The sequence below is a fragment of the Papio anubis genome, chromosome 16 (assembly GCF_008728515.1).
Source record: "Papio anubis isolate 15944 chromosome 16, Panubis1.0, whole genome shotgun sequence".
Lineage (NCBI taxonomy): Eukaryota > Metazoa > Chordata > Mammalia > Primates > Cercopithecidae > Papio > Papio anubis.
Genome location: NC_044991.1, coordinates 3,354,668 through 3,426,579, shown reverse-complemented (window position 1 = coordinate 3,426,579; position 71,912 = coordinate 3,354,668). Strand labels below are relative to the sequence as shown.

The window sequence follows — 71,912 nt, the reverse complement described above, 5'->3', positions numbered from 1 at the left end:
AGGTCATAGGGGTGGAGCCCTCATGAATGAGATTAGTGTCCTTGTAAAAGAGACTACAGAGAGATTGTTCACCCCTTTGCTATATGACAATATACCTAGAAGAGGGCTGTTTACAAACCAGGAAGCAGGCCTTCACCAGACACGGAATCTGCTGGCTCCTTGGATCTTGGGTCAGCAGGCTTGCATTCGTTTCTGGAGGCTCTAGCAGAGAACCCATTTCCTTGCCTGTTTCAGCTTTTAAAGACCATCATGTTTCCTGGCTAATGGTCTCCTCCTCCCCCTTCTACGTGGTCTCTGTACCATCTTCCCTCGTCTCTGAGCCCTGCTCCTTTGCAAATGCATTGAGCCCTCTGGGATGATCCAAGATCATCTCTCCAGTTCAAGGCCTGAAACCTTAACCACATCTGCAAAGTCCCTTTTGCTACATAATATCACATTCACAGGTTTTGGGGATTAGGGTGCGGACATTGTTGGAGACCATTATTCAGTCTACCATAGTCACGGGCAAAAAAAAAATAGAAGCCACTGGGCTAGACTACAACCCACATGAACAAATTATCAGGCCTCTGGCATCTGCGTCTGCGATCCCATTTCCCGCCCTGTCATTCAAATTCAATTAGCATCGCTGAAACCTGCTGGGTTCAACAATCGATTAGCCCTAAAACCCAGGAGTCTCAGAGCTTCAAGGGCAGTTTCCTTGTTTACATCTGAAGAAAATCATGCCAGAGGTTGGGGAGCCTTGTCTCACGTTGATTCAAGGAGCGGGGGCAGGGTGGGACCAGAGTCCAGTGACCTTGACCCCCCAGGCCAGTGTGAAGACAGGTGGAATGATGGAAGTGCTGGAAGCTGGTGTGTGTGTCCAGGCACTTGTCAGCTAGATGACACCGACCAGGTTGCTTCCGAGAACTTCAGTTTCCGCGTCTCTAAATGGGGATAACGATGCAGATTTTGAAGAATGATAATGAGATTCCTCGAGGGAATGCATGCAAAGTGACTGTCCTAAAGCAGGCACTGGAAAAGTATGACTTCCTCTGGAAGCTCGAACAATCAGCCTTATTTCTTTGTCCTTCCCTTCAACTACACCCTTATCCTTCAACTTACACCCTTCATTACTGGTGCCCTCCTCCCATCTTGACTTGGGACTTGGTCAGGTGACCTGCCTTGGCCAGTGACTTGCAGGTGCAGGGGACAGGATGCTGGTTCCAAGCCTAGGCCTGAAGAGGCTCTATGTGCTTCTGCTGGTCCTCTTGGGTCTCTGCCATTACCCAATAAGAGCATGCCCCAGTCAGCCTCCCAGTCTCTGGAGGAGCATGAGAGGGAGAGGAGGAGCAGAGCTGCCTGGCCACCCCGACTCCTGCCTCTCGAAGAATAACCACCAAGCCTAGCTCAGTCTAGGCCGGATGATCCCAGCTGACCTGCACACACAAGAGCAAACCCAGCTAAGATCAGTGGACACCCAGCCCACCTGCAGATACCTGATAAATCAATACTTATATTGTTCACACCCTACTGAGTTTTGGATTATTATACACTGGTAGCTAACCGCGACAGCCCCCTTTCCTGTTTAGTTTTAACTGAGAAGATATCATACTATTGTGACATTTTAGAATCCATTGTGTCAAAGCCCCTTCCAGTCCCTGGTGAGAATGCCATGTGCTTTCATCCTGAGTGGCCACTTGGTTAGTCAGAGGACTTGGCTGGGCTGGTGTCTCCCTCATCTCCGTGCCTGCAGCACGTAGTGGGGTTCACTCGATATCTCCTCAGTCAGCCTTGGGCCTGAGCAACTCATTTTCACCTCTAATTTAATTACTGATTGATTCTGTCTTGATGGCAGAGAGGTCTCTGTGAAATGCAATTACTTCCTTGTACCCAAGCATTTTGATTGTCTAATGATTGTCTCCAACAGGAGCCAAGCATCCATCCTGCTTTTAATTAATCTGTTAGAGAGGGAGCCAGCCTGCCTCCCAGCCCAGCCAACTTCAGCCACACCTCGGGGAGAGAGCTCTTCTACTCCCTGGATGCAGGCTTTGGGATCTGAGACCCTGCATGGTATTTATGAACCATGATATCATTCTGGAGTGGAGATCCCAATGAGATGGGTCAGCTTAACTGCCCTGTCCCTAACAAGCCATTTGCTGCCTTTACAAATGTGCCGCTCTCCCCAAGCTCTTGCTCCTGGAACTCAGAAGTCAGAGGACCCATCGTGTGGCATTAAGAGCAGGAGCAGAGAGTAGGATCAAGCCTGGGTTGAGAGCGCTGGCACTGGGGTCAGAGTTTAGTTTCTTGCCTTGTCTTTTAACAGCCCTGCATCACAAGAAAGTTGTCAACTTCTCAGCCACAGTTTCTTCATCTGTAACGTGGGGATACTGATAAAAGCCTGCAATTTCTTAGCCATACCCTCAGGGCAGCTAGTGTTCACATTTCAGCCTTTTTCTTTTGGGTTTTGCAGATAATACAGTGTGTATTACAATTATTAACCTTGCCAGCAGGGTCTGGGGTAAATACCCCCAAATCGAATTGGATATTTTAGTATCAAAACTTGACTATTCAAACGAACGCAGTAAACAAAGATTATAAATGGTCTCACGAGACTTCATGATGGATATTGGTGCCCAATGACTTGTGGAAACTCTTTTGGATTTTAGAACTCTTTGGAATCTGGAATTATAGAGTGAGCTAATGGATGCATACCTCGTTCAGCAGGTTTTCGTGAGGGTTAAATGAGACCCTGTGGGCATATTGTTAAGCACAGTGCCAGGCACACCATCAGTGTTCAATAAATGGCCATTTGCACTCATCCATTCACTCTAAATCCCAATGGATGAGGTGGGATCTACACTAGTGAGGAGCTGCAGAGATACAGAGACTCCCTTCTCCAGAGTGCATGGCTTTGGGACAGAAGTAAAAGGCCACAGACACCAGTAACTACCCCAGCAAGAGGAAGCACAGACGCCAGCTTTTCACAGAAGACAGAACCAAATGGCTGATGGACGTTTGGACAGATGCACATCCTCGCTGGTAATTAAAAGAAACCAAAAGAAAACACAACGAGATTTTTGTAGCTATCAGTTTTGCAAAAGCTTTACCTATTGCTAATGTCCAGGACTAGTAACAGTATTAGCAAGTAGCTGCTCTTATAACTTTGGTGAGAATGGAAACCAATCGCATAGTGTATGAGTCCGTTTTCACATTGCTGATAAAGACATACCTGAGACTGGGCAATTTACAAAAGAGGTTTAATTGGACTTACAGTTCCATGTGGCTGGGGGAGCCTCACAATCATGGCAGAAGGCAAGGAGGAGCAAGTCACATCTTATGTGGATGGTGGAAGGCAAGGAGGAGCAAGTCACATCTTATGTGGATGGCGGAAGGCAAGGAGGAGCAAGTCACATCTTATGTGGATGGTGGAAGGCAAGGAGAGGAGCTTGTGCAGAAAACGTCCCCTTATAATAACCAGCAGATCTCCTGAGACTATCACGAGAACAGCACGGGAAAGACCTGCCCCCATGATTCAATTACTTTCCACCAGGTCTCTCTCACAACACGTGAGAATTCAAGATTTGGGTGGGGACACAACCAAACCATATCACATAGATACAGCTATTTTTTTTGATAGGTAACATTTTTACTTTATATAAAAACTCAACATGTATGTACATTTTTTTTTTCTTTTGAGACAAGGATTTGCTCTGTTGCTCAGGCTGGAGTGCGGTGGCACGATCTTGGCTCACTGCAGCCTCTGCTTCCCGAGCTCCAGTGATCCTCCTACTTCAGCCTCCCTAGTAACTGGGACTACAGATGTGAGCTACCATACCAGGCTAATGTTTAAAATTTTTTTGTAGAGACGGAGTTTTGCCATGTTGCCCAGGCTGGTCTCCAACTCCTGGGCTCAAGTGATCTGCCCACTTTGGCTTCCCAAAGTTCTGGAATTACAGGCATGAGCCATTTCTCCTGGCAGTACATATTTTTGACTCTACAACCCTAGTTTTGGGACTCTACCCTGCAGAAACAGTAGCCCGAAGATGGTAAGAATGTGTGTTCCAGGTCAGCAATTGCAACATTGTATGTAATTCTGAAATATTGAAAGTGACTGAAATATTTCTTGATAAGGGGATGGGTACAGATACTTAGCTGCATTCATATTGTGGACATTATACAGATTTTGGAAAGAATAAGGTAGATTTACACTAGAATGAAGTAACATGAACCCAGTCTTCTCATCTGTAAAATTAGGGCTGTCTTACCTCATAGGGTCACATGAACAGTGGATAAAAGACTGCAAAGCATTTGACACAGTGTCTGACACAAAGAAAATAATCAATAGCTGTTAGCTGTTAGTCACTGCTTTTTAAAAATCATGAACTCATAGATGCTGGCTTCAGTGAAAGCTCACTGCCTGTTGGGTCCTCTCTGTTTGCTACTGTTAGCTGTTACAAAGTTGCCTGGCAAGGCAACAGGACCAGGTAGATATTTGGAAGGCATGGATTCCATACTGGGCTCTGCAATCACTTCTTGATTTCCAAGCCACTCAACCTCCCTGAATCCTGGCTTCCTTATCTATCAGTCAGCTCAGGTTAAGTTCTGCTGCAGTAACAAACATCCCTTAAGGTCTTGCCCCCATGACACATTCATGAGGAGTGGCTTTGGCTGTGCCCCCTGACACCCAGGCTGGGGAGCAGCCCAATTTGGGACATTGCTGGTGTCGAGGCACAGGGAAAAAGAACAGAACCATGCAATGCCTCGTAATGCTTCTTTGGGAAGCAGTACATGTCAATGCTGCTCAGATCTTCATGGCCAAAATGAGTCACCTGGCCAAGCCCAGTGTCAGTGGAAAAGAGAGGGCATCCTGTGTAGAGATGGCCTATGTGGGAAGCACAGTAAAAGCCTGGCAATAACACCACCTACCACACCAAGTCAGTCAAAGTGAGTACAGTCGCCCCTTGGTATGCACAGGGGGTTTGCTTCTAGGATATGCTCCTCTGATCCTTGCTGCTTCAGATGCCAAAATCCAACAATGCTCAGGTGCCTTATATAAAATGGTGTAGTATCTGCACTGAACCAATGCATATTCTCCCATTTATTTATTTTGAGATGGAGTCTTGCCCTGTTGCCCAGGCTGGAGTGCAGTAGTGCAATCTTGGTCCTCTTCCTTCCTCCTGGCGTTGCGTCCCCTCCTTGGCAGACCCTTCCTCATTTGTCATCCTGCACTGATGCCGGCTGTCCTATGTGCATCTGTCTTCATGGACTGTCAGCTCCTTGGTGACACTGCTCCGCCATCTCGGGTTACCCTCATCACTCCTGCATATTGTCGAGCTCCACGAATGTCTGTTGAGTTAAGGAATGGATGAGTGAATGAGCACATTCCTGAATGCCCCTTCCCACTTTATTTATCTGTGAATCCCATTTGTTCTTCAAACCCAGGCATCACTGTCTCTAGGGTGCCTTCCGTGATTGCTCCCAGGGCTGCGTGAGGTGCTCCTGTAGTCCTCAAGCTCCCCCTCGGCATTGTGCACTTGCTTGAGGGTCTTCTCTGCTTCCCTGCCTTGAGGGCAGCATCAGCTTTGCTCCCTGTCATTGTGTCTGCCCTGCTGAGGCCAGGGCCAGCACATAGCAGGTGCTTCCGGTGTGTTCACGGTGTAATTCATTATTCATTAGACTCATACTTAGGGGAGTGCCTGGGATACAGCTGTGACCAAAGAGGCCTGCCTTTGAGGTCCTTTTTCTCTAATGGGTGAACGAATTGCTGCCGCCCACATTGCACCAGCTGGGCCTCTCCGAGAGTGTGACATCAGCAGACACTGTCCGAACACGGATAGGACTTCTGTTTTGTCACTGTCTGGTTGTAAAAGCTGCATTTTGATATATTTCCATGGGCTAAAGATTTAAGATAAAATTAATCTGCCAGCTCTGCATCTAAGTGACTGTCAAGGTTTAAATAATACTATTTAATAGACAGTGGCAGTTGGAGCCACAGTGTTTGCCAGGAGCCAGTGATTTTCCCTGCAAGTCCCCATGCTGCTATCTGAAAACCTCCCTCGGGTCTACCCTGGCAGCCCCTGAGAGACCAGCGAAGCTCTGGCCTCCTTTCCTGAGTGTTACCAAGGAAATGGACTGAACTTTGCTCCTTCTTGCCTTAGTCCAGTCCTTCCCTCCACTCACATAGGGAAGCAAGCTCAGGAGTGGCCATTATAACCTAGAAACAGCCCTGGATCTCCTTGCCCTATTCATCTCTTCTCTTCCAAGCATTTCTTTCTGCCTTTGAAGTCAGCACGGTTTTGAACTAGACTTTGAGAGGCTTCCAAGGAACGGGCAAATCGGGCAAATTTCAATATCCCCTTTCTACAGTTTTTCAAAACCAAATCCTTAAAGGAGTGCTAACTTTAGTTCTCCTCATGAGGCGACAAAACTACTGTCAACAGAAGGGGTTCAACCTCAGCAAGGACATCAGACCAGGCAGTTGTGCCCAAACTTTGGCTGAAATGAAGCAAATAGGACCTGGAGACAGGCTTTGGCAAAACAGCAGGACTTGCTGTTCTGAATGGAGCCCTGGCTGTGCCAGCAGCCCAAGGCCTGTTTCCCCACTGTCAAGGTTGGTAGATGAGATTATCTTGAAGGCCTCTCCTACCCTGATAGTCTATGATGTAAAAGAAGTGATTGAACTGAGTTGGGTTTGATTATATTACAACCAGGGACTCCAGGAATAGGCAGGGAAGATCCTGCCCTCCCTCCCGGTAAGGAACCCAAAGGAACTGGCAGTGCCAAGAGAAGTAGGCTTTCTTGCTAATGGGAGCTCTAGGCCAGCAGAAGTTAGCCATAAAAGGCCTAAGCAGAGTCTCAAGCCAACCTTGGCTGGAGGGTTTCCTTCACCTATTTGCCCCTTTTTGACCTTAGTCTCAGGACTCAGCACCCCCAGGGGTGGCGAGGGTTCTATGGCTCCTATGCCCAGGTGGGCCTGGTGGAGGGTGGGAGGGGAGGGCCTGGGCAAGGGGTACCTGGAGATCCATCTTCACTCAGCAGAAGGCATCATTTGAAACAGGTGCATCTACCTGTGCAGAATCAGTGGGGTCCAATCCCCACCAAACATCAGGATAGTCGAGCTTTAAAAAAAAAATCAAGCCTTCAGCTGTACAAGTTCAGAGTGTCTGGATTAAAATCCCTGCATTTGGGCATGGAGATCTGAGCCTTTTGAAATCCTTCTGTGAGGGGTGTGGTGCTGGGTGTGGTTCCTCCATCTTGTCCACCACTGGGCAGTCAGCACAGTGAGTTAACTGAGAATTCATCCCCCATCATGCCCTGTCTTGGGCGCCAGGGACATGGAGATGGAAGCCCTACCTTGGGTATCTTACAGAGGTGTGTGGGTGACAGGCACACGAGGGGCATGATAGAGGAACCCCAAGGAGGTGGACATCTGGGGTCTCACAAAGACTCTCTTCTGGACCAACACAGGCTTCTCCCAGGCCTCTCTCAAGGAGGCCTCAGCCTTGGCCTCTAGAAACTACAGACTCTCATCGCAACTGATTTCGTCCACCTCCCAACACTGAGACTGGAACAGACCCTGGCATTTTTTCTCACAGTTCAAGGCTGCATCCCTTGCTTAAGTTCATCCCTGGGGAAGTTCAGGGCTGCCAGAATAATTTACTGTCTGTTCCAGCCAACACCTTAAGAGAGGGCCCCCGTGTCCCAGTTGTGGTGGGAGGGCAGGTGCCTGGCTTTGATAAGTCCTAGGTAGCAATCCTGATGGCCTAAGCCCACTGACTACACCTCCTGCTTTTTGTAATCTCCCCTTCCCTGACTCTGCTGGAGCCCCACGCATTCCCTCTCCTGCTCCCTCATTCTCCCTTTACAACGCTCGGTCACCTCTGCATGAGCTCAGTTTGCAGTGGACTCTGTTCCCTGCTGCAGTGGACTGAGACCTGACCTCATTGTCTTTAGCTAGTGGCCGGCATTGTTTCATCTCTGACAGGGCTCAGGGAGACCTCTCAGAGTGGGGGGCTTTTGGACTGGGCCTGGGGTTGGAGGTGGGTGGCAGGTTCGAGTCCTTTCAATGCAGGCTGTGTCATTTCCTAATGGAGCACTGGTTTTCCCAGGCAGTGAAGCCCTTGTCTCCCCAGGATGGAAACTCACGACTTTTCTAGATCTGCCTGTAAGTTCACATTTTTACAAGGCTAGAAAGATTTTCAAGTTCACTAGGGTCAACCATCCTCCAGGCCCAGCCATCTTGGTCTTTGTTTTGTTGTGTCTTTCTTCCCTTATAAACACAGGCAAGGGTGATTCTCCCATGTCCACGCGGTGTCAGGGTCATTGTCTGGGACCCAGTCCTTTCCCAAGCAAGCAGCAGGGAGGCACTGTTACGGAAGCCTTGGACATCTGTTGCTTTTGCTTGTCCACTGGCTTTCCCCTTTACGGTAACAGGATTCCTTTTTTCGGGACTCACAATTCCCACTCCCCATAGTTCAGGTAGGGATGACCCTATGCCCCATTCCAGCTTCAGAATGAGCAGGAGACCCAGGACTGGCCAATCAGAGGCCAGGGCAATTGCCTCAGGGGCGGGCACATGACTCCATGACTGGCCAATCAGAGGCCAAAGAAATTAGCTGAGAGAAGGGCATGTGACTCCAGAACTGGCCAATTAGAGTTCACAGTAATTGGCTGAGAGAAGGGCACATGGCTCCAGAACTGGCCAATCAGACTTCATAGAAATTGGTTAGGGACGGCCCATGACTCTAGAACTGACCAATCAGACTTCACAGCAATTGGTTAAGGGAAGGGCACATAACTCCAGAACTGGCCAATCAGACTTCATAGTAATCGGTTAGGGAAGGGCACTTGACTCCAGAACTGACCAATCAGACTTCATAGCAATTGGTTAAGGGAAGGGCGCATGACTCCAGAACTGGCCAATCAACCTCTACAGTAATTGGCTGCCGGCAAGGGGCGTGACTCCAGCCAGCCTGATCAGAGTCTTCCCTGGGACTTTTTGCTGGAATAATTAGGAAAGAAGCATTTTAAAAAGCGTTCATGTGAGTCATCATTTCTTGAACACTGGCTATGTGCCAGACATTGGGCTAGGCACGCGCCTGCCTTGTTTTTAATCCTTACCAGTACTGTACCTGGCAGTCATGGTTCTGGCTTTGTCGTGGCCAAGGAGCGTTAGGCTTAGGGAGGCTCGAACTCTCCTCAGATCTCCAGACAATGCTGTGCAAAGCCAGGGTGCGACCCGTCTGTCTGGCTCCATGTGGCTTTTGGACTTAGTAAGTAATGCTGCATTCCATGGTGACAGCACATCAGTGCCCGGATGGGAAAGGCCAGCGGCGCGTACCTGTAACCTAAATGCCTTCAATAGCTACATGTGGAATCTGAAAAGCTCTCTCAAGTCCATTTTGAGATATGGATCCTAAGAAACGAATTGAAGTCCACACAAAGACTCAGGAAGAGCCCTGTTTATTCCTCACAGGGTAATTTGTGATAGTGAGTAATTAGAATCTGTCTAAATGCCCTATAATGAGGAAATGATTAAGTAAATTATGCTCCAAAGATGCTTACAATGAGTTTGTAATAACATGGGGAAAAATCTGGCATATTAAGTGAGAAAAACAACAAGGCAAAAAATCATATTTGGAGGCTGATCTCAACCATCTCAACCATGTAAAATTATAGTTTGAAAGATAGACACTTTTTTGTTTTGGAGATACGATTGCATTCTGTCACTAGGCTAGGGTGCAGTGGTATGATCGTAGCTTACTTCAGTCTTCATTCCCAGGTTCAAGTGATCTTCTCACCTCAGCCTCCCTGGAACTATGGGTGCACACCACCATGCCTGGCCATTTAAACAAATTTGGTAGAGATGGGGTCTCTGTCGCCCAGGCTGGTCTTGAACTCTTGGCCTCAAATAATTCATCTACCTCAGCCTCCTAAGTGCTAGGATTACCAGGAGTGAGCCACATTGCCTGGCCTGGACGCATTTTTTTTTTTTTTTTTTTTTCTGTTTTTGAGATAGAGTCTTGCTCTGTTGTCTAGGCTGGAGTGCAGTGGTATGATCTCAGCTCACTGCAACTTCCGCCTCCTTGGCCCAAGCAATCCTCCCACCTCAGCCTCCTGAGTAGCTGGGACTCCAGACATGCCCACCACACACAGCTAATTTTTGTATTTTTTGTAGAAATGGGGTTTTACTATGTTGCCCAGTCTGGCTCGATCTCCTGGGCTCAAGCGATCCTTGCACCTCGGCCTCCTAGAGTATTAGGATTATAGGTGTGAGCCACCATGCCTGGCTAGACACTTTTTAAAAAAAAATACTGAAATACTGTATGCCACTGTTTCTGTAGTTGTTTTGTCTGCGTAGTGACATATATGCTTGCTTTTTATTCTTAGTTTCCACATTTTCCAAAATATGCAAGTAATGTATTTAGAATCAGTGTAAAAGGAAAACACATTATTAGAAATTCCGGTAAGGAAAATGTCAACAAGATTTTCATTCTCAACGGAGCTGACAATGTTCGCCCCCACTTTCCCTGCCTGGCGTCAGATGAACATTAAGGACGGTCTGCGCCAGAGCGGGGTTTTCTCTTTATAATGCGCTTTCCTGTATATGATCTCATCTGGGATTCACGACCTCTCTGAATGGTAAACAAGGTAAATTCTTTTTCTTACCCTGATTTTTATTTCGTTTTGTTTGTTATTGTCATATATATCATGCATTCAAAAATCCATAAAATAAAATACAGTTTATAGGAAAGTAACAAGATGAATGCCCATGCCTCCACTCCCTAGTATGAGAAATAGAATATTCTAGAAACTTAGAGGCCTCTGTGTTCTCCTTCCTAATTCTATCTCCCTCCCTCCATGCTCCTATCTGGGCCCAGCCCTAACATTGGTGGGACTTGAGACAAGATTACAAACATAAGTCCACATATCATATGTCTAAATATTTATAAATTATAAATCAAGTTAAATTATTGAATAAAAAGTATTCTAGCCTCTTGCTTTGACAAATATACCTTCATAATAACAAAATAGAGAGAGATGTATGAAATCATGGTTTTTTGATAACTGAAAGCTGGCAGAATATCATAGCAAACTGAATTTAATCATTATTGCATATACCTGGGTATTCTGTTGCTGGGCCAATAATGCTTGGATGAATAAAAATACAAAAACATGCATAACTTATAAATTATTGTGTTTATTCTAAAAATTTTATTTTCTTGCCTTTATTTCATCAGTATCGCTAATCATGCTATTATAATTAAGATTTTCACATAATTCGACAATAATGACAAATTAGGCATCCTTTCTTGAGGCCTTGTAGCTCTTAGCTAGTTTTCAAAACTTTGGAGAAACTTTGATCTGCAGAGGGAGTAGCAGCTGGGATTGTCAATAACATTCTTAGAGGAATATTTTGATTTGGAAATAAACCAAATTTCTTTGAAATTTTACTTACAGTGTTTAATCATTGTAATGGGGTTGCATCTTGTATGTGATCATTAGCAAAGAAAAAAATCATAAAATATTTTAATTTCATCATACAAAATCACTATCACTTATGTCAGAGCTTTCATTGTGTTTTACTGTCCATCTCAAGACTCCTACAATCGTGCAAAGAACCAATATCATGTTTCATTCATGTTACATCTAGTTCTATATAAACATAAGTGTAAAAGTAATAAGCGTTGTCTAACATAAAAAGGTGTCTCTCAGCTTCTGGATGCATCTGTTCTATGTATCACCCAACTTATGAGGACCTTCAGAACCATGGAATGGTACCCAAGGAGCAGCGAGAGCACAGACTCCCAGCATGACTTGGAAAGAAGTCTTCTTAACAGCAAAATGGAAAAGATGCGTAAATGATGGGCTGGGTGGGAGCTGCTGCACCCTGATACTGGCAGGAGGAACCTGGCAATGGCTCAGCTTTTCTCCCACCCAAGGGTTTTCTCCTCTCAAACCCTCTATCTCCAAAGCAGCATCTCCCTGAGACAGATGCTGGCACAGCCCACTCGCCTTGGCATTCTGGGTTCAAGGTCACAGAGAAGGTCAGGCGGGGATGTACTTTCCTGGGTGTTTAGAACTTGTCAGGGGCCAGGCCTGGATTGGAGTGAGAGGGGCACCCAGGGGTTCTTTAATAACTGACTTTTGGGGTGTGTTTATAGTATCCAATGCCCTAAAGTGCCCAGAGTAGGGGCCCTCCTCCTCCAGAGGCAGGAGCCTGAGCCTGACTTGTCCCATCCTTCCTCTGCTTTTCTTGGAGCCTGCAGGGATGCTCTATTGTGCAGTAGTGAAGGCTCAAGGAACAAGCACAGACGTGACGTGTAAGGAAGGGCGGTGTCATCCTTCAGATGAAGAGTTCTGGAGAAGACACAGCCAATAGCCTCTGAGTCATTGTTTGGCTTCAACTTCCTGAGAGTTCACAAGAGTCCCTCTTAGGGAAACCTGTGGGCAAGACCTGTTGGCAAAGCCAGGGTTCCCCAGATTCATGGCATCTATAAACGCCACGGGGTGTCCCTGTGCTTCTGTTTCTGGGATTCCAGACTACATCATGGCTGAACCCCGCTGCGGAGTGTCTCGTGTGCTCTCAGCTGGTCCTGTGAGCGAAGGATGGAGGGAATGTCAGGGCTCCTTCCATCTATGGCCAAGACAAGCCCTGGTCACAGCTGGGCAGTGTCGCCTGGGCACTGTGTTCTTAGTTCAAAGGATGGTGTGGTGACCTGGAGCAGCATGGTACAATCTATTAATATCCTAATATCCCAAGGTCTGTCTCTCGGGCCACATGCTCCCAGGTTGGCCTTCGGCCCTCCATGGCTGGAGCACAGCTGTCAATCTTGGAGCTCCCCTCACCCCTCCTGGGGCTCCTCCTCTTCCCTCCCATGGGGTCATCTCACTCCAGGCCCTGCGCACCCCACAGCGGCTTCCTGCGTCTCATCTCTTCCCCTTTCTCCTTTCACACTTTTGTTTGGGCAGAGTCTCCCACCAGTATCTGCTCGAGGAATGACGTACAGAAGTTAAATTTTTGAGACCCTAGAGGTCTGAAACTCTCATTATTTTACTCTCATACTTGATTGACAGTTTTCCCTAGCTGGGAATTACCTTCCCTGAGAATCTGGAAGGCTTTGCTTCGCCACGTTCTAGATTTCAGGGTTGTTGCTGAGATGGCTGAATCTATTTTGCTTTCTGGTTCTTGTATGTGACCTGTTTTCTTCCCCCCTTTCTTGGCCCCATGTGGTAGGCTATAAGACTTCTCGTGTCCTGGGTTCCGAAACAGCGAAGTGTCCTGGTGTGAGTTTGTTTTCTTCTGTTGTGTTTGGTACCTGAAGGCCTTTTCAATTTGCCAATGGGTCATCTTCCTTCTTGGGGAACGTTGGTGCCTTTTTAATGATTTCTTTTCCTCCATTTTCTTTGGAATGCTTGGTTTTGTTTCCTGGATACAATATCTTCTTTCTCTGAGAATATTAAAGATGCTTCTGGAAATTCTCTTCTCCTTCAGTCTTTGCTTCCTCCCGCTGAGCTTTGCTGTATGTGTCTTGGGGTTTAATTTGTCTGTGTTCCATGCTGGAGGCAGACGTCTGTTGATCCTTGGAGCTCAGCTGAGCGTTAGGAATGGGAGTCTAAGCAGCAGATTGGAAGCTCTGAGCTTGGGTGTGGCTGGTCGACATCGACTCATTGTAGGGTGATCTGGGTGGGCCAAGTTTCAGGGGACCCCAGCTGTCAGGAGTTTGGGACTTTCCCCTTTCACTAGTTACAGCGCTGGAGTGGTTCTTCCTGCCTCTTTCCGTAGGGAGCAGGGCTGGCTGCCGCCTGAGTGGTGTGGCGGGATTTCTGCAGGCAGAACCCACTCCTGCTTTCCCAGAACGCGTGCCGTCCATGTGTGGGGGTGCCCAGTCCAGAATCTGTTTACCTGCTTCAGAGAGCAGGCCTCCAATCTCCACCAGGACAGACGTGAGGCAGTCCCCCATCCCCAGGGGTGGGGAGAGGATCCAGCTTTTACAGCTTCTGTCTCAACTGTCACCCAGTTCCAGGAGTGCCCGCTCCTCTCAGTTCCCAGCCCTCTGACTGGTTCTTGGATTTCAAGCTGCAGATTTGGGGTTTGGCTTCCCCAGTCCTGCTAAACCACCTGCCATGCAGCGACTGCTTTGTAGCTTCCGGCATTTTGTCGTGGTGCCTTCGAGCCTGTTCTCCTGTATCTTAAAACCTCTCCCCACTGCTGTTTTGGTGGAGCCTTGGGGCTTTGGGAGTGAGGGGAGTGTTTTCTTGGCTTTCTAAACTGGAATTGCCAAGAGTCAACTTCCTCACTGAGATAGCTGAGGAGGGGAGGCAGGCCCAGGGCTCCTGGTGGCTGATGCCGTTGTGACCCGGAGAGGGCCTGATGGAAAAGAGAGAGTGGAGTCAAGAGGTGGTGATGGGAGGCAGATTTCTGACTGCTGAATTCAGCCATTCCTCAAGCCAACCACACCCTCAGTACCCAGAAACGTGAGCCAACACATCCCATTTCTGTTGCTTTTGTTTGTCTAGTCTCGTTTGATTTGGAATTCTGCCATGTGCAATGGAAGGGAGCTCTCGCCAGTCCTTGTTATAATTTTTAAGTTTTCTTTAAAGTTTATCTTCTGGGTCTGCCGTGTCCTCCCTCCACATGAGTGCAATTCACACAGGACCTTCTCTGAGACGCCTTCCCTGGCCAGCCCGCTACACGAGCACCCTCTGCTCCTTCTGCCTTCTGACCGGGCTTGGTTTTTCTGGCTTTGCCTACTGGGCCAGGACCCCTCCAGAGACACTCGTGAAACTGTATGTCCCCTGCATTCAGAGAACTGCAAATGGTCTGATAAGATGGTAGAGAAGGACTCAGGTAACTATAGCCTGTGGGCCAAATCTGGCCGTAGTCTCTTTTTTTTCAGTAAAGTTTTATTGGAACTCAGCCACGTTCAGTTGATTAGATATTGTTGATGCCACCTTCACTCTACCGTGGCCGGGTTAAGTAGTCACGACAGAGTGTGAAATATTTACTACCTGGGTCTCGACAGAACAACTGTCCGAGAGTCTGACAATGTGGCAGAGGTGTGTTCACACCTGGGCACTGTCGCCTACTCATTGTGTGATCTTGGGCAGGAATTTAGTCTCCCTGAGCTACAGTCTGCTTATTTTCACGCAGGTACCCACCTCGTGGGTTGCTGAGGAGATTCACTGTAGTAACAGATTACACTAAGCCGGATGCCTCGAGGCCCTGAGCCCAAGGGACTGGCCTCTGCTCCCAATGTTAGTGAAGTTCTCCTCAGCTGTGTCCACTTTGGTGTCCTCAGCATCTGTGACCTGGTCCTCGAGTGAGTCAATGGGGTGAGCAGCAGGCCAGGGCTCCCCTCTTCCCTGCTGCCGGGGTCCAGGTCCCAGAGGGGATGAGACCCAAATCTTCTCCCTGCCACACATAGGCGGGCTCCCGTGGGCTGGGAGAGTGGGGTGGGTGCCAGGTCTCCTCCTTTGCCTGTTTGTACCCTCAGCACCTCTCCCCTCGGTGACAGCTGACCAGGTGCAGACCTGTGTGGGGCCATCACTGAGCAAAGTCACACCCACAGCGGGCACTGAGTGGCACCCAGGAACTCAAGACGGCCACTGAAGAAATGGTGAAAACCATGAATTTGCAGGCTTGGACTTCCCCGGTTACACTTTCTCTCCATTTTCTAGAACATCCTGAGCTCTGTGAATCCTCCTGCATGGCCACTGGGAGAACAACCTCTCTGTGGGCCTCTGTGAGAGAGAAGGACTATTCTAGAAGAGCAGGCAGGGGTCTCCTGCCAGTGACTGGGTCAACTTCAAGCCAGCAGATCCCCAGCAGTCTCTCCGGAAGTTTCTAGATGCCTGACAACGTGGCTCAGTGGCTGGGCCTCCTGGGTGCTGGCCTGAGCAGGGGCCTCAGCGGCATCCATACTTTTGTACCCCGTGCTGTTAGCAGCAGCAGCCTGCTGAGGCCTGCCTCCTGTGCTCCAATTTATTAATCGTTTTCCTCTGTACACATTGTTCTCTCTCTGTTTGCAGCTTTCCCCCAGCCTTTCACAGTGCAGAAGGGGTGCCTCATTGCATATGTAAATACGCTTCGGTTATTCTTTGCAGTGTTATCTTCCTGCAGCTTTAATTTTCTTATTATTTTCTTCCAAATAAGACTGAAACCCGTTTTAGTCATTTTAGTGAAGAAATTATTCATTAAGGGAATGGTGTTCGTGTTTGGTATAGGTGCCACCTGAAGTCCATTAGGGATCAGCGGAATTAATTATTTTCTCAGGGCTGAAATCAGGAAGTGGGAACCGAGAGAAATGGGTCTCCTTAACTCACGACAGGGAAGAAACAGGATTTTAATAGACCTAAGTGGCCTCAGTCCAGAAACAGCGTGTTATCAGCTCCACGCTAAATGGCCGAAGCAAATTTTAATCTAATCTGTGGAGCTGGCTGGGGCTGGTGGTCCTCACTACCGGGCAGGGAACCGAATCAAACCTGGGCTTGGAAAGGGGAAACGGCACCTGCTCGGTTGGGAGCTCCAGCTTCTAGGTCAATGGCAATGGGAGGAAGAGGAGGAGACCCCGAAGTCAGGACTTGGAACACCACAGGTGCTGGATTCAGGAGAGGCAGGTGTGAGCCTCGGGCACAGAATTTAAGGGGTTCGCAAAACTCATTCATCAAGGTAGATAATATTTCAGTGCAATAACGTAAAATATCAAAATTCATGCAAAAATCTATGATAGACAAAATGTCAACATTTTAAATAAGAACAGGCTGTTGTTTCTTGTTTGGTGACCTTGTCTGTCCTGTAACGGGGATGCCATTTCTGGTCAGTCCCAGGCTCGCGGGGCCGCGGGCTGGCGTGTCCACCATGATATGAGTTTACAAGGATTGACGATGGTGTGCGAGCAGGTTGGGCAACTCGGGGCTCTCTCTGTAGGGCCAGGATTTTGGATTGTTGGGCTTTTATTAACTTTTCCAACTCAGTTCAGAATGCGAGAGGCGACTGTGAGAAGTGGACATAGGAGCACGCATGTTTCCTTTGGCCTCAGGCACTGCTGGGCCCACACCCTGATCAGGCGTCACCCCTTGGCTGGCCTGAGTCCCAGGCTGGGCTCTCACCTCACAGGCTGAGCGATCTCACTGCTTCCAGACCTCTCTGAGTCCCAGGACAGAGCGCCGCTGATGGACTGCCATGGAATCAGCTGACAGAATGTACTGGAATGCAGCTTGGTGGTAGTGAGGGGCTCAGTGCAGGAAAGTGGCCCGTCCGTCTCCTTCAATCACCTGCTCTGTGGCAGGCAAGGGGGCGCCAACAATGACAAGGTTGCTGGGTCTTGGGACTGAGCCCCCTGTACTCGTGGACAGGCTCAAAGCCTGGCCTGTGGGGAAAGGTCTGCTGAAGCCTGGCCTCCCAGGTGGCCGACGAGGACACTGCCTGCCATCTGGGCCTGACCCACGTGGGGAGGGGAGGGCCCTCAGGCCCCTCCAGGTACAGCCTCCCTGCAGGCTGGAGCAAGTCCTCGGCCAAAGCAGAGTCACAGGAGCGCGTGTGTGTGTGCGTGTGTGTGTGTGCGTGTGTGCGTGCGTGTGCGTGTGTGTGCGCGCGTGTGTGTGCGCGCGCGTGTGTGTGTGCGTGTGTGCGCGCGTGTGTGCGTGTGTGTGCGTGTGTGTGCGTGCGCGTGTGTGTGGGCACGTGTACTGATGTGTGTCTGCATGTATACTCACATGCATGTATGTGTGTTCTCACATATGGACATATCCACGTGTATCTGCCTGTACATGTGCACATGAAGATGCCTGTGTGTGCCTGTGTATGCATATGTATGTGTGCACATGTCCCCGTGCACCCACATGTGTGCTCAGGCTTGTGCCACACATTGTGATCATGTGTGCTTGTATGTACTCATGCATATAATACATGCAGTCACATGTATGTCTGCAAGTGCATATGTGCAGAGATACATGCTCACATGTGAGAGCACTATATACACATGTACATAGGCCCATGTCCACATGTGTGTATGTGCATGCTTACGTAGGACTGGATGGGGTGTGTGTGTGTACATGTATGTGCACGCGTGTGTGTGTAACCAGCAGTGACCTTCTCCCTGCTTCCCTGGAGGAATCTGGCTGGCTAGCCAGAAGATCCCTAGTTTTCGGTCTAGCCTCCTTGACTCCTGAAGGATTAAACCAAAAGTGTACCTGGCTTCAGCAAAAGGCTGCAGAAAGAGGAGCTGGGTCTCTGTGCACAGAGCACTTTTCCATGGAGGTTGTGAGCTCCTGAAGAAGTTGCCCAGGGGGACTGAGGTGGGGACAGTCACTTGGTGAGGGAGAGGCTGCCTTCTGCTCTAGAACTCTGCTTTCTACCAGGGTCCTTCCATCTTCAAGCCTGGTGTCTCTGGGGTGCAGGCACCCTGGGACCACTGATGGTGCAGCCTGGGCTGGCCAAGGGCAGTGCTCATCTGCAGACTCTGCGTCCTTAGGGAGGGCACATGCTATGGGCCACAGGCAGAAATGGGCCTCCCAGCATAATAGATGGCCACTGTGAAGGCCTGAGCCCCCAGCCAGGGACCCCAGGTCTCATCGCCAGCTCAGCCAAGGGGTGACTCCATTGAGTCCCAAACGCTGTGGACTGTGGTGGACACTGGGCATCTGGGTGGAACCAGAGCCTGCTCTGAGCGGAGCCGTGAGCGAGTTTGCTTTTTGGAAGTTCCTTTTTGTGAATTATTTAGGACAAAGGGAATTTTCACTTAGAAAATAGCTTGTTTGTTTGACTCATATCAAGAAAATATTGAAATACATGCAGGATTCTGAGTGACAATAAACATCTTCCTGAAGTTGGCAGGCTTCTCTCGCCATTATCGCTTGGGAGGGCTTTCTGCAAAGGGGCAAATGTCTGAATGAGGACTGGAACACAGACACGTGTTGGAAACTGTTAGGAAAAAAAAAGTTTCTTGAGCAGTTCAGCATCCCTTGAGAGCGAATTAGGACTGGAATGAGCTAGTTGAAAGCACATACCTGGGTCTGAACTCAGAACCGACTCTAGCCACATTCCTCTGTAGTTAGGGAAAGGAGACAGATGGTTTTGCTCGAGAAGGTGAGAGCAGGGTGTCTGTGCTGCCCTCTGCAGCTGGGGATCCCCAGCATCTGCTGTCCACCAGGCACGATGCTGGATGCTTTGCAGATATTTTCTTATTCAACCTGCACAGAGCAGTGAGCCATTGCCATCTGCATTTTACAGAGGTGGGGAACTGGCTTCAGAGGTGGGATGTGACCTTCTCAAGACACAGATGAGCTGATGAAGTGTCACAACCAGGTTTTGAACCCATTTCTGTCTGACTTCAAAGCTCTTCCTAAACAACTCTCAAAATTCAGAACCATGAAAGAGCCTCTCCTGAAAAAAAATCAGCCAGCTTCTTTTTTTCTTCCAAGTAAGAATTAAAAACACAAAGTGTTTCTCTCTTTGCCCTGGCTACCACTAAGCCCAGAGCTAGATTTTGGCAACCTCTGAGTTAGCTGAAGTTTTTGGAATTTTTACTTCTTTACCCATCTGTGGATTTGCATATTGTCAAAAAGCCCAAATGAAGATTTGTTCTCTAGGATACTGAGCCTCCAGCCCTCTTCAGAAGTCCTCGATTATATTTCCAGATCCTTCTTGTGTAGAAACACGTACCTAATGTGCACCTATTCAGATTCCAGCTGTGTGGAAACAGAGGGATGTGCGGATGGCCGTTGTCCAGGAGAAATGAAGCTGTGGTAGATGATGGAGGATTCCGGCCCAGTGCACGGCACTAGTCTTGCCTCCATCTTTATTCACCTCTAAATCAACTTTAGAAGTATCTGAACTAGCAGGAGGAAAGAAGAGCCTTAAAAAGACAAAGTAGATTACAGGAAAGCAATGATTTCTCGGGCTATTTGTCACTTCAAGTGCAATACATTAACAAAGTGCTGTAATAAGGAGAGCTACTAAAAAATGATTTATTGATACTTTAGACCTGTTGAAACAGGTTAATGTCAATACAATTAGCTCCTGGATCAAGACAATCCCTAAGTTGATAAAAGAGCATTAAACGCCACTCCATCAAAACGGGGGAGGGGCTGAGGACTTTGCCCTCAGGGAAGAGAGGAGGGAAATGTTCTCTGACGGTGTCCGCTCTCCCCCGCTGGGGTCCCTCTTGGGCCCTCGCCCCCCAGGACTGCATGGACTGGAGTCTGAGACTTGGGCTGTTCTAAGAAATGGGCAGTTTTTGTCTGGAAGGCTCGCTGGCTCTGCTATTTCACGGATGAGTGATTCCTGAGTAATTTGGGAGAGTATCGAGCAATTGTTATGCTGGGAAAATGGGCAGAGAAGAGCAGGTGAGTCACCAGGAGACGGGCCGCGAAATGAGTGTTCTCAGAAATGAGCAGAGCTCCGGAGCCTGGTACTGGATGGACGGGTCAGGGCCTGGTCCCTGGGCGAGTCCCCTCACCTTGCTGAGCCTGGTCACTTCTTGGCCAGTCTGTGCAGCTGTGAGCCCTGAGTGTGGCCCCTGCCTGGGGCTGCATGGACCCTGGAACCCGCAGACCCCCTCAGTGCCACCTCCCGCTCGGAGGGATCTGTCCTTCGGGGAGTGAACCGAGGCTGAATTGGTCTTCAGTGCTCCCCTGGGTGGTCACCAGGGCATCACTGCCACTGTGTGAGTTGGCACGATCTTAATGTCATCATCCCAGTCCTCAAAGAGTTGTTTGGAAATGGTTGCTCTTTTAAAGCAACAGTGCACAGGAGAAGAATTCAGATGGCACAGCCCTGAGTGTGGGACACTTCAGTCTCCCTCGCCCACCCCTCCCCACCTCTTCTGCAGAGGCAGCGCTGCTTCCGGGCTTGGTTTTCCTTCCAGAGTCAGCCTGCATGTTGACAGGCGCATGGCTCTGCCCTGGGCGTGTTTGCCGGACACACCGGTCAGCTTCTACAGGTTATGTTACAGAGCCAATGACACCCAAGTCTCGGGGGTTTTCTGAATCAAAGGTTGATGTCTTGCTGTGTGTGGATCTGCTCTGCATTCTTCTTCATTCCCGACCCGGCTGAGGCCCAGCCCTGATGAGGCGTGGCAGAGGGAACACAGAAACACAGTAGCTCTTGGAGTGACGCGTGCCACTTTTCTTGGGTTCATTGGCCAAAGGGGGTCACCTGGTCAGGTCCATCGTGGCCTCTCTCTGTGAAGGCTTTGGCTCTGCTTCCCAGGCAAGGCGAGGGTGTGGTCCAGGGCTCCCAAAGGCTCAGAGAGAGCAAGGAGTAGCCGTGGCAGGGTGGGAGCCTCATGGCCACCTCCCCACGGTTCACACAATGCCAGAGCTCCAGAGGACACAGAGCCTTGGCTGCTGGCCTTACCTTACCCAGGCAGGGAGGCTGAGTCCCTGAGCTGGTGAGGCAAGAATGGAGACCAGAGCCCTGGGATCTTGGGTCCTGCTAGGTGGGGTCCTGTGTCATGCTGGCCTTCCCTGCATCTTCACCGGGCACCAGGGGTAGAGAGCCCCGGGAACCCGAGAGTCGGGAATAGGCGGCACCCAGGCCCTGGTGCCCAGCTCAGGGCGGGAGCTGGTTTGCCCCAGGCTCACTCTTCCCCTCCCTGCAAGACCCCCAGCCTCCAGCTTACTCTGGGGTCTGCGCTGCCGTGATTCTGTCTTCTAAGGCCTGACCTGTTCCTGGGCCACGTCGGGCACATCTGTTTTCAGCCCCAAGGCTGCATTGCCTGCGGCTTTCAGATGGACTAAAATTCTATTTCCCAATTCCAGGTTCTCAGGGGAGAGGGTTGGATGGGGCCAGCTGGGGCCCCTGCCCGACATACGTCCTGTTAGCCTTGCCAGGGAAGGCAGGCTCTCCATGAACGGGGTGGACATCATAGCTGTGCTGATTCGGCAGCTGCGTCCAGTGTTCGGATAAGGTGCAGTTTGGGGACAAGGAAAATGCCCTGAGACTGGAGGCCCAGTTCATCACTGAGGCCATGGCCCCAGAACTGTGCCTGGCGGGGGCAGCAGGGGTTTCTGAATGAATGAATGGGTGAGGAGAAGCCACCTCCGTGCTGGGAGGGAGTCAGGCTCAGCGAAGGTCCGGCCTTCGCTCTGGTGAAGGGCAGCAATCCCTACCCCTGTGGGGTGGGGGATTCCGGGGGCGGCTAGGAGCTGCGGCCCTGCCCCTTGTCCTACCCAAACCCCCAGGACACCAGCTCTGACACCCACCTGGGTCTGACTCACCCTGGATCAGGTGGAAGGCTCTGGCCTGTCCCGAGCCCCTCCCGCTGCTGTAACAAGGAAGCCGAGATGAACACAAAGACAAAAGCGACCCCTGCACCTGGGCACAGTGGACCCACGGAAAAGATCCCTTGTTTCCTTCTTTGTCAGAAGCCCAGGAAAGAGCAGCTCTTTCAGTTTCCAGGACTGATTGCTCTGAGCGTTCTAAAGCATGTCTCTTCCTGAAGAGAAATTCTCCTCCTGAAAATTACCCATCACGGTACTTCGCGGTCCTTTCTCATTTCTCATCTCAGACCCTTAATAGCCTCGCCAGCGCCAAAGGCCTCCATGTGACTGTCAGCGGCTATTAGCCTTGTCACCTCGAGCGCTGCCGGTCCCTGGCTCTGCGAAGGCCCAGCAAAGCTCTCGCCCCCATCTCCAGCCCTCTCCAAATGCTCCTGATCTGTGGCATCGAGGATCTCATTTCAGCGAGTGATGCCTGGCCTGTCGGGGGGACCCTGGGCTGGGGCAGGGAGCCCAGAGAAGGAGGATGTGCCCCAGATATCCCAGCCAGGCCTGGAAAGAGAAAATCTAAGTCCAAAGGAGGTTTCACCTCTGTCCGCAGCAGCACCTTGGGGTGGGTTGTTCTGCCTCTGAGACCCCAAGTGCAGACCCTGGGGCAGGCAGCACTTAGCTGGAGGGGTGACCAGGGGTCCTGGGGGTACTTGGGGAGATAGGGAGGTGCCTCCCCAACACTTGGGGAGGGAATTCAACTTGTCTCTGCCCAGATTGGCCCAGGTCTGGAGAGGCAGCCTGTGGTCCAGAGCAGGGAGAGCCGTGCCTCAAGAAGCAGGTGCATCAGCTGGAAAGGAGGCTGGTCAGCAGGGTGCTAGGGTCAGGCTGTGTCCAGCCATCCCTATCCCCGCAGTGCCCGGGGTCCTGGGCAGGGGGCTGAACATGGTGAGGCTGTGGACTGGATGGTTCCTGAAGCTGAGGGGCCGTTCAGGGGTCCTCAGCAATGCCTTGCTGTTCTAGCTCAGAAATGGCCTCCCGTGCTCTGCCTGAACTTGACAGGCAGAGCTGCGGCTGCTCTGCTTCCACTGAGCAGCCCCTTGCGGGAATGAGGGTCTCGAGCCCATAGACAAACTGGCAGCCGGCTTTGAGTCCCCTCCCTCCATTCCTCCAGGGCTCACCCGCCTCGGCCGGCAGGCAGGTGGGAGACAGTGTGCTCCCCCCGCTGCAGAGCCCCCTGCTCCCCTGCGGCCAGCCCAGGGCTCTGACCACACCTATTGTCATCATCCTTGCAGAATTCATCCCCAGCTGTACCCAGGCCATGCGCCAGGCTGAGCCCTGCTGGTTGTTCTGTGAGTCCCTGGTGCTGTCTGGGGTCCTGGCTCCGAGGAAATGGTCAGCAAATGGTGAGGAAAGAACAGGCGATGAACAAATGCATATGAATCAGCTTCATTTGGTATGGACAGCCTGCGAGCAGCTGACAGATGAAGGCATGTGCCGCTGAGATGGACGGGAATGGCTTGTCTGAGATTCCGAACGGCCCCAGACCTTGAAGACACATCCCCAGTGCAAGAAGTCTCTGCCTAGGACAGACCAAAGGGGCATTCGTTTAGTTGAGAGGGAAATTTGCTGAGTCCTTCAAGTCACACTGTATCCTGTGTGGGTCCCAGCTCTGAGCTCACCGGCTGCAGGGGCCTGGGAGACCCAGGCAGATCTGGTGAGCAGTGGGGCTGCCTCAGCTCACAGGGGAGAAGGAAGCACTCCTGCCATGGCTGCTAACTCTCTGTCTCTCTGTCTGTGTCTCTCTGTCTCCCTGTATCTCTCTATCCGTCTCTCTCTGTCTCTCTTTCTCTCTTACTTGCTCAGGCTCTTTCTTCCCTCTGTTCTTCTTTCCCTCCTTTCTTCCCTCCCCATCCCTCTTCCTCCTGCCCATGGCTGCTAACTCTCTCTGTCTCTCTGTCTGCATCTCTCTGTCTCTCTCTGTCTCCCTGTATCTCTCTATTCATCTCTCTCTGTCTCTCTTTCTCTCTCACTTGCTCAGGCTGTTTTTCTCTCTTTCCCTCTGTTCCTTTTTCCCTCCTTCCTTCCCTCCCCATCCCTCCTCCTCCTCCTTTTCCTCCACCTCTCTGTCTGTCTTCTTCTCATTTCTGTTTTCTAATTTGTTAGGAGGAGGCAGTGATGGCCTTGATGTTGCTGGTTTTACATATTCCACCTACCAGGTATTCTGGGGTCCACTTTTATCTGATCAAAACTTCATATAAGTCCTGGCATTGAAAACCCGCGAGGTCCCTGAAATGTTTGTCCTGGTTTAGATGGTGGCAGCTCTGGAAGGATTCTGTGAAGGGATTGTATCAGTGATGGTGACCCAGGCACTGATGTTAGAGCTGAAGGGAACCGAGCCACCAGAGGCCCTGCACCCGCACCCTTCATGGCGGGTCTCCTGAGAAGAGCAGGGCCTCGCAGATGGCCTCGGAGTGGGCAGCGGTGCTTTGCGGGGACTTCATTTTTCCTCCGCACCAGGACGTTCAGACTCATCCTAGAACGAAGCGCTCCTGGTGCAGCAGAGTCTCACCTTGGACCCGGCGACCATCATCTGTTTCTGCAGCTCTGCTCTTAGGCTGGAGAAGAGCAGGTTTGGCAGCAGTTAGGGAGAAAGTGATGGGCTCAGGAGAGGGGAGACAAATGTCCATCTCCATGTGCACATGCTGCAGGCGCTTAATAGACAGAGGGCCTGTCTCAGGCCCCAGAGATGCCTGCTGACCACGGGGAAGCACTCGCCTCTGTGAGCCTGGGCAGCTATCATCAGAAGGGCAGGCCCTGGAGAAGTCCCCACGTTATGCGGGATCTGTGACCTTCTCAGGTTCAGGCCTGAGATGGAGCCTCCACAGCTGACCCAGATCAGCAGTGGAATCAAGGGCTGGGCCATGGGAATCAGACTGTCCAAGAACAATGACCATAGTCCCCGGCTGGTGGCGTCTTTCAGTGTGGTGGCCTGGGGTTGCTTTCAAGTCAACCTGGAGCCTGACATCCAGCCAGCTCTGCGTCTCAGGGGCCCAGGCACCTCCACAGAGCTCGCTGTGCTGACGGGGAGTCGGGACCCTGCGCTGGACACCTGCTGGTGGTCCAGGCACTGGGCCTGGGATGTATGAGGGCAGCAACCTAGGACTTCTGGCTCCAGCAGACTGGCAGGAGAGGGGCGGGGCATCTTGATGAAGTGAAATGTGAAATGGATAAGGTGCTCTGAGTGCCATTTGGAGGATTGCAGGAGGGGCATTGCCGGCAGGTGCAGGGGCTCAGGAAGGGGTCCAGGGGAGTGGTGGCTGTGGAACTAGGTTTGATGGAGAAGCAGCCTTTCATCAGCCACACGCGTGGGTCAAGATGAAACTGCATCGGTGAGGGTCAAGGCAGCAGGTCCATGTGAGTTAGCGTGGTTGGAGGAGATGGCCAGGGAGGTGGGGTGGGGTGCCTGCAGTGGTGGTGACAACCAGGACAGGAAAGATTCTAGCAGGGGCCAAGGTCTGCAGACTCAGGGAGCCACAGGAAACTCCTGGGGGGCAGCTCAGGAAGGTGGGGCTACGTCTCCCTTGGTGCGACTACAACCTCTGCCTCCCTGGGACCTCTGCCTGCTCCCCATGGTCCTGAGGTCAACAGTGAGGGCCGTAGGCTCAGGCAGGTGAGGTGATCTGGTGAAGGACGCATGGTTGGTCAGCAGGGGTGCTGGGACTCAACCCTGATCCTGGGTGGTTCATCCCCTCACATCCAAAGCAGGGTGGGGCGGGTCTCCATTCAAAGTGCTCAGAGTATGTGCAGGCTCTACTGCGTGCTCATGACCTCACCAAAGCCTCACCGGAAGTGGCTAGTGGGTGCTGTTGGCTCAGACTCTGTCCCTGTCTCCATTGTACCCTCACCACAAGCCGAGAGCTGCAAAGGGTGGGGTCCATGGAAGCCCCTGTGGTCTCAAATTACAATGACGACAGCGCTCGGCTGGGTGGTCACGTGGACGTGCTTTCATTTGTTCTACCGAGAGCCAGACGTTGAGCTCCACTCAAGCTCCCCATTCTGTTTTTCTTTTCTTTTCTTTTCTTTTCTTTTCTTTGAGATGGAGTCTTGCTGTGTCACCCAGGCTAGAGTACAGTGGCACGATCTTGGCTCACTGCAATCTCCGCCTCCCAGGTTAAAGCAATTCTCCTGCCTCAGCCTCCTAAGTAGCTGGGATTACAGGGACCCGCCATCACGCCTGGTTAAGTTTTGTACTTTTAGTCGAGACGGGGTTTCAGCATGTTGACCAGGCTGGTTTCAAACTCCTGACCTGAGGTGATCCACCCATCTCACTTTGGCCTCCCAAAGTGCTGGGATTACAGGTGTGAACCACTGTGCCTGGCCCCCATTCTGTTTATTGCATTTTGTGTAGCAGTATTTAATGCCTCCTCTTTTGGAAGGCACAGCTGTGATCCTTGTGTGCTGACGAGCAGCCTCCATCTGCCCGTGGAGCAGGCAGCATCTCATACAATTTCAGAAGCTTCTAGGGAAGTGGTGTGGTGAGACGGCAGAAGAGCTGACTGGGAAGTTTGCAACCTGGGTTGGTTTCCAACCAGCTGGGTGACCTTGGACAACTTCCTTCCCCTCTCTGGGCCTTGAGTTTTCTAACTAGAACGTGATGATCTTGGGTTTGATGTTCTTCAAGACTTCCTTTGGAGTAATAATGATATTCTCTCTTTCTCTTCTCTGTCTCTGTATATGTGTGTGTGCATGCATGCCTACACATGCATACGTGTTTTGTCAGAGTTGGCATACAAGACATGGAAGGTTTCTCTCTAGGAACCATATTTCCTTGTTGACATCATAGCACCACTCTTTGTAAAGACTCCTGCTCCAGGAGATCCTTACTTGATCTATGTAACCAGGGTCTCAGTTCAACAATTGGCATCTTGGCTGAGTCCATCCAAGGGCAAACTCCTTCACCACCTACCCAGTCATTCACTGATCCCTCTTATCCATTCACCTTCCCATCCATCCATCCATCCATCTCTCCACCCATCCATCCATCCCTCCACCCACCCACCTGTCATCCATCCATCCATCCATCTACCCACCTGTCATCCATCCAACCATCCATCCATCCATCCATCCATCCATCAATTCATCCTCTTTTCATACCTCGGTCCTACCTTGTCACCCACTCATTCTTCCACCACAACATGGAGAAAACATGGGTCTAGGGTTCAGAACAACTAGAACAAGAATCCCAGATGTACTACTGATTGTGATCATTGTTATTTTTGTCTGTCAGGTTATCTTTCCCCCACACTCCCTCCCTGACAATTGTGCACTTTCCTGACCACAGGGGTGGACCTGAGGTGCAAGCTGCATCCGCCAGAGTCCCTCTTGTGAGTCTAGTGAGGGAGGCTGGTGGGGCTGTGCCATGTGGGGGCAGTGTGCAGAGGACAGGCCAGTGGGTGCCTCCACCCTGACCCAGAGCTGCCCTGTCTAGTCTTTGGTCTGGGCCACCCAGCTTTGCTCTTAGGTGCTGTGACCCAGCCAGCATCCTCCTATCAATGTCGTTCTTTGCTGGGCGTAGCACTCAGCTCTGCTGCTTATGCTCAGGTTTACTCCTTCCTCCCAGGAGGACTCTGCTCTGATAGAGTTCTCACTCTATTTGAGGGAAACAGACAACACGAGAGAGAGAGTGAGTGCACAGGCCAACCTTGCGGGGTCAAGTGCTGAGTGCGGATAATCAGGGAGACTGGCAGGTGGGGGTGGAAAGGTGGGTGGGAGGAGCACCTCCAATGGGTTGGTGAGGGAAGGCAGAGGGCAGAAGGTACCTGGTGCATCCAGAAATGATATTTGGAGAAGTTGTTTTAACACAGGAATGTACAGGAACCGCTCAAGGGTTAGTTGTGAAAAAGCGTGGTCATTCATGACACAAACTGATTCCTGATGTTGAGCTAACCCTCTGGGCACTGGCAGGTGAAGGCTCCTGAAGGCTGCCAGGAGCAGCCCCTCATCCAGCCTGACTACCTCAGAGGCCCGAGAGGGGCTCAGTGTGCTGGGGAGGGCAGCTGACTGGGCTGACTGGCCATCTGGCATGGGCCAGATGTCCCCTGGCAAGCAGGAGATGGGGTCTATGGCCAAGAGATCAGCTCTGACCATGCCTGCAGGTGGCTGATGATATCCTCTGGGCTGTGGGCTGGTCTGGTGGGCTCAGGACTGGCAGAGACTGGGCTTGGAGCTGAAGTGGGGAAGGTAGGGGGAGAGGCCCATCCTCTGCCCCATGTTCTGAATTCCCTGTGTTGGGAACAGCGGGAAGCGCGTGAGAAAGCAGCCCCAGTGCCCGCAGGCTGTAGGGCACCCTGCTGGAATCCGGAGGTCACCCAAGCAGGAACCTGCTGTTTCTGGGTTCATGTCCCCATGTGGGAGCCACACTGTGCAGGGATGAGGAAGAGCCTGGACATTGTCTGACCTGGCAACCTCTGGCCAGACCCATCTGGGCCGTCCGCATGTGTGAGCACATCTGGAAGGTGAGCAACAAAATCCTCAAGTGCAACAGCTGGAACTAAACAAGTATGTCAGTTGTATGTTGAAATGATGCACGAGAGAACTTTTTAATACACAGCACTCAGGGAAGGAAAAGCTGCCGCTTTGCTCCGTTAATTCCCACAATTAACAACAGCAAATCTGTCCCTGTCTTCATCTCCAGACTTGACCAGAAAGCTATTTTCTAAAAGACGTTATTTCCCAATTATGGAAGTAAGATGTCCCCCTTACAGGTAAGTTCATAAAGTGCAGAAAAGTTTACTGGTGATGGTTCCGTATTGTGGGCGTTCGTGCCAAGGCAAAGGTCTTGAGAAGCACGGCAGTTGCCTTCACCACTGGCTTCCCATGAAAACCACGAGGAGGGTATTATTATCCCCCCAATTTCAGATGGGAAAGCTCAGGTCCAGGGGAATTAATAGCTCTCCTGGCCAGGCGCGGTGGCTCATGCCTGTAATCCCAGCACTTTGGGAGGCCGAGGCGGGCGGATCACGAGGTCTGGAGATCAAGACCATCGTGGTTAACACGGTGAAACCCCGTCTCTACTAAAAATACAAAAAATTAGCCGGGCGTGGTGGCGGGCGCCTGTAGTCCCAGCTACTTGGGAGGCTGAGGCAGGAGAATGGCGTGAACGCGGGAGGCAGAGCTTGCAGTGAGCTGAGATCGCGCCCCTGTACTCCAGCTTGGGTGATAGAGCGAGACTCTGTCTCAAAAAAAAAAAAAAAAAGCTCTCCCAAGGTTGCAGATTCGGTCACTGGTGGAGCCAGGAAGCAAATCCAAGCCTCATCATGACAAATCTTGATTCTGACGTGTGACGAGAGATGGTTACTGCCAGCCATGCCAGCCTCGGGCTAACCTGCCCCAATCCTGGGGGATCCCTTCAACTTACCCAGCACAGCTGCAGCCAGGTAGAGCCAGGCCACGTGCTAATTCCAGCCCTGAGCCCAGCCAGGCTACCTGGCGGGGGAGACCCACTCTCTCCTCAGCGCCCCCGTCTGTGCTTGTGAAGCCTGGTCCACACTGGATTCATCTTCTGGGGATGCTGTAAGAATTGCATGAGAATAGGTGTGGGTGCCCAGGCCCCTAGAGCTGCCCCCAGAGACACCCCAGCACAGATGAGCTTTTACAGGGAGCCCATAAGTTTCCATTTCTCTGTCCTTGCGGTAATACTGGCATATAATTTTGACACTCCCTATTTTATCCTCAAATGAAAGATGAAGGCTGGCTGCTTCTCTGCCCTCTCCAGGACTCACCTGTGGCCCTGGAACAAGGCTGCCCTTGCTTGGGACACTGCCCAGCAGGCAGAGGTGCCCAGCATAGAGGCCTCTGCACACCCAGACACAACCCGGGTTCTGATAGCCTGGCCGGGATCCACACAGCCCCGTGGGATGGGAACGACACTGGCCAAGCTGCACGATTTCCCAGGAGGAGGAACAGGGTATTTTTTAAAAGGGATACGTAATAATTGTACATGTCTATGGGGTACAGAGTAATGTTTCCATACATACAATGTGTAGTGATCAAATCAGGATGATTAGCACTTCCATCATTTAACATTTCCTTGTGTTCAGAGCATTCGAAATAGTCCTTTCTAGCTTTCTGCGCATGTGTCATGGTTTTGTCCATTGCTGTCTTCCCCGCATGGGGACAGTGCACGGTGCAAGGTTTGCCTTTAAATAAGTGAATATCAGGGAAATCTTCCAGGAGAAGATGGCGTCCGTGCTGGGTCTCAGGAACCCGGGGTGACTTCAGCAGGGGACAGCGCTACAGAGATCTCCTGCAGAGGGCTGGGGGAGCCAGGGCCTGAGCTGGGGGGTCCTGGGCATGTCCAAGGCCTGGCAGGGCCTAGGGAAGGTGGCTTGTGCCCTCACAATGGAGGGCCTTGAATGCAGTGGGGGATTCCCTCAAGTACCTTGGGCCGATCAGCACTCTTGCTTTGGAGGGAAAATGCAGAGTGCTCGCATGATTCTGCACAGGAAGTTTCATTTTCAAGATGGGTGATTTGGCCATGGGATGAGGACCCGGTATGGGATCCTCTCCTCAGCCGCAGAAGAGGAGCAAGGTCGGGAGAGAGGGGCTGGAAGCAGAGAGACCTGACGCCTGGATTCAGGCATCAGGGAGGGTATGGCCGGCTCTGTTCTGAGATTGCTCACCTGGGTGAACTCGAGGCTGGTGGGAACCTTAGTAGGGACAGGAGGCCACCTTAGGGGGAGGGTGCTGTTTTGGGACTGATCAATTCCCCATCCCATGAGTACTGAATACTTCCTCTGGGCTTCATTCTGTGAGACCAGGAGTGGCCTTCTGGTCAACCCATCTCAGAAGCATTTTGCAAAGGTGGATGGATGCTCCCAGCCCCACAACCTCTGGCCCTGGCATCTCTGTGGGTGCCAGGATGCAGAGGTGGGCTGCAGAGGCCTAGACCCCGCAGAAGTGCCCTTGCCTGTTGAGTAGAGCTGTTTCAGCCCAAGTGCCCTCCACCACTCGGAATGTGGATTAGCTCTGGAGGACTCATCTGAAATAGATATTTCTCTCCGCCACCGCAGGGATTTATTGGCAACACTAGCCATCTATTAACATTATCTGGGGACTCTGCACTGGTGAGAATAGATACCATAAATCTTAGTTGTATAAAAACCCAGGAGCTAGAAGGCTTTAGTGGACGGCAAATAGAAAAGTCCAATGAGTTCAGACCTGTTTATTTTACTTAGAGGGAAAGAACATTCCGTACCCAGCCAGGCAGGAAATGGGTTTTGGGGATGGCCACTTAGCCCAGCTGTTGGCCCTGAAACTGTGGGAGTAATCTCTGCCTGCAATTAGAGCAGGAGGCTCAAAGGACTGTGTTTGGGAGCCAGTGATGGAGTCCTGCGGAGAAGTGAGGCCTGGAACTTCAGGCGGGAGGCCGTGGGGCCTCATGGGAAGGAGACTCCAGGGACAGGCTGTATGCTGAGCTCTCGGCCACCCGGTGCCTCGGATGGAGAGGACTCTGTGTGTCCTGGTTGCCTGGGACAGTCCCATGATGCCAGTCACCCTGGCATAATTCACCGTTGCTCCCTCTTTCTCTCAGTGTTGTGATGTGGATGAGAAATTGTGTTATTTACCAGTTCCATCTCTAACTGGCCATTGCTCTGCCTGCAATGGTAGATGACTCTGCTGCACAGCTTGTCATCCTGGTCTTGAGGGGGGCTCCGAGGAGTCCTGTCTGAGCACAAGCTTTGGGAGTTGGACCCTCTCCACTCTGTCCCTGAGCGGGACCAGGCGAACCCCTCCCCTCCGTGGGGCATAGAAGGAGCAAGGAGCAGGGGTTCAGGGCGTGGGTGCCAGAGCCAGTCCTGCTGCCTGCTAGCTGCTCACCTCTTACCTTGGGCAAGCTCTTCACTGCTCTGAGCCTCAGCTTTCTGATCTGCAAAATGGGCAGGATATGAGTTCCTATGCATGACAGGCAGAAGTTCTAAACGTGGACCTTGTATTATCTTCTTTTGGCTGCTGTTGCAAAATACCCCAAACAACCGAAATTTATCCTCTTATAGTTTCGGACGCCAGAAGTCGGAAATCAAGGTGTTGTCAGGCTCTAGGGCAGAAGCTGTTCCCTGTCTCTTTGTCTCTGGGGTTGTGGGCAGTGCATGGCGATCCTTGGCTTGTAGATACATCGCTGTAACCTTGGCCTCCGTCGTCACATGGCCTTCTGCCTGTGTCTCTGTGTGTCTCTTTTTGTAAGGACATCAGTCACACTGAATGAAGGACCCACCTACTCCAGTGTGACCTCATTTTAATTAATTATATTGGCAATGACCTGTTTCCAGATCAGATCACATTCTGAAGTTCTGGGAAGGACATGCATTTTGAGGGAACTGGTCAACCCAGTCCAGCTCCCTGAGGATGTTCTGTGCTAATCCCTGGAGTTGAGGAAGATGAGATGTCATTCCCGGGCCTGTGTTCTGCTTCTGTGCAGTCGACCTCATGGTCGGGAGATGACCTGGGTGGGCCTGGTTTAATCAGGTGATGCCTTTAAAAAGCAGAGGATGTGCCCTCGTGGAAGGAGGAAGAGGAAGTCTGAGGGATTGGAAGCATGAGATTCAATGTGCCATTGAGAGTGTGAAGCTGGAAAAGGCCATGTGGTGAGGAGTGTGACTGCCTCCAGGGGCACAGTGGCCCCAGCTGACAGCTGCCCGGGAACAGACACCTCAGTCCAACAACTCTAAGGACCTGAGTGGGCTCAGAAGCACATTTCTTTCCAGAGCATCCAGACGGGACTCTGCTGGGCTGGCACTTGGATTTTGGTCTTGGGAGACCCCCTGACAGGGAACCCGGCCACACCCTGCTGGACTTCTGACCTACAGTACTGGCAGCCGATAAACTGGTGGTCATTTGCTATGCATTACTCATGGGCTGGCTGGGAGGGTGATGAGTTACCACAAGCAGGGTCGAGACCCTGGCCTGGAGCCGAGCCCGCGTTGTGACTGACCTCATGAGATTATTGTTGCTACAGAATCAGAAGACACCACGTGGGCACCCAGCGAGTCCCTTTGGGCCCATCCTGTCCTGTGCATGGACAAGAAACACCCCTTGCTTCTGAACTTGACCCGTTTTCCTGCCTCCCCTGGATTCCTTCCTCAACACCAAACCCCAAACACTCCTTGTGTCTCCTAAAATCCAGGCTCCCTGTTGCCCTAGGGGTCAAGCTCATCCCTGGGCTGGCATCCTTGGTCTTCCTGAGCACCCTCCTGTTCCCATGCCCATGTCTTTCTTGGCCCCAGTGCCCTCCATCCAGCCACAAGAAACACGGGCCCTGCCCCATGGCCTCAGCCTCCCCGCCCCTCAGCTCACCATTCCCCTCTTCAGGAGTGACCTGCCTGCAGCCTCTCTGGGCCACTGCCTCCCTTTTCGTGGTTCTCCCTGTCCAGATGCCACAGGGTGGCTGGAGACTGTGCCACATCCTCTCACTGCCCAGCAAGAGCCCGGGGTGGGCAGTGCCCAGAGCTGAGCCCATCCATCAGGTCTTCTGCTCTAGAACTTTGCATCGTGAGTGGTCGGGGGCAAGCGTGGAAGAAATGGGTGGGCTTTGTCTTTTCATTTATTTCCTGCACAATCCGCAAGGCCTGGGGTGATGCTTGGTCCAGGTTATGGACGCAGTGAGTCTTGGCTGAAACCAGCGTGGTTAATTTCAGCAGTGGTCCTAGGTGAGGTGGTTGAATGGCTCTTGCTGCTGACCCCACCTCCTTGAGAGCCTCCTCAGCCCCGGATCCACCTCCTCGGCCTCACTTCTGTCCTGCGAACCAAATGTCCTTCAGTAAGCTCCTCCTTTGTTTGCAGCAGTCAGAGTTAGTTTCTGGTGATTGCCCGCATCCCCCAGCAGATCCCCGGGAGTGAGGATCCCATGGACCCTGCACCTGCCCACACAGGAATTCCCGAGAAGCCCCAGCTGAAAGATCGAAGGCAGGAAAGGTGGGCAAAGGCCACCGAGGGACTGCCTCCCTCAGTGAGGGGCTGTGACTTGTCCAGAGCCCCCAGCTGGGGAGAAGCAGGGTCCGAAGCGAGTTCAGGGCCAGTGCCTGTACAGCAGCTGCCCACACGGAGGGTGCCCACTGCCTGAGCACCTGGAAGAGCGGGCTCTGCATTCGCTTTTACCCGAGGCCAGAGGAGAGCCCGCAGTGGTGCTCTGTGGTGACACGCCTGCATTTTGGTCACGCTTCCGGCTCTTTTTGGCATCACATCCTCTCTCTAATGTGTGCTGAGTGGCAGGGCTCGGGTGGGGGGCCCATGGGGAGGCCCCGCTGGGCAGCAGCACCGTTCCTGTCGATAGTGGCTGGAGGGGTATCCATCCCACTCATAAGCACACAGGAGCCCACTCAGGCGGAGTCACACGGGGTCTTCAATGCCCCTTCCCGCTAATAAGCAGTGCCTTCACCCGCTCGAAGCCTGGAGATGGGGCTCTGCTCCGTGGATGCTCTGTGCAGATCAAGCCTCACGGCTTCACGGCTTCATGGCTTCACAGGTCACATCAACACCCTCCTCCGTAAAGAGCAACAAGGCAGGCTCGGTGCCCTTGGTGCCGATTGGGAATTACTGTCCTTCAGATATGTCAGAAAAGGATCCCTCCAGAACTCCTGGGACTTGCTAGAGACCCAGAAAATAGAACAGAGTCGTGTTGCCCCTCCCAGCCCTGGGTCCTTCCCCTCGCTCTGTCTCTCACTAAGACGCAGACACGAAGCAAGCCTCAGGACCTAAGACACAATGCTGAGCCTGGGCCTGTTCCTTGGTGTGCGATCCCGATTGAGACTCTATCCCTCTGGGCCTCAGTTTCCCCATTGCAAGGACCAAGGGTGGGACTTGAGACCTCCAAGGTCTCTTTGAGCCCCCTGGCACTGCAAATCTATCTTCCTCCCTTTGAGAACTGGACATGCCCTTTCCTGGGTGAGAGGTGACTCAGAAAACGGCAGCAATAATTAATATTGATGCAGCTTCAAATGTTAAAAGTTAGAATTAAATTTAAAAAAAAGGGAAAGGGTCACATGTAACCAATTAAACCACAACTTCTCCATGGCCTGTCTCCCACTTTAGGGGCAGAACCATCCTCGTGTGGCTCTGCCAATTAATTTCCTCCTCACCTTCCTCTACCGGGAAGCTAATGCTTGCTGCAAACTGAAGGGAAAGGAGCAATTGGCCGGTCGCAGACACATAGACCATCTCCCGTTGTGCAAATGCCAGGGAGGGGGAAGCACCGATCAATTTGCAGGCCGAAGACTGCAGACAGCTCTGGGAGGAGAGGGGGGCACACGCACCCTGGCTCGGCTGTGAGAATTAATGAAGGCGGCTGGGAAGATGAAAGAGCACGGGCATTTGAAATGAAGCCCAGCGGGTTGCAGGAGTTCAGGATGAATTTCAAAATGCAGAGACTGCAGGGTCATGGACTAATTACCTTGCAAGGATGGGGCTCAATGGTTGTGTCTACGCAACTCCACCTGTCCAGGTGGAAAGTGGGAAAGGTCGCCCGCTGGGACCCGCTGATCTTGCAGGGCAGGTGATGGTCCAGACCCCGCCTGCCACACCCAGTGCTGCAGCAGCAAGCCTGGCCCTTGACATGCATTTTTCTGGGTCCTAGATTTAGAAATCAGTGGGTTTGTGGGGACTCCAAGCCTCCTGAGGGATCTTGAACCGCCCTGCCCTGGGGAGCTGAGAAGCCAGGCACAAAGCTCCTCCCCTCGTCTCTAAGTCATCCTGTGGGTGGACAAGACTTGCTAGAGATGCCTTATAACCTGCTTGCATAGGTCTCAGGGGTCGGTGCTACCTCCTGAGGGTGCCCCGCCCCCACCCAGCCCCGGTTTCTGGTGTTTGTCCTCCATTCCTCCGTTGTGTGCTGCCTGGGCCTGTGCTGTCCTCCGCGTGGAGGGCCTCACTCCCGTGACAGCACTGTGAGGAAGGCTCTAGCCTCATGTCCACGTTAGAGGTGGGGAGACTGAGGTTCGGAGAAGGTAGGATGCCCAGCTGGTCATTGGCAGAGGCAGGCTCCAACCTTAGGAGTTTCCTGTGCCTCTAACCACTGTGCAGTACAGCTGCACCCGGGGAACTCAGCAGGGGGTGCTGGCGGTGGCTGCCGGTGGGCAGGTGGCACAGAGGGGCCCTTGGCTCTGAAGATGGAGCAGGTGCCTGCTGGGAGCTGGAGGACCCAGGAGGGGCATGTTCCGGGCAGAGGGAACAGACAGTGTGGGCCTCAGAGACAAGTGACGGTGAATTTGGGTGGGTTTGGGTGGCACAAGGGGCGGGTGACGTGGGAGATTCAGCCCCAGATAAAGTGTGTGGGCCAGATCAGGAACGGCTCAATGTCCGTACTAAGAGGCAGGACCTTCTCTGGGACCTGAGGTGCCCCGGGGTAACTTGAGGTACGCATGGGGTCCTGGTCGGGACTTCAGGAGGCCCCTCCAATCTTTAAGTGTGTTTTATGAGGTTTATTTTTTTGTCTTTTTCATGAAATTCAGGCACTTTAGGAGGCTTTTCCTGGCGGCCACTCCATGGAGGAGGCGGGAGGAGCCAGGGCTGGAGAGGCTGCCCCCATGATGGACTCAGGAGGAGGGATTTCAGTGACCATGTTAAAAAGACTCAGGGGCTGTCCTGGGGCCTGGGGTGGGTGTCATCATCTCCATAAAAACCCCGGTGCTTATGGTTTCTGTGTCATTTAGAAACTCCTGTGTAACAAACGCCCCCAGGTTTATTTCTCAAAATCAGAATTGCTCATCATTTCTCTGCACCCCAGGTCTGCCTGGCTGGTCTGGGCCAGGCTACTCCGGTCCTGGCTGGGCTCGTTCAGGCATCTGGGGTCGAAGGGTGGTCACCCTGCTTCTTCTCCTGCTTCCTCTGGCCCCATCCTCCTGCAGGTGAGACCTGGCTCTCTTCATGGCATCCAGGAAGGACTCGGACAGGGAATGGAGAGTGCAAGGCCCCTTGAGGCCAGGCTCAGAACAAGTGATGTCACTTTTGCTGACTTCTTTTGTCCAAAGCACATCACAAGGTTCACCCATATTCAAGAGGGAGGAGCTGCCAAGTTACATTGCAGGGGGCGTGTGTGTGTGTGTGTGTGTGTGTGTGTAATATTTGGGCCATTTTTGCAAACCATCTCCCACGGCTTTTGCTGTCCCCTGCAGACATGTGTAGGCAGTGGGTTCTCCCAGCCTGGAGAAGGGAACCCCTGGATGCGCCAGGCTGGTCAGGGGTAGCTCCTCAAGGAAAGTGGCATCAGGGCCCTCCAATCTTTAAGTGTATTTTATGAAGTTCATTTTTTTCTTTTTCCTGAAATTCAAGGCTTATTAAACTTTTTTTTTTTTTTTTAAACCTGCATGGCAGAAAGGAGGCTGCCCCTTGTCTCAGATGAATGTAGGAGCGGGCCAGCTGCAAATTCATAATTAAAAGGATTTGACAAGAATCAAAGAAGACTGGTTTCCACTGGAGGTTTGGGGAGTTAACTACCGGTTCATACCCTGCCATAATGGGTGTGTGTGAGACATTTGAAGTGGGGAGGGCTGGGAATTCGCTGGGAACATGCAGTGAAAATGTGTGTGCCAATACTGATTGTGTAATTTGTGGGTTCAACCACAAGACGTCTTAGAGATGAGGGAAGGAGCTTTGTGCCTGGCTTCTCTTGTTTTCAGAAACATCGCTTTCCACGAGGCCCCGTCGCGTTGCCCTGGAGAGCAGGGTTCAAAGAGTGACCTCCTTCCAGCCCACCCCACCCCACCAGCTCCCCAGCAGGACCTTGGGGCAAGCAGGGTGTTGGAAGGAGTTGATGATGTGGAGTAAAGGGGACATTGGGGTCTGGGTATGCACAAAAAGGCCTTTCTGCTTTTTGGGTCTCTCCGGCCCAGAGACCAGGTGGAAGAAACCACTGGGCCCTCTGCTCCCAGAATCTTCCTTCAGAACGGCTCTCCTTGCTCTTAGATGGAAGCCATGCCTGAGGGCGGGTTGCCGGAGGGTGCCAGGTGCCTGCTGACCTTTCTGGGCCACACATACTCCTGTGCTATCTTTTGTCTCGGGGCTTTCTTCCCGCTGGCTCTGCTGCCTGGCACACTCCGGGAGGCTCATTCGCATCCCCCTACCCTTCTCCCACCCCAAGACCAGGAGGCTTGCAGTCCTGCCCTGCTCTCCTCTGTGCTCACAGCCCAGGGGACAGGCGCCTGCTGCATCTTCCGCCTGGGCTGCACGAGGCTTGGCTGATCGGCCGTCTGCCGCAGGACCACCCACATCACCAGTCGGCCGAGCTGCAGGTGACCAGTTGGCCCAGAAGCATGAGAGACGTGTCTAGGCAGAAGCTTCTGGGTTCTGGAACCATTTGTCACGCAGCTGAGGCTGATGAATACACCTGGTTATGACCTGTTCACCCTTTAGGTCTCGCCTGGCCCTTGTCCTACTGTCTTGTCAGCACTTTTCTCTGCGCCTGTGCCCCCAGCTCCCCTGTAGTCCTAGTGAGAGTGAGGACAGCCTCCAGCCTCACCTCACACTTGTGCTTGGTGGCGCCTGGTACTGCTGGTGGCTTCACAAGGGCTCTGGGCAGGAGGAGCCCAGCTTTGGAGCCATCTTGGGTCTGACGTCCACTCTCCCCTTCGCTGCATGACTGTGGACAAGTCACTTATCCCACCTGAACCTCAGGTTTCTCGTGTGAACATGGGGGTAACCACCCAGGTTTCAAGGGGAGGTGCTGTGTGCAAAAGGCCAGGCTGAGAGCCGGGCACACAGCAGGTTCCCAACACACCATACTCTCCCTCTCTTTGCAACCCTACTCTGTGTGAGGCCACCCCTCCTGGGTGCCCTGTGAACTCACACCGGCCCACGCCTCTCTGAGTCTCACTTTCCTCACCTGCCAAATGTGGGAGTGATAACGACAGCGGCTGTGGTGCTGAGGGTGAAGGGGGGTTCTCACTGCTGCAAGGGAGCCCTGGCCTGGAGGTCACCGGTCTCCAGCCACCTCTGCTGGGCCTTGGTCTTCTGGCTTCACTTCTGTCCTTCCCACCCACTCTGTCTCTGCTCCAGGGACCCCCATGCCTCTGATGGGCACAACAGAAGCCGTGGGCTGTCCCCTGTCTTGACTGTTCCATCTCCAGCCACCCCTCAGCCCTGGCCTGGGCTTTCCTAACCCACTCTTGTGAGGACAAGGGTCTGCCAACATTCTGGGGTACGTGTGCTTATTCCAGCCTTCAGAAGGCATTTGTTTAGTCACCCCTTCCTCACCAGGCGCATGTGGGGGTGAGGAAGACTACAGTATGTGAAGGGGGACGCCAAGTGGCTAGGACCCTGCGGACAGGATGGCTGGGACAACTGCCTCTCACTGGGCAGGGCCTGGCATCCTCCATCACGGACCTGCCACCTGCCCCAGCCCAGCCTCGCTGGGGAAGAGGCTAGCCAACCCCAGCCCCTCTCTCGGGGGGCCTCTGTTTTCTCTGGCTGGGTCCAGGGTCCTGTTGCCACCTTTGGCCAGAGCTCCCCTGCATGATGTTCCCTTGTCTGGGTCACATGGAAGGAAGAACTGACCACCTGGTCCCACCCAGGCCACGTTACTCACCTTTCTGTGCTTCAGGTCTTTCATCTGTCAAAGGAGACCCGCAGGCCCTTCCTCAGAATGGTGCTGGGAGGCCGATGAGTTAATCAAGGAATGTACTGGGCACAGAGAGGGCACAGAGCAAGTGTGGTGCATTTGCTGTGATTTTCCTGGTGACATGAGCATCTTCCTTGTATTTCTTGCAAATGGGGGTCTGCACACCCTGTGCCTGGGGCCTGCCAGCCCTGGGTACCTAGGAATAAGTTGTGATGTGGGGCCTAGACCAGATCCTAATTTCTTAAAATAGTTGTTTTTCTGGATGCAAAGGTAATCCATGCTCCTTATAGGAGGCCTGGAAAACACAGGGGGCAACCAAAAGAAACAAAAGCCTCTTGCATTTTCACTTCCTACTGACAACTGCTAATGTTATCTAAGCCTCTTTCTGGTTTTTTCTCAAACGCCTTTGCTCGAGCACACACTCAGGCAATATATACCTATGTTGAAAACGTAATTGCAGATGATTTTGAGATTGCACTTTTCACTTTATTATATCATATTTAAGTTTTCTCACGTCACATGCATTTGTCCACAGCCTGAGTTATGATGGCTGCAGCCATCCGTCTTATGGATGTGTCATTTAAATGACTCCTGTTTTACTCTTATAGAGATAGCTGACGCCACTGCCTTCTAGTACATTTTTATGCAAATCCATGACAGTCTCTCCAGGGTAAATTCTTAAAAGTGGATACACTGGGATGAAAAGTATTTACATTTATAATACTTTTGATACAAACTGCTCAGCTGGTCTCCAAAAAGCAGTAGCGGGGCGGGATGCCCTCTCTCCCTGGTGCCTTCTGCAGCGGGCAGCAGTGTGAACCTGGAAGTCCAACTACATTACACACAGCATCATTGTGGTAAGCCTGGAAAACGTGGGCTTACCGCGCCTGCAGCCGCTCCTACAAGCTAGAGCTCAGACCTCAGGCTGCAGCAGGGCCAGGGGTGATAGGGATGGGGACTCCGGCCATGGCAGGAGGGTTCACCAGAGAAGCAGATCTGTAGGTGGGGGAACAAGGCCGGGGAATCCAGGTTGCAGGATGCGTCGGTGTGCGGGAAACCAAGGGAACGACATTTGGGCTGGGCCGTAGCCAGGGTGGAGGAGGGGCCATGATGCTTGGGGACAGGCGGGGTCACTGGAGGGCGGCCGGGCAGGCAGACCTGGCTCGGCCCGCGCTCGCCCGGGACTGTTGGAGCTCCTTGTGGGCCGGAGGTGAGGTAATAGGAACACTATTAGAACTTCCTTAATTTAGATTTAATAATACTTAGGAGGAGGAGTCCCTTGTGCTGTGTCTTTCCTCATGTGTGGCTCCTACCCAGTACTTGTCACCAACCAATGGTTGTTTTTTCCATTTCTCCATCCATCTATCTATCCATCCACCCATCCACCCACCCATCTACCTTCTATTCATCCATCCATGCACCCATCCATCCATTTCATCCATCCATCCATCCATCCATCCATCCATTCATCCATCCAGTAATCCATCGAATCCGTCCGTTTATCCACCATCCTGCCTTCCTGTTCGTCCGTCCATTGCGTCCATGCGTCATCCATTAAATCCGTCCGTCCATCCAATCCATCCGTTTATCCACCCATCTACATTCTATTCATCCATCCATCCATCCATCCATCCGTCCATCCATCCCGATCCATCCATTTATCCACTTCATCTGCCATTCCTGTTCGTCCCCGTCGGCGTCCCCGTCCATCCGTCAAATCCCGTCGTCCGTCCGTCCATTCGTCAGTCTCCATCCATCCATCCATCCAATCCATCCATTTATCCACCCATCTACCTTCTATTCATCCATCCATGCATCCATCCATCCATCCATCCATCCATCCATCCATCCATCCATCCAATCCATCCAATCCATCCATTTATCCACCCATCTACCTTCTATTCATCCATCCATGCACCCATCCATCCATTTTTCCATCCATCCATCCATCCATCCACCCACCCACACATTCGATCTCCACGTAGTGGTGCCCACTCTAAGCGAGGGACTGGAAGCCTGGAGATGCCCTCTGGATGTCTTAGAAAACCCAGGACTTGATTCCTGAGAACTGACCTGTACATGCTTATGTGGCCCATGGAGCACTGATGCCAGGCCTGAGTAGAGGGTGGGAGGCTGGGCCTTCCTCTGGGAGAACAGGTCCATGGAGGGCAGCACCCTAAGTGTGCATGTGCCTCTCGCCTCCTGCCCTGCTTCTCTTGAGGGTGTAGAGTTCCTGCAAAACCAGCAACAGTAAGTTCCATCCTCATGGCCTTCTCCACAAGCCTCCTCTGCCCCAAGGGCACACCCACCTCCTCCCCATCCTGGAGATGGAAGAATGCAGCTCCCCCTGCAGCTCAGCTGCCCCAACCCATGGGGGACAGAGGGTGGGAGCAGGTGCCTGCACTCAGGCTGCCTGTCACCTGGAGGGCCCCTAGTTGTGAGATGCAGACCCTCCGGTTCGTCACTCTCTGGGGAGCGGGCATGGGTGGAAAGGGGAAGGGACCTTTTCCCAGGCCCAGGACATTTGGGGATGCCTCTGCACGCCAGACTCTAGGCTTTGCCATGTGTGGCTGCGGCCGGCCGGTGATGGAGCCCTAAGGCTTCTCCTGGTGCAGCAGAGACAGTGCCACATACCCGGGAGGCTGGCGGGGCCACCAGGTGAGGCACAGCTCCCAGAGAGGAGTGCAGTGCAGGGACCAAGGACAGTAAGGCTCAAAAGGAAAACCAGACAGGGCTGCCCAACTGGGTGCTCAGCTGGTCTCCAAAAAGCAGTAGCAGGGTGGGATGCCCTCTCTCCCTCACCCCTTCTGCAGCGGGCAGCTGTGTGAACCTGGAAGTCCAAGTACATTACACATGGCATCATTGTGGTAAGCCTGGAAAATGTGGGCTTACCGCGCCTGCAGCCGCTCCTACAAGCTAGAGCTCAGGCCTCAGGCTACAGGAAGGCCAGTGGGGATAGGGATGGGGACTCTGGCCATGGCAGGAGTCCCTGCTGTGCGTCCAGCTCACCTGCCCCTGCCCCTGTCAGACGTGGAGCACCACACGGCCCTGTAGGGATAGGTACGGCCATGGCTCTGCACAGCCGGGGAAATGCAAGTGGAGGCCGTGCGTGGTATGTGGTATGTGTGTGGGGCATGTATGTATGGGATGTACGTGATGTGTGTGGGGTATGTGTGCCTGTGATATGGTGTGTGGTGTGTGTGTATGGGGCATATGTGCATGTGATGTGTGTGTATGAGGGGTATGTGTGCATATGATGTAATGTGTGTATTGTGTGTGTGCAGGGTATGTGTGTACCTCTCAGGCCACAGTCTTCCTGGGGGGGGGGTGGGAGTGTGTACCTCTCAGCCTGTGTCCCCCACCCCTCCTGGATCAGCAAGGCCCCACCCTCCCCACAGGCCCACTTCTTGAGAGATGAGTTTTGTTCTCAAGCCCACGGCCATGTTGGGTGGTGATCACCGTGGCTTGCCCCTACCATGGCCTGCCAGCTCAATGTTCTCCATGGTGCCTGCTGTGCACACCACCCTGGGAGGGGCTGGAGGGCGACGCCTTCTGAGACAGAGGCCCCGACCTGAGTGCGGCGGCGGGCCAGCAAGCCCTGGGGTGGAAGGGGCCTGGCAGGGCCCCTGGAGCTCATTACTGGGGCTCTTGGGGCTGGCTTTGTGCAACTTGGGGAGTGGCGGTGGTGTCAGGAGTGACTGGGAGGCGGCACAGGTGGCCTATCTGCACCTCAACGTCGAGGCCCAGCTGACCTCCCAGCACCCTGGTGAGGTGGCGGGGTGGAAGCACTGGGGCCAGACCCTGGTGGTGAGTGAAGCGGGGGTGACGCTAGAGCTGAACCAGGCACCCTGGTGGGGAGTGAGAATGGGGGGTGACGGCCCAGGTGGGCACCCTGTGGTGAGGTATGAGAGCGGGGTGACACTTGGCCCAGACCCAGGCACCTTGGTGAGAGTGAGAACGGGGGTGACACTCGGCCCAGACCCAGGTGAGCCCAGGCAGAGCCTGTCGAGGGGTGACACGGCCCAGACCCAGGTGAGCCCGGGCAGAGCCTGTCGAGGGTGGAGAACAGCAGGTTCGGGTGTGCCCTGTGTGGCGTCAGAGCCTGTTGAGGTCACTGCAGACCAGGCCCCGACCCAGCTGTGTCCCCACAGTCACTGTGGTGTGTGTGGTGGGCTTGGGCCCCGTGTCGCTGCCAGAGTGCCCGGTCACGTGGCCTCCCATTGCCTGTGGACGCTGCTTCGGCCAGCAGCCTGGGTCTGCCTTCCTTCTACAAAGCGGTTTTGGATGTGGATTGAGCAGTTATTTTGGGTGAGAATTCGCCTGTGTAATGTTAACTAAACCCTCTTAGGTTATTTGTCCTATTTTGCACATGAGGAAACTGAGGCTTGGAGTGGCTGGGTCACTTGCCCGACAGCCTCTGGGTGAAGAATGGGGTTTTACATCCAGGCTCTCTGTGGCCAGGGCCCACCTTCCTAACCCTTGGCCTGAAACTCAAAAGCTTCTGAGCCTTGCTTACGTCCTGGCAGACACGGAATGTGGCCGGGGCTGTGCACTGCACCAGGACAAACTGCAGGGGACTCGGGCCCCTAAACACAGGGCTTGGTGAAAATGTCCACAGGTTTTCATATTAGATAATGTTAAGAAAAAAATGCTAAGGAGTAGGGAAGGTATTGAATATTGAATTTATGTAAAGCTTCCAAATAAAACCCTTTCACAAATTTAAAATCAGAGACTGAGCCTACACTTGAGTTTTCTTTACATCGGCTTATACGTGAAAGGCCTGGGATAATTTCTGGGTTGATCTCCCCAGATTGAGGATAAGAAACTCTAGCAAGGGCTGAGAACAAATGGCTGGAGAGTATGGTGGCTGCTTTTCAGCCTGGTAAAACCTCTTTTCTCTCCGTAAACCAGAATTCAAATAATCCAGTTGCTCTGAATTGAACTCATTCTTCTAATCTAACAACCGTCTTTTTCTTTCGTTAACAAATATAATGTGAGAATTTTTTTGTGATAATGCAAATGGATTTTGAATCTAATTGAACTTTTTATATCAACTATTTCAAAATAACGATAACTTTTTCCTCACATCCACAGATGTTGCTCCCAGAACCTTAATGATCCTTCTTGAGGATTCAGATGATAACCCCCTGCTAAACACCATTGGTGAGTGGTTTCCGATTTCACTTTTCTAAAGGTGACGTTTTTGCTTCGAATCCACAAACTTTATCATTAAATGTCGCCGTATTTTCATGTGATTCTTGCAATTTTCAAATAAGTTCATTTCAGCGCTCCAAAATGTCCCTGAAATAAGCTGTTTTTGAAGTCAGTGACTATGCTTCAATAAATCTGCAAAGTGAGGCTTCTCCTGCATTTCAGGGCTTATACTCCAGCCCAGGCCCTCCCCTGGGCAGCTGCCACTCTGCAGGGGGAAGCAATACTGGGGTTCTGACCCCATTTTCTTCTCAGAAAGCTGAAAATAGCTGGGAGTGCAGCAGCTGGTATTTACCAAGTTCCCTGATTTTATCATTTCAGCTCTACAGGCACATTTTGCATAGAACTTGAACTTGAGGCTTTCAGAATGCGTTCTCTCCTCCCTCCTGTCCTCACAGATGTGAGGTACTCAACGTTTCCATGATGCTTTCAGCGTGAGCATGGGCCACTGTGAGTATTTAATTCCCAGGAGTTTGCTTGGGTACTTTTTTGGCAACACAGATGATGTGTTTCATGCATTTCTCTCCAGGGATTTATTTCTGCAGGTTTGGGTGATCGCCCCTACACCCTTGATCCTGGTATTAGACATCTTGGCTTCCTTGTGGTCTTTTGTGTGGACCCCTCCAGTTCCCAGAGATACTGTGGCCACTGGCATTTCAGCAGGCCTGGGTAGGCCTGGTCGACCTGGTCTCAGGACCTGCCCAGTGATGTTGAGAAACCCAGGCGGTTCCATAAGCCTTGGCATGGTGGGGACACTGACCTAGTGATATGGTTTGGATTTGTGTCCCCACCCAAATCTCGCGTAGAATTGGAGGAGGGGCCTGATAGGAGGTGATCGGATCACGAGGGAATTTCCCTGTTGCTGTTCTCTTGAGAGTGGGTGAGTTCTCATGAGCTCTGGTTGTTTAAAAGTATATGGCACTTCCTCCTTCACTGTCTCTCCTGCTCTGCTATGTAAGACGTGCCTGCGTCCCCTTTGCCTTCCGCCGTGATTATGTTTCCTGAGGCCTCCCAGCCATGCTTCCTATTAAGCCTGTGGAACTGTGAGTCAATTAAACCTCTTTTCTTCATAAATTACCCAGTTTCAGGTAGTTCTTTATAGCAGCGTGAGAATGGACTAATATACCTAGTTTCTTGTTTCTCTGAAAAAGAAGGGACCAGCTAGGAAATTGCCCTCATCTCCTTTCCCCTGTATCTGTCAGCCTCTGTCATGGACCTATGTTCTGTTGGATGAACTGCCCAGGTACCTAAGGTCCACCTAAGGTCACCCGAGGTCAGCTAAGGTCCACTTGTGCATGGACTTCCACACCTCTTGTCCCCTGCAGGGCATCTCTCCAGCTTCCTTCCCTTCTTGCTGAGTCACCATCTTCGTGTCCTGCTGGGTCACGATCATCAGCCACAGATGGGCTACGCCAGCTCCCATCTTAGAAAGGGAACCTTCCTTGACCCTAAGGCACCTCCAGCCAATGCCCATTTTCCCACTTCCAGCCAGCCGCCAGACCCTCCCCCAAGTCACTCTTCTTCGTCCCAGCCCCCCATACCCTGACCTTTATGCAATCGCTTCCTTCCTTATACAGCTTATTTTATTTTACAACATTTTATAGCTTTGCCACCTGGGTAGGTATCCTTAAATAACGGCTTAGTTTTACATGTTCTAAATATTTATGTAAATGAAATGATACAGTACTGGTGTTTGTGTTTGGCTTGTTTGACTCCACATGGCATTTTAAAGATTAAGCCATTCTATTGTGTGCAGCTGCAGTGCATCCGTTTTCATCACTGTGTACCAAGATTTATTTATCGGTTTTTGCTGCTAAAGAATGTTTGGTTGCTGGAGCTCTTGTGCAAATCTTTCTGCTGAATGTGTACCTCAGAGTGAAACTGTTGATCATAGCGTATGTGTGTCTTTCAATGTCTCAGACAATCAGAGCTCTTTGCTGTGGATTCAGTGTGTACGGTATTGGATGAGGGAGTCCCTTGCTCTGCCCTCCCATCAGTCCTTGTTATTTTAGCTCATCTGGTGGGTGTGCAGTGATTTCTCGTTGGGATTGTAATGTGCATTTCCCTGATGACTCTCAGGCACCACCGTCTACATTTACTGGCCAGTTGGAGACTTTCATTTGTGCTGTGCTTATTCAACTGCCGGATCCATTTTTCTACTGAATTTGCAGGAGTTTGTTATATGTTTAGATACGAGGCTGTTGTCAGTTATATGTGTTGCAAATATTTTCTGTCACTGCTGATCTCGCCTTTGGACTCTTTTAATGGTGCTTTTGGATGAGCAGAAATACTTAATTTTTATGTGGCCAAATTCATCCACCTTTTCCTTTATGGTTTTTGCATTCTGAATCTTGTTCAAAAATCTTTTCTCAACTGAAGGTCATGGAGAAGTTCTCTCATATCCCTTTAAAAGCTTTACGAAATGTTTTGACTTTCACATTTGGATCTCAGTCTGTCTGGAATTAATTTTTGTGTGCTATGGGAGGTAAGAGGTCAAGTTTCATTCTGTTTCCCATATGGATAAACAACAGTCCCCAAACCATTTCTCCTTTCTGTTCTTCTGCAGAGCCAGGCACTTCTAAATCCAGTGTCCACATATAAATGGCCATTTCTGGCTCTTTATTCTCTCTCATTGCACCAAAAACCCACCTTTTTCTTTTCTTTTCTTTTTTGAGACAGGGTCTCTCTCGCTCTGTTGCATAGGCTGGAGTGCAGTGGCATGATCTTGGCTCACTGCAGGCTTAACCTCCTGGGCTTAAGTAATCCTCCTATCTCAGCCTCCTGAGAGTAGCTGAACCACAGACATGTGCCACCATGCCTGTTTAGGTTTTTTATTTTATTTTTTATTTTGGAGAGACAGGGTCTCGCTATGTTGCCCAGGCTGGTCTCAAACTCTTGGGCTCAAGCAATCCTCCCTCTTCAGCCTCTCAAAGTGCTGGGATTACAGGTGGGTGTCATGGCACCTGGCCAGCCTTGTCTTAGCTACAGAAGCTTTGTAAGAAGTCTTGGTGTCTGGTGGAGCGAATTCTCTCAGGTTTTTCTGGCTTCTGAACAGTGTCTTTTCTATTCTTGCCTTTTGGATTTCTGCATAAATTTTAGAACTACCATGCCCAGTTCCACAGAAGTTCTTTCTGGGATTTTGATTGGTATTTTATAGAATCTATAAATGCAGACAGCACTAACATCTGGGTAATATTGAGTCCTCCAATGAATGCAGATTTTCTCCCCATTTTTTAAGGGTTTCTTTAAAATTCCTCAATAATGTTTTATAGTTTTCTGAATAAAGACCTTTTACAGTTTGTTGGATGTACTTCTTCTTCAACTTTTCAGATGCTATTGTAACTTTGTTTCTGAGCTTTTCTCATTGAGGTACCATTTGTATACAATAAGTTACACAGAATTTGGAGTGCTGTTCAACGAGTTTTGATGTGCGTGTCCACGTCGGTGACAAGATCTCAATCAAGAAAATTCCCTGATGTCTCTTTCTGGGCAATTGTCCCATTTCTCGTGTTGACACACTGCTGTTGGGATATTTGTCACTGTAGATTAGGTTTCCCCGTTTGAGAACTCTGTATAAATGAAATTATCCAGCATTTGTCCTTTGGTACCTGGCTTCTGTCGTTTCACATCATGTTTGTGAGGGATTCATCTGTGTCATTCTGTGCCTCTGTAGACATTCCTTTTTATCACGAGAATGGTATTTCATTGCATAAATTGGTTTTCTATCTATCCACCTGTTGATGGCTATTTGGGATACTTTTAGCTTTTGGCAAGTATGGGTGAAGCTGCTGTGAACATTCTGGGCAAATTCTTTGTGTGATATGTATTTTCATCTTCTTGAGTTACTTTGAACCAAGTGGAATGTCTAGTTCAAAGAATGGAGAAATGTTTTACTTTGTAAGGAAATGTAAAAGCGTTTTCCAAGTGGGTGACCATTGTATATCCCCCCAGAAGCCAGTGTCTGGAAGTCCTCATCGTCAACACCCCTCACATTTGCTGCTGTCAGCTATCTGAATTTTGGCCTTTCCAAGTGGGTATGAAGTGATGGTCACCGCGATTTTAGTAGGCATCTAAGGTAGCAAAGGATGCTGAGGGCCTCTCACATGCTTACTGGCCACATGTATACCTTCTTGTGTGATGTGTCTGGTCAGGTCTACTATTCCTTTTGAAGGCCACTTTATGAAGATATATTACACATACAATAATGCAGTCACTTTAAGTGTACAGTTTGATGAATTCTGACAAATGAGTGTAACCAGCACCACAGCCAAGATATAGAATATTTCTATCACCCCAGATTCCACCATGACCCTTTTCAGCAAGTCCCCAACCTTCTCCCCCAGCCCTATGCAACCAATGGTCTGCTTCCTGTCACTAGAGATTAGTTTGGTTTGTTCTAGACTTTTCTATAAATGGAGTCATAGTAGGCATTCTGTGGGTCTGGATTTCTTCATTCAGTGTGGTGATTTCAGATTCATCATGTTGTTGTATGTTGTATGTTTACTTATTTTGTAGTGAGTAGTATTCCATCGGACATTTATACCAGTTTTATACATTCACCTGCTGGTGTCATTTGGATTGTATTCAGTATTTGGCTCTTATGAATACAGCTATAAACATTTATGTACGACTTTTAAAAAGTCATCATTTATGTCAGATGAATACTAGGAGTAAAGTGCCTGAGTCATAGGGTAGGTGTATGACTAAGATTTAAGAATTTCAAGGTGACTATAGCATTTTATGCTACTTGAAGTCCCATCGACTCCACATTCTCTCCATTTGGTATGACATTTTTGCCATTTTAGTGAGTGGAGAGTGGTATCTGAGTGTGGTTTCAGGACTGGAATGTTCTATTTTCTAATAAGACCAGACAGCTTAAGGAACTAAAATTGACTTTGAAGAGCCTGGAAAGACACCTTGGAAAATTGTTTCAAACCTTACCAATGGGAAAGGAATGTCCCTTCCTGATAAGCCCAGAAATCTCAGATATTTGGGGGACCTCAAGAAAAGAGGAATTTGCCAAATCTATAAGCGTTACAGATGAAGTCTGTTGGCAAGCCCTCGGCCTGGCTTCGTCCCTGTCAGAGGCTTCCACCAGTTCAGTCTGAGATTCCTTATCAAAAGATCCAGCAAAGCCAACCTTAAAAGAGCCTGTATAATCAATCACTATTCTTGCTGCACATGTGTAGATATCCAGGCAAAGTTTAATGAAAATAAACTTATTTTGCAAACAGCCCAGTCTAACTGATTATCTTTGGTATAAATGGGTGTGACTTTAGAGAGAAAAACTACGTTTCAGAAGAAAACTTTAGCTGAAGCTCCAGCTGAGTTTGGATGAGGTTGGATGACCTGAAATAAACTTCAGAGAAAATGACATGACAGGTCATCAATGGACAACCTTCATGACATCCAAACTGCAAACTAGGAAAATCTGCCATCTCCTCGGAGCCTGCCTCACTCCAATTGAAGATGCTTCAAGTCCGGCATCTGGAAATCTTTTTGACTGGCTGGCCTCTGGACTTGGAAATGAAGTGTCCAAATATTATTCTTTGTTTTTATTTTATTTCCATAGAATCTAAACTCCCCTCATTAAAGGCCTGATGGCTCACACCCTCCAGCAGATCTCCTCTCAGCAGATGATTCAGCTGATCCTTAATTAACCAAAGACCAAGCGAGAAAATGGACTACTAATGCTCACAGAAAAGAAGAGTGCCTCTTCTTTCCTTAAACAAAGGGTAGAAAGATTCTCTACCTCCTCAAAGTTTAGTCAGTCTTCTGAACCTTCTCCTAGGCCCATCTGTGTGCTTTCTTTGTAAAACAGTTTTAGCAGCCCGGTGCAGTGACTCACGCCTGTAATCCCAGCACTTTGGGAGGCCAAGGTGGATGGATCATGAGGTCAGGAGATCGAGACCATCCTAGCTAACATGGTGAAACCCCGTCCCTACTAAAAATACAAAAAATTAGCTGGGCCTGGTGGCACACACCTATAGTCCCAGCTACTCGGGAGGCTGAGGCAGGAGAATCGCTTGAACCGGGAGGCAGAGGTTGCAGTGAGCCAAGACCGCACCATTGCACTCCGGTCCTGGTGACTGAGTGAGACTCCATCTCAAAAAAATTAGCAAGAATCTAAGTCAGTTTAGCCAGAACCCTGCGCTCTTGATATCTGGCCCACCTCACTGTCTGATTGGGTTCCTCATCCTCCACCATCCCCCAGGTGATGTCGGTCACCCTAGCCTGTGTTCAGCAAGGCGGAATCCCCCTGCCCCCTGATGTTTTCTCTTAGTAACTTTCCGTACACTGACCCCACCCTGATCTTTGGTTAGGAATCTCCACATGCCTGTGCTGTATTTGGAGTGGAGCCCAATCTCTCCCCCTGCAAAATCCTATTGCTGTTGTCCCTAAACCCATCTCAATGGCCCTGAAAATGAAAAAAGTCTTTTATGATCATGCTTTCACAAGTATTCGTGCGTAATTTTTTCTTTAACAGTCACTTTATCATTTTTTTCTTTTTTTGAGACAAAATCTCATTCTGTCACTCAGGCTGGAGTACAATGGTGTGATCTCAGCTCACTGCAATCTCCACCTCCCCAGGTTCAAGCGATGCTCATGCCTCAGCCTCCTGAGTAGCTGGGATTACAGGCGCCCACCACCACACCCAGCTTATTTTTATATTTTTAGTAGAGATGGGGTTTCACCATGTTGGTCAGGCTGGTTTCAAATTCCTGACCTCAAGTGATCTGCCTGTCTCGGCCCCGCAAAGTGCTGGGATTACAGGCATGAGCCACCGCACCTAGCCAACAATCACTTTAGATATTATATATTACATTATTTAAAAGATGTGGCATAATTTTAATCACCAGAATTAAATATATTTTACCTAATAATGCTTAAAGTTACTGTATTTGTTCGCTTCTGCCACACACAGCAGAATTTAACTCATTTTACACATTGAACACCCTCCTCAACTCTCCTTTACTCTACTCTTGTTATTGTTGGCTGCTGTTTTACTTTCACCATTTTTAAGCACAAAATTGTGGTAATTATACTGTCAATAGTTAAATTTATTGACTTATTTTTAACCATTTGTTTTGTTTTTATTTTTGCATGTGACCTCAGGTACATAGAATTGAGTTAATTATTATCCTTGGTTCCTGGCTGCTGCAGATTTCAGTTTGCTAAAATGGCCATGTCAATGTATACCCCACCCCAGGGGCTCCTCCACCCACAAGTGGGGACTATGTTCATTTCCCTTGCACCTGAGCACACCTGGTAATAACTGCCTCCACTGATGGTAAAATTAACGTAACATTCATATATTTCTTTTTTTTTTCTTTTTTTTGAGATGGAGTCTTGCTGTGTCACCCAGGCTGGAGTGCAGTGGCGCAATCTTGACTCACTGCAAGCTCCACCTCCCGGGTTCACACCATTCTCCTGCCTCAGCATCCCGAGTAGCTGGGACTACAAGCTCCTGCCACCACGCCCAGCTAATGTTTTGTATTTTTAGTAGAGAAAGAGTTTCGCCGTGTTAGCCAGGATGGTCTCAATCTTCTGACCTCGTGATCTGCCCGCCTCGGCCTCCCAAAGTGCTGGGATTACAGGTGTGAGCCACCGTGCCCAGGATAACATTCATCTATTTCTACGTGAAATATTTTAGGACTATTTTCGTTCAAGTAATGGCAGAAGTGTGCTGTGTATCCTCTAAGGCTGGGTCTTCAAAGGCACGGCAGCCCCTGTCTGTCTCGCTCATGCTCTCAGTGCTCCTTGGGGGCAGCAGAGTCAACATGTGAGACTCCGCCACCCTACAGCCACCATGCTGAAGAGCCACCTGGGGAGGACACCTTGACACTGTCTGAGGAATCCTTGCTCTTCTAGATGAGGTCCCATACATTGAGGACTAGAGACAAACCATCCCCACTGTGTTCTGTCTGAATTATTGGACCGCAGAGTCCATGTGCGTTGCAAATCATTGTTTTCACCACTAAGTTGTGGGCTAAGTTGTTAGACAGCCACCATCCCTGTGACAGTACCTGGAATGTTCTCATTAGTGGCCCGTTCACAGCCCTCTGCTACTTAGTTATGTAATTAGTTATTTGTAAAGATGTAATACTCATCTGCATACCCACCTTTCAGAACCAAATCTAGGACCTTGATGTAACTGGCATCTGTGTGGTGCACACACCAATGACCCATCGTTCTCTGTCTCCCCATCCAAGGTAGCCATCATCTTGAGTCCTGGGTCCATCCTCACCTGTTCATCTTTTTAGATGACTGCATTGCATTGAAAGCTATTCATAATGGGTATATGCTTTTCTTTCAGTTGTGCTTAAATATATAAAAATGGTAATATGCTATATAAAATATTTTAGGACTTTTTCATTTTCATTTTCATTAAGATTCATCTATATTTCCATGTATCGTAGTTCATTTGTTTTGGCTGCTGTACAAGATCCCATGTCTGAATAGATCATAATTTAGGAATCGACTTTCCTTTGGATAGGAATTTGAGTTGTTTCCCGTGTTTCCTATCCTGAACCTAGGAGTAGCCTCAGGCATTTCACCTATCACACTATAACAAACTTTTTCTTGCATAGTACCCAGAAGTTGAATTTCTGGGTTCTGGGTTATAAACTATGTGAATATTCATTCCATATGTATACTTTCTTCATATGCATAGACTTGGTATTGCTTTTTTAAATAAATTTTATATATTGGAAATATCTCCCAATTTGTAAATCACCTTTTCACCTCTTTAATGGGTCTTTTGACGGACAGAGCCTTAGTCTTAATATAGTCAAATTTATCTTTCCTTTTATAATCAAAGGTTTTTAAATTGTATAAGAAAGTATTCTTTACCCCTAGTTCTAAAAAAAAAATCACTTAACGTTTTTTGCTAAGAGTTTTAAGGATTTATTTTTGACATTTAAGCACTTAATCCATCTGGATTTGACTTTTGCATAATGTAGAATGCAGGGCTGTGATTTGGCCTTTTTCTGAATGGGTAACCATGTTTAAATAAGTCTATTTATTTAAAGTTCCTTCCTGTTATTGATCTTACATGTCTTCTCTCTTATATTGTCAAAGTTCCATACTGGGGTGGGTCTGCTTCTAAGCTCTATCTCTCTATACAGTTGGTAAATGTATGTATCTCTTGCACAGTATGAAAATGGCTAAATTACTATTGCTTTACATGACGCCTGATTTCTCTATGAGGGCAGGTCCTCCCAGTTCTTTTTCAAGAGTGTCCTGCTTATTCTTGGCCATTGACTCTTCCATGTAATGTTCAGAATCATCTTTAAAGTAATTACAAATACCCATGGGGAATATGATTGGAAGAGCATTTAATCTTTAAATCAAACTAGGAAGAGTTTACATCTTCACTGTAGTATGTTTCCTATCCATTCATTTTCCTTCCACTTATTTACTCCTCTTTAATATCTCTTAATGAAGTGTATAACTTTCTCTGAAAAGCTCTGGAACATACCGTTATATCTACTAGTGAACACTTAATAGTTGGATACTCTTGTAAGTGACACCTCTTGACCTTGGGCATTTTGTATATTAATCTTATATTAGGCCATTTTGCTAAATATTTATTATTTTTGATAATTAGTGCATGGATTATTTTAGCATCTCTAACCATGCTATCTATGAATGATGGCAGCTCTGTTTCCTCTTTCTAGTCCTTTGCATAATATATTTTTCCCATGTTAATACATTAGCTAAGCATTCCATACAATGTTAAACAAGTGTCAGTACCAGATATCCCTCCCTTTACTGATTCTAAATCATGTTTCCAACATTTCCCACTTTTACAATGTCGTTTATCCCAGATTTGTTATATTCTTTTGCAGGTTAAGAAAATTCTCTATTTCTAATTTACTAAGAGTCTTTACAATTTTATCGAATGAATTTTCTGTATCTATTGAGAAGATACACGTTTTATTTAATCTGTTAATTTAATGAATTAAATTTATAAATCCCTTATTAAACCATCTTTACTCATCTAGCATAAACCCAACTTGGTGGTAGTGTATTATATGTTTTATACGCTGGTGGGTTTGCTTTTCTAATATTTTATTTGGGGTTTAAAAAATATTATTCATCAGCAGACTAACTGTTCATTTTATTTTCTTGTAGTGTCCTCGTCTGGTTTTAGTACCACAGTTATGTTGACCTCATAGACTAGGTTAAAGAATGTTACCCCTTTTACTCAATTTTAATATAATTTGGGCCTATTTGTTTCATTTTTGTTTCTGTGGGAAGACTTTTTAATGCATCAATTTATTTAACAGGATAGGACTATTTCCATTTATTATTTATTAAGCTTTCTATTCATTATTGAGTCAGTTCTGGTAAGTTACCATTTTTTAAGAATTGTATATCCTCAAACGTATCAAAGCTATTGGCATATAGATACCGAGGGTATTCTTTTATCTTTTAAATCTCAATTTATCTGCATTTAATTCTCTCTTTTTATCATAATATAGTTTATTTGTGTCTTTTATCTTGGGAAGTCATGTTGATGGTTTATTTTATTTCTCAAGAAGTGGCTGTGTGGGTGGATTTTCTCTATTGTATCTTCATGGTTTTAAATTTTATTTTATTGATTTACACTCTTAATTTCTTTCTTCTTTTTTAAATCTATTGTTATTTTTCTTACTTTAATATGAAAACACAGTTCACTTTTGAAACTTTCCTCTTCTCCAGTATAAATATGGCTATAAAGTTGTCTGAAAGAATCATGCAATGATTGGTTATCATTCAATTATGGATATATTTAATCCTACTGTGGTTTCATCATATATCCACGAGTTATTTGGCAGTGTATGTGGGTATTTTGTTAGCATCTATAAGAAAAAGTGTACAAAATAAATGGTTTACAGCTCAGTAAATGATTACAAAGTGAACATATTCAAGTTACCACTAGGCAAGTGAAAATACAAAACATCAGCTAGGTGCGGTGGCTCACACCTGTAATCCCAATCTTGGGAGGCCAAGGCAGGTGGATCACGAGGTCAGGAGATCGAGACCATCCTGGCTAACACAGTGAAACCCCGTCTCTACTAAAAATACAAAAAAATTAGCCAGGCATGGTGGTGGGCGCCTGTAGTCCCAGCTACTCAAGAGGCTGAGGCAGGAATGGCATGAACCCGGGAGGTGGAGCTTACAGTGAACTGAGATCGCGCCACTGCACTCCAGCCTGGGCGACAGAGTGAGACTCCATCTCAAAAAAAAAAGAAAAGAAAATACAAAACGTCAAGGCTAGCTATTACATCACCCTTACCTTCCCCCACAGGTACTTAATCTCTTTTCAAAAGGTAACAATTACCTGACTCTTAATCCCATAGATTCGTCGTGACCAATTTTGAGCATTATAGAATGGAATCATGCAACACACATTCTCACAGGTCTGGATTTTTGCATGTGTTGTCATGTATGTGAGATTCATCCTTGTGGCTGACTGGGACAAGAGTTTGTAAATTTTCACTCTGCGTCATTTTCTATCATAAGTGCACACCACAATGTTTTTCCTTCCATTCTACAGTCTATAGTCGATGAATATTTGGATTGCTCACATATATTTTGGTACATACATATATGTATTTTCATAGACTATATATTTAAAAACAGGAATTCTGGGGCATAGATCATAAATCAAGTGCCAACAAACGTGTGGACTGTTTCTACACTCTCTATTCTGTTCCACTGATTTATTTATCTACCCTTACACTAGTATCCAGTTATCCTAATCACTATTGCTTACTGAGCATACTGGTAGTGTATGCACTACCAGTTTTCCAAAATAAGTCATTCTAAGTACACTCCCAGAAGCAATGCATAACAGTTCCAGTTCCTCCAAATCGTTGCAAACATTAATATGTTTTATCTTTTACAATTTTAACCATTGTGGTTGGTCTGGGATGTTATTGTAGTTTTCATGTGTATTTCTTTGATAAGTAATGGCATTGAATATTTTTTCTCAAGGTTTTTTTTCCATATTTCCATTGGGTTATTTTCTTATCTGTCGGAAATAGCTTGTTTTTTGTTTTTTTTTTTGAGACACAGTCACTCTGTCACCCAGGCTGAAGTGCAGTGATGCAATCTCGGCTCACTGCAATCTCTGCCTCCGGGGTTCAAGCAATTCTCATGCCTCAGCCTCCAGAGTAGCTGGGATTACAGGCATGCACCACCACACCTGGCTAATTTTTTTTGTATTTTCAGTAGAGATGGCATTTCACCATATTGCTCAGGCTGGTCTTAAACTCCTGGCCTCAAGTGATCCGTCCACCTTGGCCTCCCATAATGCTGGGTTTACTGGCGTGAGCCACTGTGCCCAGTCTCAAAATAGTTCTTTATATAATACAGATATGGGCACTTTGTTGGGTATATGTACTGTAAATGCTGGCTTGTCCTTTCACTTTCTGAATTATATCTTTTGATGGCCAGAGCTTCCTAATTTTAATGTAGTTCAGTTATCTGGTGTTTTCCTTTTGTGATTGGTACTTTCTGTGTCTAGTTTAAGAAGACTTTGCCTGTCCCAAGGTTATGATGCTATTCTTCTACATTTTCCACTATAGACATTATTGCTTACCACTCAAATTTGGATTTACAGTAGACTTGCATGTGCGATAGACTTGTATACGTGGCAAGATTTTTTCCATGTGACCGTTTAACAGCCTCTCTGCCACTGGTCCACAGGATCATAAATCAAGTGCCAACAAATGTGTGGGCTGTTTCTAGACTCTCTATTCTGTTCCACTGATCTATTTGTCCATCCTTATACTAATATCCAATTATCCTAATTACTACTGCTTTATAAGGAACTTTGATAATCAGTTGTTTAAGGCTGCCACCACTGTTCTTATTCAATATTGCTTTGGTTATTCTTGGTAAATTTTAAAACCTTAAGTCTCCCACCATTGTTCTTATTCAATATCGCCTTGGTTACCCTTGGTAAATTTTAAAACCTTTTATAAATGTCCTCAGAAAACTTGCGGAAACTTTTATAGAAATTGCATTGGAGCTATAGCTGAAAGTGCCCAAAATGGATATCTTTATGATATTTAGTTTTTCAATTTATAAATATCATATTCATGTATTCATGAATGAATATCATATTCCTATCATATGAATATGATATTGACATGCTGGTTAATTGTGAACAATAGTTTCTTCTAGGGAAAACATGTTTTGAAGCAGTTGCCAATTTCTGTGGTGTAAATACTATCACCAATTTTTTAACAGCTTTTAAAGTAAATACTATGTGGTATAAATACTATGTTGTGTAAATACTCTGTAGTGTAAATACTATCACCAATTTAAACAGTGTGGCTGTTATGGGACAGAGACTGGGGAAGAAACACACGTGCTTGGCTCTCGTCGGAAATTATGAACACAGAAGTGGATCCAGCCCTTCATTTATTTAGGTCTTTAATCTCTCTCAATAATGTTTTTAAATCTCTCTCAACAATGTTTTTTAATCTCAATATGTTTTTAAATGTCTGTCAATGTTTGACATTTAATTTTTTTAATGTTAATGTTTTTTAATCTCTCTCAATGTTTAATGTTTTATCTCTCTCAAAATGGTTTTTAATGTCTCCCAATTTAAACAATTTTTTTTTTTTTTTTAAGACGGCGTCTCACTCTGTCACCCAGGGTGGAGTGCAGTGTCACAATCTCGGTTCACCAAGCTCCGCCTCCCGGGTTCACGCCATTCTCCTGCCTCAGCCTCCCGAGTAGCTGGGGCTACAGGCGCCCACCACCACGCCCGGCTAATTTTTTGTATTTTTGGTAGAGACGGGGTTTAACTGTGTTAGGCAGGATGGTCTCAATCTGCTGACCTTGTGATCCACCCGCCTCGGCCTCCCAAAGTGCTGGGATTACAGGTGCGAACCACCGCACCCGGCCAACAATAATGTTTTTTAACCTCTCTCAATAATGTTTTATCCTTTGTCCTCAGTAATGTTTTGTCACTTCCTATGTAGAGAGCTCCATGTTTACCTGAGTTTTGGGATGCTCTTTCAAATGTTATTTTACGTGTTATTTTTAAATTTTATTTTCTAATTTGTGTGATATATACATGAGACCACCAATTACGGAAAGATAGACAAATACTTGGTAAATGATTTATTGATATATTACAATACAGGAGAAAATAATATACGTTTCCAGACATTGGGACCATCCCAAAGAAATATAGTTGATGTTTGTATAATGACTCGTTTCCAAAACCCTGCCAAATTCACTTGTTAATTCTAATACTGTATTTGTATTTTCCTTTGGATTCTTTAAGTATATAATCATTTGAAGTAAAGACAGTTTCATTTCTTGCTTTCCAGTTCTACATTCAGTTTCTTTTTTGCCCTTTTTTCTGGTTAAAACGTCAAGTAAAATACTGATCACAAGTGGTAATAGGCATTCTTTTCTCCTTCTAGATCTCAAAAGTTTTTGATAAGTATGAGGCTTTTTGTTGTTTCTTTCCAGTAAATATTCTTTTACATATTGAATAACTGGCTTACTTCTATTTCTAGTCTTCTAAAATTGTTGTATTACTTTGGTGTTGAAATTTATCAAATACTTTGCTTTGTCTGCTGCATCATGTAATTTTTCCCTTTTATTCTGACTTGATGGAATGTTACAAGGAATAATTTTCTAATGTTAAATCCAACTAAACTTCCTGAAAGAACACCAACATGGCTATGATGTATTATCTCTATATACTGCTAGATTCATTTTGCTGATTTTTATTCGGTATATTTATGTTTATATTCATGAAATAAATTGTTCTATTTTTTTTCTTTTAAACATTTGTCAAGCTTGGCTATTAAGGTTATGCTGGCCTTATGAAATAAATTGGGAAGTCTCCCTCTGTCTAGCTTCATCAGTTTTACCATGATGGGCCTGGGATATGCTTTAGTAATTAGTTTCTCCTATGGCTTAATGTCTTTTGCCAATTCTGAAACTTGCTGGGAGTGGTTGTTGTCTTCAAAGATTGCATCTGCCAGCCTCTTTTTTACGTCGGCCTTTGGGACTGCAATTATACATATGGCAGACCTTCCCACTGTGGCCCACATGTGTCTTATAGTCTACATAATATTTTTCATATGTTCTCAATTTATTGGATATTTTATTCTAACCTGTATTCCACTTTATTTTCTTTTTCTTTTTTTTTGAGACAGAGTCTTGCTCTGTGCCCCAGGCTGGAGTGCAGTGGCGCAATCTCGGCTCACTGCAAGCTCCGCCTCCCAGGTTCATGCCATTCTCCTGCCTCAGCCTCCTGAGTAGCTGGGACTACAGGCGCCTGCCACCGCGCCCAGCTAATTTTTTGTATTTTTAATAGAGACGGGGTTTCACCATGGTCTTGATCTCCTGACCTTGTGATCCGCCCGCCTCAGCCTCCCAAAGTGCTGGGATTACAGGTGTGAGCCACCGTGCCCAGACACTTTATTTTCTTTTAAGCTACGTCTAAATTGCTGACAAAATTTTTGAGTTTTTGAAAGTGTTTTGAAATCTTTATTTTCCTTTGTGTGTTCTAGAATTTTTATTGTAGTTTTTTTAAAGTTTCCTGTTTCCTGCTAACATTATCTTTGTATCTTAATTTATTGAACCCAGTAAACACAGCTATTTTATTGTTCTGACACATTCAATAATTACATTTCCCATGAGTCTGTTTCCGTTGTTTTGTTTAACTAAATATTCAGTCAATGGCTGTTTATCTTTATTGAATGCTGGGCATTGTACTTGGAATATTGTAGAGGTCATTTGAGCCTCTGGATGATGCAGCCATTCTGCAGAGGCAATATTTTTTAATTTTACAGGCAACTCAGGTAAAGCAGATCTCTGAGATGAAGATGATTGAAAGTTGGCCCTGAGTCTTGGTGAGAGCTTTTCTCTTTTTTATTTATTTATTTTATCATACTTTAAGTCCTGGGTACATGTACACAATGTGCAGGTTTGTTACATATGTATACATGAGTCATGTTGGTGTGTGGCACCCATTAACTTGCCCTTTACATTAGGCATATCTCCTAATGCTATGCCTCCCCTTTCCCCCCTCCCCGCAATAGGACCCGGTGTGTGTTCCCCTTCCTGTGTCCAACTGATCTCATTGTTCAATTCCCACCTAAGTGAGGAGACCATGGTGCATTTGATTTTCTGTTCTTGGCCAATTTGCTGAGAATGATGGTTTCCAGCTACGTCCATGTCCCTACAAAGGACACGAACTCATCCTTTTTTATGGCTGCATAGTATTCCATGGCCACATTTTCTTAATCCAGTCTGTCACTGAGGGACATTTGGGTTGATTCCAAGTCTTTGCTATTGTGAATAGTGCCGCAATAAATGTACATGTGCATGTGTCTTTATAGCAGCATGACTTATAATCCTTTGGGTGTATACCCAGTAATGGGATGGCTGGGTTGAATGGTATTTCTAGTTCTAGATCCTTGAGGTATCAAGCCACACTGTTTTCCCTACAATAGTTGGAACGGCTTTACAGTCCCACCAACAGTGTAAAGTGTTCCTTTATTTCTCCACATCCTCTCCAGCACCTGTTGCTTCCTGACTTTTTAATGATTGCCATTCTAACTGGTGTGAGATGATATCTCATTGTATTTTGATTTGCATTTCTCTGATGGCAAGTGATGATGAGCATTTTTTCATGTGTCTGTTATTGTATGAATGTCTTCTCTTTTGAAAGTGTCTGTTCATATCCCTTTTGCCCAATTTTGATGGGGGTTGTTTTTTTTCCTGTAAATTTGATTGAGTTCTTTATAGGTTCTGGGGTATTAGCCCTTTGTCAGATGAGAAGATTGCAAAAAAAATTTCTCTCTCCCATCTCTTGTAGGCTGCCTGTTTACTCTGATGGTAATTTCCTTTGCTGTGCAGAAGCTCTTTCTGGTTTAATTAGATCCCATTTGGCTCAATTTTGGCTTTTGTTGCCATTGCTTTTGGTGTTTTAGACATGAAGTCCTTGCCCATGCCTCTATGTCCTGAATGATATTACCTAGGTTTTCTTCTAGGGTTTTTATGGTATTAGGTCTAACATTTAAGTCTCTAATCCATCTTGAATTAATTTTGCATAAGGAGTAAGGAAAAGGATCCAGTTTCAGGGCTTCTTACTTCTATGGCTAGCTAATTTTCCCAGCACCATTTATTAAATAGGAATCCTTTTCCCCATTTCTTGTTTTTCTAGGTTTGCCAAAGATCAGATGGCTGTAGATGTGTGGTATTATTTGAGGGCTCCTGTTCTTGTTCCATTATCTTACATCTCTGTTTTGGTACCAGTACCATGCTGTTTTGCTACTGTAGCCTTGTAGTATAGGTTTGAAGTCAGGTAGCATGATGCTACCCAGCTTTGTTCTTTTGGCTTAGATTGCTCTTGGCAATGCAGGGTCTTTTTGGTTCCATATGAACTTTAAAGCAGTTTTTTCCAATTCTGTGAAGTCATTGGTAGCTTAATGGGGATGGCATTGAATCTATAAATTACCTTTTGGGCAGTATGGCTATTTTCATTTATATTGATTCTTCCTATCCATGAGCTTGGTATGTTCTTCCATTTGTTTGTGTCCTCTTTTTATTCTCACTGAGCAGTGGTTTGTAGTTCTCCTTTGAAGAGGTCCTTTACATCCCTTGTAAGTTGGATTCCTAGGTATTTGCCTCTTTGAAGTTATTGTGAATGGAGTCTATTCATGATTTGGCTTTCTGTTTGTCTGTTGTTGATGTATAAGGATGCTTGTGATTTTTGCACATTGATTTTGTATCCTGAGACTTTGCTGAAGGCTTATCAGCTTAAGGAGATTTTGGGCTGAGATAAATGGGTTTAAATATACAATCATATCATCTGCAAACAGGGACAATTTGACTTCTTCTTTCCTAACTGAATACTTTTATTTCTTTTCTCTTTGCCTGATTGCCCTAGCCAGAACTTCCAACACTATGTTGAATAGGAGGGTGAGAGGGCATCCCTGTCTTGTTAAAGTTTTCAAAGGGAATGCTTCCCAGTTTGCCCATTCAGTATGTGATATTGGCTGTGGGTTTGTCATAAATAGCTCTTATGATTTTGAGATACGTTTCATCAATACTGAATTTATTGAGAGTTTTTAGCATGAAGGACTGTTGAATTTTGTCAAAGGCCTTTCTGCATCTATTGAGATAAATCATGTGTTTTTGTCTTTGGTTCTGTTTATATGCTGGATTACATTTATTGATTTGTGTATGTTGAACCAGCCTTGCATCCCAGGGATGAAGCCTAATTTGATCATGGTGGTGGATAAGCTTTTTGATGTGCTGCTGGATCTGGTTTGCCAGTATTTTATTGAGGATTTTGCATCGATGTTCATCAGGGATATTGGTCTAAAATTCTCTTTTTTTGTTGTATCTCAAGCAGGCTTTGTATCAGGGATGATGCTGGCCTCTATAAAATGAGTTAGGAGGATTCCCTCTTTCTGTTGATTGGAATAGTTTGTAATGAATTGGTACTCAGCTCCTCCTTGTACCTCTGGCAGAATTCGGCTGTGAATCCATCTGGTCCTGGACTTTTTTTGGTTGGTAGGCTATTAATAATTGCCTCAATTTCAGAGCCTGCTATGGATCTATTCAGGGATTCAACTTCTTCCTGGTTTAGTCTTGGGAGAGTGTAAGTGTCCAGGAAATTCTCCATTTCTTTTATGTTTTCTAGTTTATGTGCATAGAGGTGTTTATAGTATTCTCTGATGGTAGTTTGTATTTCTGTGGGGTTGGTGGTGATATCCCCTTTATCATTTTTTATTACGTCTATTTGACTCTTCTTTCTTTTCTTCTTTATTAATCTTGCTAGCGGTCTATCAATTTTGTTGATCTTTTCAAAAAACCAGCTCCTGGATTCATTGAATTTTTGGAGGGTTTTTTGTGTCTCTATCTCCTTCAGTTCTGCTCTGTTCTTAGTTATTTCTTGCCTTCTGCTAGCTTTTGAATGTGTTTGCTCTTCTCTTGTTCTTTTAATTGTGATGCTAGGGTGTCAATTTTAGATCGTTCCTGCTTTCTCTTGTGGGCATTTAGTGCTATAAATTTCCCCTCTACACACTGCTTTAAATGTGTCCCAGAGATTCTGGTATGTTGTATCTTTGTTCTCATTGGTTTCAAAGAACATCTTTATTTCTGCCTTCATTTCGTTATGTACCCAGTAGTCATTCAGGAGCAGGTTGTTCAGTTTCCATGTAGTTGAGTGGTTTTGATTGAGTTTCTTAGTCCTGAGTTCTAGTTTAATTGCACTGTGGTCTGAGAGACAGTTTGTTATAATTTCTGTTCTTTTACATTTGCTGAGGAGTGCTTTACTTCCAACTATGTGGTCAATTTTGGAATAAGTGCGATGTGCTGAGAAGAAAGTATATTCTGTTGATTTGGGGTGGAGAGTTCTGTAGATGTCTATTAGGTCCACTTGGTGCAGACTTGAGTTCAATTCCTGGATATCCTTGTTGACTTTCTGTCTCGTTGATCTGTCTAATGTTGACAGTGGGGTGTTGAAGTCTCTCATTATTATTGTATGGGAGTCTAAGTCTCTTTGTAAGTCTCTAAGGACTTTATGAATCTGGGTGCTCCTGTATTGGGTGCATATATATTTAGGACAGTTACCTCTTCCTGATGAATTGATCCCTTTACCATGTTTTGACTTTTTTGATCTTTGATGGTTTAAAGTCTGTTTTATCAGAGACTAGGATTGCAACCCCTGCTTTTTTTTGTTCTCCAGTTGCTTGGTGGATCTTCCTCATCCCTTTATTTTGAGCCTATGTGTGTCTCTGCATATGAGATGGTTCTCCTGAATACAGAAAACTGATGAGTCTTGACTCTTTATCCAGTTTGCCAGTCCGTGTCTTTTAATTGGACCATTTAGTCCATTTGCATTTAAGGTTAATATTGTTATGTGTGAACTTGATCCTGTCATTATGATATTAGCTGGTTATTTTGCTCGTTAGTTGATGCAGTTTCTTCCTAGCATCGATGGACTTTACTAGCTTTGTGAAGGCTTTACTTGTACCCCAGAGCATAGAATATCGGAGTTTTCTGCTGAAATCCTCAATGTTTATCAAGTCTCTCATTTTGACAAGCCATGAACTCCAATTTTGTTCCCAGAGCTCCATGGGTTTGCAAAATGTCTATTCAGTCTCTCAGCCTTTTAGCCACAGCTAGCAAATCAGCAAATACCTTGAAGGGAAAAAACATTGCCAAATGTTGGGTTCTGCTCTCTGTTTCTCTCTAGAAATTATCCCTAGAGTTTTAACCACCCAAGTCCTGACAGTCTCTATAGTTTCTGATATTTTCCAATAGATTACTTTTATATTTCCCCAAGCTGTTATCTTTATCAGTGGAAGGAATGGTCTAAAGCAAATTAGTCCTCTATAAATGGAAATGAAATTTTTTTTCCAATATTAAAGATACAATTTAATGTGATAAATCTGTATAGTCATGTAACCACCAACACTATCAGATAGTTCCATCACCCCAAAATTCTCCTCACATACATTGCAATTAACCTCATCCACTCAACCCCAGCGTCTGACCACCACTGACCTACTTTCTGTCACAATAGTTTTGCTTTTACTAGATTTGTGTTTCATTGTTTTGTGGTTCATGTTTGCTGATGTTTATTTATTTTCTTGTTTTTATTACAAAGAATAAGCTCTCGAATATATTCACCAACTCTATGCCTTTTCTATCTTCTACACCACTTGTTTCTGCATGTATCTTTATTATTTAACATTTTTTTTCTGCTTTTGTAACATTGTTTTTTATGGTTTTCTATGTGTTTTCATTAAAAGTCAGAAATAGATTGTTAGCAAGAATGGCTATAACAATGGCCTTGTCTGTATCCTTGCCCTTGGGTAGTCCCTTCCCACACTGACTCTGGGCTTTGCCATGTGACTTGCCTTGGCCCACAAGTTAATAAGAAACATGACACAGAGACTTGAAAGTGCTTCTGTACTGGGACTTGCTCTTTGTTGCTGCACTTGGAACCCTGAGACCATCATAAGAATAAACCCAAGCTGACCTGCTAGAGAAAGAACACATGAAGAAGATCTAATGTGCCCCAGCCAACAACCTGCCCACCACCGGATATGTAGATAAGGCGATTTTAGATCAGCTGTCTAGATAAGGTGATTCTAGATCAGCTATCCTGCCCACCAGCTGACAACAGACACATGAAAGAACCAACAGAAACCAGCCACACCAACCCAGATCAAAGGAATGACCCAACCGTCCCGCAGAGTTCAACACAGTGGTTGCTTTAAACCACTAAGTTTTGGCGTGGTTTGTTATACACCCAAAGCTGACAAATATAATTGCTATATTTATGTAATTTTCTGTTTTAGATAATAAAGTAATTCCTGCTTATGCATTTTCCCTTGAGGATTGTTCTGGCCGAATGCCATAAGCTTGGGTACATAGCGTTCAACATAGACTATAATTGAAATATTGGCTTCTTTCTTTTTTTCTTCTTCTCTTTGCTAATAGTTAAGAGAACATTTATATTCCATCTTTCTAAAATTGTCTTATTATTTTCTGGCTTTATGACATTGTAGCTTTCAAAAGTAATTTGAACAATTTCTGCTTTTTATAAGAGATTGCTGGTTTTTATGGTTTAAGAGTTCATCAAATTTTATAAATGCTTCAACAGCTCTGGAAAAGAAGAGATATTCTCTACATGATTCATATTTCAGTATGTCTCCAATCAACCTTTCCCAGCATGCACATTACATAGGGACAGGGGATGGTTTCACACTGCTGTGTCTTAGCACACAAACATTGCCTGGCACATAGTAGGCACTCCATTAGTATTTATTTGTGGAGTGAATGCATAAATTATCCTAATTAATGACAATTAGATCCTATATTGCCTTAATATGAGTCATTATTTATGATCTATCATGATGATTTATCTTACTAACATGCTACAAAGGGAAGTAATTGTGTAAATAATTTTGCTACCATTGTGCTATTGCCAATCTCTCCATGTCTTATCTAATAATCTTTCAACTACTTCTGTCATACATAATGATCTGTTGTTCGCAAAGTTTTCTGTGTCTGTGAGTTTAGCATTTATCTCTATAAAATCATAAGCTCTACTTTGTGATGCGTCTTGTCATGAATTCTTCTTTGACATTAATATTGGAATGACTGTGAAACTTTTGCCTGATCTATTATTGCCCCTCAATGGCAGAAATGGGTAGGTGACCACAGATACCATTCTCTCTTTCATCCTTGGTGAAAAACGAAAACACTTTTATGTAAGGCATCAGAGTGCCCAGCTCAATAACTCCATCTACCCTGAAGCAGGGATAGTCATGTGGCTTTCTGGCCAAGGAGACAGGAGAAAGTGTTGAATGGGACCGAGGGAAGGGAATCCACTGGCAGGGGGTCACTGTGTTCCCTTCTTTCCCCTGCTGCCCTCCAGTTCCCAGAGTCATCATGGACTCCAGGGCCCTCTGAGGGTGAAGGCTAAGGGATCAGTAAGTGACTGTGAAGTCAGGACAGAGAAGCAGGCATATCGTCTCCAGCAGCATCATGGAGACGCCATACCATCTCCAGAGGGCTGACATCTGAACTTATGTTACATGAAACATCAAACCCTTATGTTACTCTCTCTCTCTATATATATATATAAATTATGTATATAATGTACAAGATCTTTTTCCTTCAGAATTTCAAAAATTACTCTATATTTAGAGAATTCTAATTCTCAGAATAAAACCTGTTCTGCCACCACTTTATCATTATTGCGCTCTTAATGTGTTTCATCTGTTGCTTGATTGGCATATATCTCCAAATGATATCTAAAGAAGGTTACACAGGACAGGAATTGTGTGTGTGTGATTGTGTCTGTAGGTGGGGGGTGATTTTTTGCCTGATCCTTTCACACTTTAAAAGATCAATCAATCGAATCCAGTCAAACCTGATTTCCAAATTACTGGATTATAAAGGTTTTATCTTCAAACCTTGGCAGAAGCAGTGGACACTGTTCTTCCTGCCCCTTCCTTCTCTGTAAGCATGCTTTTTTTGTAAATAGGTCACAAAATAGAGTCACAGGAAGAATTGTTAGGACTACAGGCCTAAGAAGATCTCTCTAAAAAAGCACCTGTGAGTATGACTCCCTCAAGCTGGAAGGCTGGGAGGAGGATTAGGACATAGGGGATCCCTCCCTTGTTAGGACTTTCTTTCTTAACTCTACCTCAAGCTCACATGGAAGCCAGCATCTTGGTAACCAGTGAGGTTCCAGAGGTGCACGCAGAGCAGTTAGCATTGGGTGCAGTGGGTCTCATGAGGTATCCAAGGTTCTTGTGCAGGCATAGACTTGTGGTCTTGCATATGTCAGTATTTTGTGAGAAAAATCATTCATTCAAGGACAGGACAGGCCTCTCTACAGCCAGCAGAGGCAGCAGCCTTGGGCTCAGTGCTAGAGTGTTTTTCATGGACAGGGGATGCTGACACTTCCGGGATCAGGGATCCCTCCTTTATTTCCCAGCCTTCCCAAGTCCATGTCCAATCCTACCTGTCTGTCGTGACCAAGGGACAGGAGAGTTTGCAAAGGTAAAGCAGAAAAAAGAAAGGAACATGTGAGATGCAGCTGATGTCATGAAAGCTAACAAGACCCTTAGAGAGAGAGGCAACCCATGGAAGGGCAAAACCTAGGAATGGCTTCAGGGCTGCAGGTGGTGACAGCTTTGTTGGTTTCTCTTTGACCTCTGAAGACTCTAAGTCTATCTCCCACAGCCACATGAACTGGAGAAACCTTAGGCTCCCACCAGGTTCAAGAAAATCAGACAGCAACTTGACCCACTGAAGTCTTCTCCCCTGAATCCTCTACAGGGAGCATGGCCCTGCTGATTCCTTGGTTTCTGACTTCTGGCCTCCAGAATTGTGAGAGAATAAACTGTTGCTTTAAGCCACCATGTTCATGGTTAGTTGTTACAGCACATTTAGGAAACTAATTCAGGGACTTCATGCATTGGTAGGAATGTATTAATAAAAGTGAATTCAAATTGTTCAAAGCTGGGGTAATTTGTGCTGTCATCTGGTAATGTTTGTGGAATTATCTCTGATCAGCTATAATAGGAATTAGAATACAGGGTTCATTTGGGGCTTGGCAGGCAGTATGGCCTTGGGGCTATACTAAGTCATACTCTCCCTTTGACCCATTTTAGCAACAGTGGAGCACAGTAGCAAGATTGTGGGTGCTGGAGCAGGGTCACCTGGTATAAACCCAACTTTCTGCAAAAACAGGCAGTGACAGAACCTTGGGCAAGTTAATCAATCATCTGTGTTTCAGTTCCATAAAGTTGGATGGTAGTATTTACCTTGTAATTCAAACACATGAAAAACTTATAAGAATGTCACATCATTATAATTATGATCATTGTCATCATCAACATCATCACCATCATTATCATCATCACTATCATCATCATGGTACTATTAGTACCATCACCATCATCACCACCATCATAATCGCTATCATCACCATCATCATCATCATCATTGCCATCATCGCCATCACCATCATCATCACTATTGCCATCCCCATCATCATCATCATTGCCATCATCGCCATCACCACCATCATCATCCTCATTATTGCCATCATCATCACCACCATCAGGACCTAAGTTGTTGACAACGTTAGACTTTACCTGAGCCCTGAGCTCTTGGAAAACAATGAGTATTAGGAAATCATCTCACCCTTTTGTGTTCCAGGAAACTGCTTATGACAAAGAAGATCCCCTCCCCACATGATTCAGATAAGACTCATGGATGCTCCCTTCTTTACCCAAGACAAGGCCAGACACACCCTCCAAATTCTCATTCTGCACCTCTTAATGATGACCTGAACTGTTATCCCATTGATCAATCAGAACAAAGAGACTTGTTAACTGACTCGATTAAACTTTAGTTCAGCTCCTCTCCCTCCCCTCAGGACCCAGAACGTTGACCCTCCTTCAGCCTGAGCCAGCAAACAGCCCCTCCTAAATAGCCCCTCCCCATAATTAAATGACTGCAAGGAAAGACTTTCCCCAACTGATTAACCCTGATCTCACCACCCACTCCCCCACACGCAATTATTTTTTGGCCTTGTCTGTTTCTCCCCATAAAAGAAAGTTTCTTTCCAACAGAACTTTGAGATGCCTGCAGCTGTTACTGTCAGATTGTTCCCCTTACTGCAATAGCTCCCCCCTTCCTTTTATCACAATAATCCTTTTGAATGAAGTCTCTCCTTATTTAAATACACATTTGTTTTCATTTGACACTCTATTTTAGTGCTGCCTGTATGAGAAATGAGGAAGTATTGGGTCATGGTCTAAAGAACTCAGATTCACAGAGGTTTCTGGACTGGGCAATGGCTACATAGTCTTGGCTTTTAAGTCCCTGAGAGTTCAAAAGAAGGATATCTTCATCCATTCAGGCTGCTATAACAAACCACCATACGCTGGGTGGCTTGTAAACAACAGAAATTTATTTCTCACAGTTCTGGAGGCTGGAAGTTCAAGGTCAGAGTGCCAGCATGGTTGGATTCTGTGAGGGCCTCTTCTAGGCTGAAGACTGCCACCGTCTCACTGTGTCCTCACATGGTGGGAGGGGCACAGTAGCTCTTTGGAGTCACTTTTATAAGGGCATTAATCCCATTCATGAGGGCTCCACCCTCACAACCTCATCACTTCCCAAAGGCCCTGAATCCTAGTACCATCAGGTCTCCATTTTCTCATTGCTCCAGCTCCCTTCTCACTAGGCTCAGTTATCAAGGATTTGAGGGACAAGAAGTGGGGGCTACCCTGCTCCAGCTCTCAGAGACACCTGCCCTGGGGACCACCATTCGTCCTTCAGCTCTCTTTTCTTGCACATGCTGCCCTGATGAGACCCTGAGCAGAGCAAGACTGGCTCTAAGGTCTTGAAATTCCTAGGCCCTTGGCTTATTACCATAAAAACCAATTAACACACTTGATAAAGTTGCTGGCAGAGGTGGTCCCATTATCTTTGGGCATTAGATGTAGCCAAAGACAAATCTAAGGCCAAAAGAATTTTTGTTCATTTTGTCATAGCTTCTCTCTTCTCCTGAGGTTTTTACCAAGTATTTTTTATCTTTAGAGTTTACGATTTTCACTGGATATATCTCATTTCAAATTTAATGTGATAAGCCATTTCCACCTGATAGATGAGCTGTTTCCTCAAGGCAGGAAACTCATCTTCCCTCTCTTCCATGTTTGCTTCAATTCTATGTCTTTAGGTGTTTCAACTAGACACAAATAGACACATATTGGCTCTCCATCCTTTGTCTACTGCATCTCAGGTGTTCTTTTGTCTCTTGAACCAGTCCGTTTTTTCCCCTTCCAACACTAATCTGCTGCCCAGGAATTGGTTTGTGAGCAGCCATGTTTTATGTCAAGATATTTATTACTGTCATCATTTGTAGATGAAGCAAGTTGAGAATGGAGAAGTTAGGAGCATTGCCTGTCTTAGTCATTTTCTGCTGCTATAACAAAGTACAACAAAATAGGTAATTTATAAACCATGGAGGTTTATTTGGCTCACAGCTCTGGAGGTTGTGAAGTTGAAGAGCATGGTTCTGGCATCTGATCGGGGTCATCCATAGAGAAGCATCATATGATGAGTTAGTGTGAGAGACAGAGAGAAAATGGGGGCTGCACACATCCCCTATCAGGAGCCCACTCCTGTGAAAATCAACCAGCTCCTGCAATAACCCACTCCTGCAATAATGACAATAATCCATTAATCATCTTTTCTCAACACTATTATGATGGTAATTAAATTTCAACATGAGTTTTGGAGGGTACATTCAACCCATAGCATTGCTCAGAATTAATTGGCTTATCCAAGCAGAGTCAAGATGCTCAAAGGAAACCATCAAATTCTCTCA

General features: G+C 47.6%; 1 long non-coding RNA gene across 1 annotated transcript; it reads left to right on the top strand.

The window, feature by feature from the left end:
* Nucleotides 1-30,821: 30,821 nt before the first annotated feature.
* On the top strand, nt 30,822-45,962 carry LOC108580780. Its single transcript, XR_004178879.1, has 3 exons — nt 30,822-30,844; nt 44,894-44,962; nt 45,332-45,962. It is a non-coding gene; the product is annotated as an uncharacterized LOC108580780 (long non-coding RNA).
* The last annotated feature ends 25,950 nt before the right edge of the window (nt 45,963-71,912 follow it).